The sequence below is a fragment of the Arachis ipaensis genome, chromosome B8, assembly GCF_059453495.1.
Source record: "Arachis ipaensis isolate K30076 ecotype BB chromosome B8, ASM5945349v1, whole genome shotgun sequence".
Taxonomy (NCBI): domain Eukaryota; kingdom Viridiplantae; phylum Streptophyta; class Magnoliopsida; order Fabales; family Fabaceae; genus Arachis; species Arachis ipaensis.
This window is the reverse complement of record NC_142443.1, coordinates 2,702,598-2,774,686: the sequence shown is the minus strand read 5'-3', so window position 1 is coordinate 2,774,686 and position 72,089 is coordinate 2,702,598. Positions and strand designations below refer to the sequence as shown.

The 72,089-nt window shown below is 32.3% G+C and overlaps 6 protein-coding genes and 1 long non-coding RNA gene across 14 annotated transcripts in view; 4 read left to right on the top strand and 3 right to left on the bottom strand.

Annotated features, from left to right (window-relative positions):
- Positions 1-3,989, top strand: part of LOC107614036 (RNA polymerase II C-terminal domain phosphatase-like 4) — a 5,238-nt gene extending 1,249 nt beyond the window's left edge. For 2 of the 7 annotated variants that reach the window (XM_016316245.3, XM_088497034.1), the window contains exons 4-11: positions 1,107-1,249; positions 1,419-1,495; positions 1,574-1,686; positions 2,035-2,215; positions 2,774-3,063; positions 3,173-3,358; positions 3,456-3,491; positions 3,595-3,989. In XM_016316245.3, coding sequence (XP_016171731.1) covers positions 1,107-1,249; positions 1,419-1,495; positions 1,574-1,686; positions 2,035-2,215; positions 2,774-3,063; positions 3,173-3,358; positions 3,456-3,491; positions 3,595-3,888 — 1,320 coding nt within the window. In that variant the 3' untranslated portion in view covers positions 3,889-3,989. Of the gene's footprint in view, positions 1-1,106; positions 1,250-1,415; positions 1,687-2,034; positions 2,216-2,773; positions 3,064-3,172; positions 3,359-3,455; positions 3,492-3,594 lie in introns of all 7 variants that reach the window. The other 5 variants (XM_016316243.3, XM_016316244.3, XM_088497032.1 and 2 more) reach the window with 3 other exon arrangements.
- Positions 3,990-21,057: 17,068 nt separating this feature from the next.
- LOC107608229 (uncharacterized) lies at positions 21,058-25,187 on the bottom strand. Its single transcript, XR_015895922.1, has 6 exons — positions 24,486-25,187; positions 23,009-23,338; positions 22,849-22,920; positions 21,865-21,936; positions 21,490-21,654; positions 21,058-21,354 (listed from the first exon to the last, which is right to left on the bottom strand). It is a non-coding gene; the product is annotated as an uncharacterized LOC107608229 (long non-coding RNA).
- Positions 25,188-34,268: 9,081 nt separating this feature from the next.
- Positions 34,269-35,780, top strand: LOC107614282 (serine/threonine-protein kinase UCNL). The gene has a single exon (XM_016316504.3). It carries the CDS (start codon positions 34,396-34,398, stop codon positions 35,578-35,580), a length of 1,185 nt encoding a protein of 394 aa, XP_016171990.1. The 5' UTR covers positions 34,269-34,395; the 3' UTR covers positions 35,581-35,780.
- Positions 35,781-40,190: 4,410 nt separating this feature from the next.
- LOC107614206 (uncharacterized) lies at positions 40,191-44,090 on the top strand. The gene is made up of 12 exons (XM_016316435.3): positions 40,191-40,831; positions 40,990-41,192; positions 41,262-41,459; positions 41,553-41,624; positions 41,748-41,843; positions 41,939-42,018; positions 42,094-42,172; positions 42,259-42,469; positions 42,566-42,762; positions 42,865-42,973; positions 43,089-43,178; positions 43,296-44,090. The coding sequence occupies exons 1-12, from the start codon at positions 40,336-40,338 to the stop codon at positions 43,991-43,993; spliced, it is 2,529 nt and encodes an 842-aa protein (XP_016171921.1). The 5' UTR covers positions 40,191-40,335; the 3' UTR covers positions 43,994-44,090.
- A 1,631-nt stretch (positions 44,091-45,721) lies between these two features.
- Positions 45,722-47,164, bottom strand: LOC107610267 (uncharacterized). Its single transcript, XM_021108561.2, has one exon. The coding sequence runs from the start codon at positions 47,065-47,067 to the stop codon at positions 45,943-45,945; it is 1,125 nt and encodes a 374-aa protein (XP_020964220.1). The 5' UTR covers positions 47,068-47,164; the 3' UTR covers positions 45,722-45,942.
- Positions 47,165-56,519: 9,355 nt separating this feature from the next.
- On the bottom strand, positions 56,520-60,485 carry LOC107613018 (protein FAR1-RELATED SEQUENCE 4). 2 transcript variants are annotated; one of them, XM_016314837.3, is made up of 4 exons: positions 60,359-60,485; positions 58,060-60,248; positions 57,922-57,969; positions 56,520-56,894 (listed from the first exon to the last, which is right to left on the bottom strand). In XM_016314837.3, the coding sequence occupies exons 2-4, from the start codon at positions 60,112-60,114 to the stop codon at positions 56,748-56,750; spliced, it is 2,250 nt and encodes a 749-aa protein (XP_016170323.1). In that variant the 5' UTR covers positions 60,115-60,248; positions 60,359-60,485; the 3' UTR covers positions 56,520-56,747. The 2 variants fall into 2 exon arrangements, with proteins under 2 accessions (XP_016170323.1, XP_016170322.1); XM_016314836.3 differs by having other exon boundaries at positions 58,060-60,228; positions 60,359-60,482.
- A 9,636-nt stretch (positions 60,486-70,121) lies between these two features.
- The window catches only part of LOC107613646 (transcription factor bHLH122), a 3,025-nt gene continuing 1,057 nt past the window's right edge, over positions 70,122-72,089 (top strand). Inside the window, exons 1-4 of the mRNA XM_021108560.2 lie at positions 70,122-70,338; positions 70,609-71,134; positions 71,387-71,733; positions 71,875-72,045. Coding sequence (XP_020964219.1) covers positions 70,633-71,134; positions 71,387-71,733; positions 71,875-72,045 — 1,020 coding nt within the window. The 5' untranslated portion in view covers positions 70,122-70,338; positions 70,609-70,632. The remainder of the gene's footprint in view (positions 70,339-70,608; positions 71,135-71,386; positions 71,734-71,874; positions 72,046-72,089) is intronic.

Sequence of the window (72,089 nt, the reverse complement as noted above, 5' to 3'; positions counted from 1 at the left end):
ATTCTGATATACTGATAATTAGTGATACTGAACTGTGAAGAGTGAAGTCTGTGAAGCTCTGTGAACTGAACTGTGAACTTTGTTTAATAATTGTTTACTGAGCTGATTTTTCTTTTACAGAACTGAATTTTGTTGTTTGTTGTGAACTTGAGATTATTGGGTTGGAGTGGGTTGTGATATTGTAAATTGTAATTGGAAAAAATCATTTTGGATTGCTGGTAATGTTTAGGTATGGATGAGAGTATCAACCAAGAACCTAGGAATAATAATGCTGAGAATAACTCGGCTTCGAATGAACCTTCTCTTCCTCCCGGATCTAACGAAAGTCAATCACATACTTCTAATGTTCAAGGAAAAACTGATCTTGCTTGGAGATATGTTGCTTTACAAAATATAAATGAAAAACCGCATTACCAATGCTTATTTTGTCTGAGTACTTTTGGGGATGGGGGAATTTGTCTGAGTACTTTTGGGGGTGGGGGAATTAATAGAATGAAAAAGCATTTGGCGAAGATAGGTGGAGATATTAAGAAATGTTCTAATGATTATTTTATTATAAAACGGTTTTTCGGTTCAACTACGGTCGAACCGGTTGAACCTATGAACCAGTGAACCAGTAACTAGAGCAGTTCGATGACCAGTTCGGTTTTCAGAACCTTAAATTACTCATTGGATATAGTTTATGGATTGTTATTCATTCATATTTCATGTACTTCATGCTATCGTATCACTGTTATTTTGTATTTTTGGGCATAATTATCTTCAGATTGGCATTATAGAAATGTGGTTGCTTGGTGGGTTGGTTTGCATTTTATTTTAAACTTTTATTCGAGACTGTTGTTTTTTTTACCCCACTTCACTTGGGTGAATGATTTGCAATACATGTCATGAAATTCCTTGTCCTAATAGGCAGAGATACGTGAGTGGTTGAACTGTTATATCTTATGGTAGGTCTTTGTTGCCTTTGAAGATTATCTGTGTTTACACTTGGCTTTCTATGAATCTAGCTGCTGTGTGATGTCCTGTTATATTTTGCCATTTGGTTCTGTTTCGTGGAATCTCTTTGTTTATGGGTTTTACTTTGTAATTTGGTTTATTGGATGCAGATGAGTGGTGCACCAGACTCTCCGATACATTCATCCAGTAGTGATGACTTCATTGCCTATCTTGATGAAGCATTAGCTGCAAGTTTGCCAGATGCGTCATCCGATAAAGAAGTTGAAAATCAAGATGAGCTGGAAAGTGTCAGGTAATCATTATTATAGCTGTTACAATTTATATGTTAATTTCACAAATTAATTGCTGTGGATTAGGTATATGTTCCGTAAGACATATTCATATATCAGGTCATGATTCATTAGAGGGCTAAATACTCTGATGTTCAAGTAAATATCTTTAATCAATGAATTTTAAAGCAGAATAAAAAGGCGCAAGTTTGAAAGTGACGAGGAAACTGAGGAGTCTACTTCAGAAGGAAGTGTGAAACAGAATTTAGGTAATTTTAAATGTTTAGTCACTATCTTTTCTTGGAAGTGCTGTAGCTTTTGCTTTTTTTTTTTTTTTGTTATTGCAGAAGAATCTGTAGAAGATGTGTGTACACATCCTGGTTCATTTGGAGACATGTGTATACGTTGTGGGAAAAAGTTGGATGGTGAATCTGGTGTGACATTTGGCTACATACACAAGGTATGCACATCTCAGAAGGAATGATGCACAATAGTTTGTAGATTTACAAATTTGGCTAGTGTATTTGAAATAATTGTCCCTAATATAAATAAAACATAATATGCTAGTGTATTCAATAAGTTTACAAACAATGAATCAGGTCCAAGTTAGATTGTTGAGGCTCCATGTTAATTCCTTCTTTATGATTTATAGGTATTTACATTTATTAAGTTAGTGGATTTTGAACTGCACATACATTTCGTAGTCTTAGGATATCTGAAATCCTATATTCCTTTTCATGGTTTTTATCAGCCATGTGGTTGAGTTGGTTCACAAAAACTTAGTGATGGAAATTTTCTGTATTTGCAGGGACTGAGACTTCATGATCAGGAGATATCTAGACTGCGCAGTACAGATGCGAATAATCTGCGTAGTCGTAGAAAGCTCTATTTGATCCTCGATTTAGATCACACTCTGTTAAATTCCACTCATCTTGCTCATTTAAACTCTGAAGAGTTGCATTTAATTCCCCAGGCAGATTCTGTTGGAGGTATCTGTCATTCGATGTGCTTTGCTGTTGATATGTATTTTTTATATCAAAGACCCTGATGTTCAATGTGAATGCTAGATGCATGCTATAGTTCTGCTGTGTTCTGATCAGAATATCTGTTTGTCAAATATTGTTATGCTGGCATGATATACTTTTTGGATTTTGTTTGGTAATTTCTGGACATATGAATGATTTCTTCATGTTTAGTGTGTCACTATGTTGATAAACACAAAGATGTCTTGTTATTTTGCAATTGCAAGGACTATGGTGCATATATAATCATCTTTGGAATAGCGTGTCACTATAAAACTAAAGTCATGTCCTAAAACTGGCATTTCTTAAATTGTTGAATAGTTTGGCATGTTGCTAACTTGATTTCTTGTATTTTGTTAAATTTGGGTCATCTAGACTCACATGCAGTCTTCATTTTATGATGTGTGTATTTTCTAACAACTATTAGTTGATTACTTTATTTGACGCTATGTGCTTGGCCTCGTGGGTTTTCATGGCTCTTCATTTATGTTGCATTTCTGAACTTATATGTAATAACTCAACTAGGTGTTTCCAAGAGTAGCCTTTTCAAATTGGACAAAATGCATATGATGACCAAGTTGAGGCCTTTTGTCCGCACATTTCTAAGAGAAGCAAGTGAAATGTTTGAGATGTACATATACACCATGGGTGATCGACCCTATGCATTAGAGATGGCTAAGCTGCTTGATCCTCAAGGAGAATACTTCAATGCAAAGGTGATTTCTCGAGATGATGGCACTCAAAAGCATCAGAAGGGTCTTGATATTGTGTTGGGGCAAGAAAGTGCTGTTGTGATTCTTGATGATACAGAACACGTAAGTGCATCGACACTTGTCAAGTAATGCTGAATTACTTAATTCAAGTGCTTCTTTGACATATGTGTGCTAAGATCTTTCCATTTTAATGTCGGTGCTAATGATGTAGGCATGGGTGAAGCATAAAGATAATCTGATTCTGATGGAAAGATACCACTTTTTTGGTTCAAGTTGCCGGCAGTTTGGTTTCAATTGCAAATCTTTAGCTGAATTGAAGAGTGACGAAGATGAAGCTGAAGGAGCACTTGCTAAAATCCTTCAAGTTCTTAAACAAATTCATTACAAATTCTTTTATGTATGTCATTTTTCACTTTGTCAATCTGAAAAAAAAAAAAAATAGTTTGATATCTCTAATATAAAGCTAAAATTGTGTGGTGGTGAATCTTTTGCAGGAACTTGAAGATATTGCTGAACGAGATGTAAGGCAGGTAGTTATGATGGTCATATATCCTTTTTCATTGCAAATTTGTAATTCTAATGTAAAACTTTAGTCAATTAGTTTAGTTTTTACAATCAATTCATTTTCCCCAGGTTTTGAAATCCCTTCGAAGGGAAGTCTTGAGCGGATGCGTGATTGTTTTCAGCCGTATCTTCCATGGAGCATTACCATCACTCCGGAAGATGGCTGAGCAGTTGGGAGCCATTTGTTTAACGGAACTTGACCCCTCCGTGACACACGTGGTTGCTACTGATGCCGGAACTGAGAAGGCCCGGTGGGCAGTGAAAGAGAAGAGGTTTTTGGTTCATCCGCGATGGATAGAGGCTGCAAATTATTTTTGGGAAAAGCAACCTGAGGAGAACTTCGTCCTCAAGAAAAAGCAGTAACTTATCTTGTAGCATCACACACTTTGCTGTGTTCATAGTCTGTTTAGATGTTATATTCTTCGACTCATATATATATATATATATACAAGTCCATTGTGTGCATATTACATATTTTATAGTTCTTACTTTTGATGCGATTTACATTTTAATTGTTTAATTCTTTACTATATCTTTAAATTGTAGTGTATTGTCTGTGAATACTGAATACTAAATTTTAGGCGTTAGAAATTTTATTAAAAAGATTTAAAATTTTTATTATTAGTAACTTTAATATATATTCTCAGAATACAAATCAGTTAAATCCATTAACTATTAATTGGAAGTTTCTTTTAAGTCTATATTATACTAATGATAATGATGTAAGTAGACCTAAATATAGAGGTGTTTTAAGTAATTTTACTTTAGATAGATATACCAGGAGAATCTATCTTTTATTCTTTTCATTTAAGAATATCATAATCTTGTTATTTGTCTCACTTCCACCAAATTTTTATACTTATTATTTTAAATTTTATAATTATGTTCTAATACTAAATAAAATTTTTAAAATGATTCTTATTGATAGTTAGTTTTCAGAAAAAAAAATAATAAACCTAAAATGTTCTCTTTTAAAATATTTCAAAATTCATTCTATATAAAATATAAAAATAAATATTCTAAAAATATTTTGTATTTTTTTGAACAAAAGTAATTATTAAGGATCTAATTTAAATTTTTTATTTACTATAAAGAATCTAATATTGCACAAATCTATATATTCTTAATAAATAAAACTAAAAAAGATAAGTTTATCCACATTACTTTTAAGATATTTTTCTCTTCCTATTAATGTCATGTCAGCAGCAATATTGCTTATTTCACAAAACTTTAGAATCGGCCACTCAATTTTTGTCAAATCAACTATTATTTCCAAATCAGCAATATATATATATACAAAAAAATCTACAAGTAATAGAAATATATACAAATTAGAGTGAAAAATTACCAATGACAATGATTAGAAATTAATAGTACTTAACCAAATTTGTAACCTACAAAGATATTGAATCCTATCCTTATATTAATGATGCTCAATGGAACATCATTCTTTGGACAATATCACCAAACAAACAGACAATAGGTTTATCAAAGTTCGCGAATGAAGATGAGCCTCTTTACTTAGAAATGATTATATTAGATGAAAAGGTACAAAACAAACATATTTATCATATTTTTAAATTGAATTTACAAAAAATACTTTAATTATTTTTTCTTTTTATACTTTTTATATTATTTTATAATACTTTATATATAATTGTATTTTAATATGTTAAAATTATACTTCTTTCAATATGCTATTCATTGTTTCTTTTCTTAAAAAAAATAAATGTAATCATTTTTTTAACTAATTATTAATTATGATTTACTAACACTGCGGGGAACACCTCTTCATGTAATTAGGAAAAGAAATATGATGAACAAATTTAAACATTTGTTACAAGAAGGAAAAGTCAAAAGTTTGAAAATAGAAGATGCAAATGATTTGTATAGCCTAATTAAAGGTACAATGAAAGCAAACTTTTTACTCACAACTGTTGTGAAAGAAATTAAAGATCCAATTTTAAACATTTCCTAACATTATTTTGAATTTGTATCACTTGAGACATTGTGATAGAGTAGGTCAAAGAAAAATATTAACAGGTAATTTCACTTTATACTATTTCAATTATTCAAAAAAAAATCTACACATCTTTGTTCTTTTTATTGTAGATGTCATTGGAAAACTGCATGCATATATATCAAAAGATTAAAGAAAAAAATCATACAAATTCAAGACACATTTTCGAAAGAAGAATATACATGTAAAGATGAAACAAATAATACAATAAAAAGTGCATACAACTCAATAATTCATAAAGAACATGCATTCACAAGCACCTACGACAGAAAGAAGAAAACAATAACTCTAACAACAACCAATAAAGAAAAAGGAGGACGAGCGCCATATAAGAAGACTAAGTTCATCAACTAAAATAAATGTAAAAATCAAACTACCAAATAAAAATGTCACTTTATATAACTCTAACATCCAAATTTTTTGTACTACAAATTATTCTAACTAAAACACCTTTCAAATTTAACATTAGTTTACGCATATTTAATTTAATTCTACAAAACATAGCAATTTTTAATATTTATTATATACTATCATTAATTTACCACCATGCGTATCGCGCAGGTCTCATTTTAGTATTTTGTTAAATCAGAAATACTAGACATTCAAGTATTTTTAAACTAAGTTTTTAACTAAGTCCTCCCACGTTCTTCTTTCTTCTCCTCTTTCTCCTTCTTTATTATGTTGATCATCTTTGCTTCCACCGCTCCTCTTCCTCCTCCTTCGTTATTGTTATTATTATCATTATCTTCTTTTTGCGTACTTTTTTTTTTCAATGTCATTATCGTCATCTCGTCACTGTCTCTTCTTCTTGTTTTTGTTGATGTTATTGTTGTTTAATTTTCTTTCAATTTTTTCCTCCACAACCTCCTTTATTATCATCATTATGGTCCTGGTCGTCTTCATCTTTTTCTTTGGAGGACTATATACCTAGAATATTAACTCATCTAACTAATAAAATAGTAACAAAAATTTGTGTGCTAATGCAAAAAATTGTGTGCTATATGCAAATATGTATGTATTATATGCAAAAATTTGCATACTATACTAATGAAATACACATAATACATCAATTTTGGTGTACAATACAAAAATCTTGATGCATAACACAAAAATTTTGATGTGCATTACATAAATTTTTAGACAATTATTACATAATCAGAACATTAACTTATCCAACTAACAAACAATACGACTATATATCCTTTAAAAATGATCCTTTATTCAGCCTTTTTATTATACTAGATTAACTAAAATTAAAATTCAAAATTTTAAATTTAAATATTATAAACCTTAACAAATCCCAAATAAAATCTTAAATATTCCAAATCAGATTTTCACAAGTAAAACCTTCTCTCCGTAAAGATTCAAAGCTGCAGTGCCTCTCCCTCCTCATCTGTGGCTGCTTTCGTCTTCTTTCGCGCCGCGCACTTCCGCGACGATCTCCTCTTTCAGCGACGCGCACACACCTTCGTGCCTCCTCCATCGATGCGCACTTCCCCATCCCTGGTCTCCTCCATCGCGCCACACACAACCGCCCCTCCTCCCGCACCTCTTCCGTCGATGCTCGTCTTCCCCTGTCTTCTTCCTCGCGTCGTACTCTTTTTCTATCTCTGGTTATTCCTTTTTGTTCGTTTAATAAAATGTTCTATTTTTTTATTTATGCATAATATTAAAAGTGTCTATGTTTTTTTTGTTCTTTTAAATGTTTGCGACTATAATTTTTTTTTGCACTCATGTTTAATTTGGAAGTTGTAATGTTAATGTAATTTAGATATGTCAATACTTAATTTTGGATGTGTTTATGTTGTTCATTATGTTTTCATGTCCATGTATACGTTTTTATTACATGAATTTTACATGTGTTGATAAAATATTTAAAATGCATTCTTATAATTTTGGATGTGGATTTAAATCTAATTTTTTTTTGTCTAATATGCAATTTAGAACCACAATGTCAATAATTTAGAGGTGTCAATATATAATTTTAGATATATTTATGTTGTTTATTTACTTTTAGATGTGTTTTTGACATGAGTTGTGAATATTTTGAATAAAAAAAATTGAAGTGAGTTTAATTTATTTTGAAAAATTCACTAATTTAATGCACAAAAAATTGTTACAAATTTTATAATTTAGTTTGTGAAAAATCAATACATTGTAAGTGGTTACAAATTTTACTGGTAACAAGTATAATAATAAATTAAATAAAAAAAGTGGTTCCTTAGAAATCAGAAACATGATTAATTAAAAAATTAAAATAATAAATTTAAAGATTGAATAAAACAACAACAAAGCCTTGTCCCACTAAATGGGATCGGCTACATAAATCAAACGATGCCATTGTGCTCTGTCATGTATCATGTCTACAGAGAGACCGTTTACATGTAGGTCTCGTTTGACCACCTCATAGATGGACTTCTTAGGTCTTCTTCTGTCTTTCGCCCCTTATCCATCTTCCATCTCATCCACCCTCCTGACTGGATGTTCTATCGGTCTTCTTCTCACATGTCTAAACCACCTGAGACGCGATTCAACCATCTTTTCTACAATGGGTGCTACTCCAACTCTCTCCCTTATATCTTCGTTCCTTATTTTATCCAATTGCGTATGTAGGGATGGCAACTCCACCCGAATCCGCGGGTACCCACCCTGCCCCTACCCGCTCAGGGCGGGTAATTACCCGCCTCGCACCGGGGCGGGTTTTTAGCGGGGCAGGTTCTTGGGCGGGGCGGGACGGGGCCGGGTTTAGGTACTACCCGCCCCGGTATATATATAATATATAATTTTAATATATAATATGTGTAATATATGAAAAATAATTAGTAAAATGATTGATAATATTGTATCATATTTAAAAATTTACTTTAATTTATGTTATGAATGTGATGACGGTTAAATAAATTTTGAAATTTAATTTTATTTATTAGATTTTAATAATTATAAGGGCGGGTAGGGGCGGGGCGGGTTAGGGTTCAACCATTTACTACCCGCGGGTAGGAGTGGGGTGGGTTTTATGCGGGTTATTGTAAGGCGGGGCGGGGTCGGGTAGAGCAAAAACCCGCCCCTACCCGCCCCGTTGCCACCCCTATGCGTATGACCACTCATCCATCTCAACATCTTCATCTCTGCTACACTCAACTTATATTCGTGCTCCCCTTTAGCCGCCCAACACTCCGTACCATAAAGCATAGCCGGTCTTATAGCGGTGCGATAGAATTTACTTTTAAGTTTTAAAGACACTTTTTTGTCGCATATAAAACCAGATGCACTCCGCCATTTTGACCAACCTGCTTGGATCCTATAATTTACATCCTGTTCAATCTCTTCATTATCCTGTATGATGCACCCAAGATACTTAAAATTTTTAATTTTTTGTAGGTTATTTTCTCCAATCTTCACCTCTATATTAGAGTTTTCTCTTCTCAGACTGAACTTACATTTCATATATTCCGTCTTGCTACGGCTTATGCGTAGACCATACACTTCTAGAGCTTTTCTCCATAACTCCAACTTCTTATTTAGGTCTTCCCTTGACTCTCCCATAAGGACGATATCATCGGCAAAAAGCATGCACCATGGCACAGGCTCTTGGATGTGCTCTGTGAGTACTTCCAAGACTAATGTGAAAAGGTATGGACTTAAGGATGATCCCTGATGTAATCATATACCAATAGAAAATTCCTCTGTCACACCACCTTGAGTCTTCACACTAGTTGTGGCCCCATCATACATGTCTTTAATTGCGCGAATATATGAGATCCTTACTCTCCTCTTTTCTAAAACCTTTCATAAGACCTCCCTTGGTACTCTATCATACGCTTTTTCCAAATCAATAAACACCATATGTAGATCCTTTTTATTACTACGATACATTTTCATTATCCTTTTTAAAAGGTATATCGCTTCAGTGGTAGATATGCTTGGCATAAATCCAAATTGGTTCTCTGTTACTTGTGTCTCTTTTCTCAACCTCCGTTCTATCACCCGTTCCCATAACTTCATGGTATGACTCATAAGCTTGATTCCTATATAGTTTCCGCAACTTTGTATATCCCCCTTATTCTTGTAGATAGGTACCAAGGTGCTCTTTCTCCACTCATCAGGCATCTTCGTTGACCTTAAAATCTCATTAAAAAGCTTGGTTAACTAGTTGATGCATTTTTCTCCAAGATCCTTCCAAACCTCAATCGGGATATTATCAGGTCCTACTGCCCTGCCATTTTTCATCTGCTTTAGAGCCTCTTTTACCTCGAAGTCTCGGATCCTCCGATAGTAGTCAAAGTTTTGATCTTCTTCTCTTGTGCATAACCGACCAAGACTCAGAAGAGTCTTCTATCCCTCATTAAATAACTCGTAGAAGTAACTCTTCCACCTTTCATTAATCTTCTCCTCTTGAGCCAACACATCTCCATCCTTATCCTTTATGCACTTAACCTGATCCAAATCTCTCGTTCTTCTTTCACGACTCTTTGCGATTATATATATACCTTTTTCTACTTCTTTTGTGCCCAAAGATTGGTAGAAACCCTCGTATGCTCTTATTCTTGCTTCACTTATAGCCACTTTTGTCTCTTTCTTAGCCACCTTATATTTTTCCCAATTATCTGCGTTGCGGCATAGAGACCACTCTTTAAAGCATTCCCTTTTTATCTTTATCTTATCTTGTACACTCGCATTCCACCACCAGGACTCCTTGTCTCTTGGTCCTATTCCTTTAGATTCATCAAAACTTTCTTTTGCTGTTCTTCTAATAACTTCTGCTATCTCCCTCCACATCTCTTCCGCGCTTCCATTCCCATCCCACTTTGCCTCTTCTTCTACCCTTCTTAAGAAGCTCCTTTGTTCCTCACCTTTCATCTGCCACCACCTTATTCTTGGGTTCTTTGTATGATGTCTTTTCCTAAACTTTTGCTCAACGCGAAAATCCATGACGAGCACCCTATGTTGTGTTGTCAAACTCTCTCCCGGAATAATTTTACAATTAATGCAAAATTTTCGGTCGACTCTCCTCAACAAGAAGAAGTCAATTTGAGAGCTTGTCATGCCACTCTTATAGGTTATAAGATGTTCGTCTCTCTTTTTAAAACATGTATTTGCGATTAGAAGATCAAAGGTTGAGGAAAAGTCCAAAATAGTTTTATCCTCGGCATTGATCCCCCCAAGACCATGGCCTCCGTGAATATTCCCATATCCAGTCACTTCTCTCCCAACATGGCCATTTAAATCTCCTCCTAAGAAAATCTTATCTCCCAAAGGTATGTCTTGAACCAAACTCTCTAGGTCCTCCCAAAATCTTATCTTGTGTTGTTCGTCCGAACTCACTTGCGGTGCATAGGCGCTAATCACATGGAAAGCACCTCCCTCCACCACAAGTTTGATAGAGATGATCCGATCTCCCACTCTCTTAACATCCACTACGTCCTTCTTCCACTGCTTATCCACAATTATTCCAACCCCATTCCTATTCTTCACCTTTCCTGTATACCAAAGTTTGAAACCAGAAGTATCTAACTCCCTAGCCTTCGCAGCAACCCATTTTGTTTCTTGTAGGCACATAATGTTAATCTTCCTCCTTGTCATGGTGTCCACCACCTCCATGGACTTTCCTGTTAGAGTGCCTATGTTCCATGTCCCAAATCTCAACCTTCTGTCGCTCTGACCTTTACCTTTTACTTTGTGAACTAACTTATTTACCCTCGTCCGTTCACGAAAACGCGAGAACCCTTGCTCATTTAACACTACATCCGGGCACCGATGCAGCGGCTCTTGCTCATTTGACACCGTACTCGATCCATACAGCGCGTTGCTTCCGAGCAACGACTTAACTTTAGTGCAATAATGTCTTTGATTCATGTCATAGGGGTTCGACTATATTTTTATGTTGGTTGTCGAAGACCTAACACAACCCTCTTCCTTTATCCGAACTTGGGACCGGCTATGTACCGCAAGTGTAATATAGGCGAAGTTAAAAGATTGAATAAAGAACAATATTTAAAAGATGAGTAGCATTTTTTACTAATAAAATACTTATACAGTAAAAATTTTTGTATCATATGCAAAAATTTATATACTATGTATAAAAATTTGTGTACTATATTTATTAAATTTATGTTATGTGTAAAATTTTATATAGGGTAAAATATATTTTTTGTCCTTAAAGTTTGATAAAAATTTTAAAAATATCTTTAAATTTTATTTTGTTTTAATTTTGTCCCAAAAGTTTTTTATTTGCATCAAATATACCCCTGACGGCTAATTTTTCAAAAAATTTAAGATCGATTAAACAACAATTTCATAAGAACAACCTCTCAACACAAGCAAATCAAGCATAATTTTCATGCATTATTGTTATATTGGTCTTAATTTTTTTGAAAATTTAGCATCCGAGGGTATATTTGATACAAATCAAAAATTTTTGGGATAAAATTAAAACAAAATAAAACTTAAGGATATTTTTAAAACTTTTGCCAAACTTTAAGGACAAAAAATATACTTTACCTTTTTATATATTATATTTCGAAAATTTTATAGGAAGCGCAAAAAGGAGAAGCAGTGACGTAGACACCTAGACACGTAGTGCGCATATTTTTTTTGCTAGACTTACATCAGCTTAGTTGGACTTAGCTACAATAATCCTTGTACATATGACATATGTTTTTGCTAAATTATCTACTTAGACAAATTTTAAATATGACACCTTTTTAACTATTTGTCTATCAAGTATCAACTATATCTTAATAAAAAAAAGAAATTATTTTAAAATAGAAATAATTTGAAAATAATATATAATTAATTATTAATAAAAAATATTTAAAATATTTTAATTAAACTCCGCCTATGTTACACGTGTGGTACATAGCCGGTCCCAAGCCCGGATAAAGGAGAAGGGTTGTGTTAGGTTTTCGGCAACCAACATAAAATTATAGCCGAACCCCCATGACATGAATCAAATACATTATTGCGCTAAAACTAGGTCGTTGTCCGGAAGCAACGCGCCGTATGACTCGAGTACGGTGTCAAAGCAAGAGCCGCTGCATCGGTACCCGGATGTAGTGTTAAATGAGCAAGGATTCTCGCGTTTTCGTGAACGGACGAGGGTAAATAAGCTAGTTCACAAAGTAAAAGGTAAAGGTCGAAGTGACAGAAAGTTGAGATTTGGGACATGGAACATAGGCACTCTAACAGGAAAATCATGGAGGTGGTGGACACCATGACAAGGAGGAAGATTAACATTATGTGCCTACAAGAAACGAAATGGGTTGGTGCAAAGGCTAGGGAGTTGGATACTTCTGGTTTCAAACTTTGGTATACAGGAAAGGTGAAGAATAGGAATGGGGTTGGAATAATTGTGGATAAGCAGTGGAAGAATGACGTAGTGGATGTCAAGAGGGTGGGAGATCGGATCATCTCTATCAAACTTGTGGTGGAGGGAGGTTCTTTCCATGTGATTAGCGCCTATGCACCGCAGGTGGGTTCGGACGAACAACACAAGATAATGTTTTGGGAGGATCTAGAGAGTTTGGTTCAAGGCATACCTTTGGGAGATAAGATTTTCTTAGGAGGAGATTTAAATGGCCATGTTGGGAGAGAAGTAACTGGATACGGGAGTATTCACGGAGGCCATGATTTCGGGGTGATCAATGCCGAGGGTAAAACTATTTTGGACTTTTCCTCAACCTTTGATCTTCTCATCGCAAATACATGTTTTAAAAAAAGAGACGAACATCTTATAACCTATAAGAGTGGCATGACAAGCTCTCAAATCGACTTCTTCTTGTTGAGGAGAGTCGACCAGAAATTTTGCATTAACTGTAAAATTATCCCGGGAGAGAGTTTGACAAGACAACATAGGGTGCTCGTCATGGATTTTCGCGTTGAGCAAAAGTTGAGGAAAAGACATCATACGAAGAACCCAAGGACGAGGTGGTGGCGGATGAAAGGTGAGGAACAAAGAAGCTTCCTAAGACGGGTAGGAGAAGAGGAAAAGTGGGATGGGAATGGAAGCGCGGAAGAGATGTGGAGGGAGATGGCAGAAGTTATTAGAAGAACAGCAAAAGAAAGTTTTGGTGAAGTTAAAGGAATAGGACCAAGAGACAAGGAGTCCTGGTGGTAGAATGCGAGTATACAAGAAAAGATAAAGATAAAAAGGGAATGCTTTAAAGAGTGGTCTTTATGCCGCAATGCAAATAATTAGGAAAAATATAAGGCGGCTAAGAAAAAGACAAAAGTGGCTGTAAGTGAAGCAAGAACAAGAGCATATAAGGGTCTCTACCAGTCTTTGGGCACGAAAGAAGGAGAAAAAGATATATATAGAATCGCAAAGAGCCGGGAAAGAAGAACGAGAGATTTGGATCAGGTTAAGTGCATAAAGGATAAGGATGGAGATGTATTGGCTCAAGAGGAGAAGATTAATGAAAGGTGGAAGAGCTACTTTTACGAGTTATTTAATGAGGGACAGAAGACTCTTCCGAGCCTTGGTCGATTATGCACAAGGGAAGAAGATCAAAACTTTGACTATTATCGAAGGATTCGAGACTTCGAAGTAAAAGAGGCTCTAAAGCAGATGAAAAATGGCAGGGCAGTAGGACCTGATAATATCCCGATTGAGGTTTGGAAGGGTCTTAGAGAAAAAGGCATCAACTGGTTAACCAAGCTTTTTAATGAGATTTTAAGGTCAAAGAAGATGCCTGATGAGTGGAGAAAGAGCACCTTGGTACCTATCTACAAGAATAAGGGGAATATACAAAGTTGCGGAAACTATAGAGGGATTAAGCTTATGAGTCATACTATGAAGTTATGGGAAATGGTGATAGAACGGAGGTTGAGAAAAGAGACACAAGTAACAGAGAACCAATTTGGATTTATGCCAGGAAGATCTACCACTGAAGCGATATACCTATTAAGAAGGATGATGGAGACGTATCGTAGTAATAAAAGGGATCTACATATGGTGTTTATTGATTTGGAAAAAGCGTATGATAGGGTACCAAGGGAGGTCTTATGGAAGGTTTTAGAAAAGAGGAGAGTAAGGATCGCATATATTCGGGCAATTAAAGACATGTATGATGGGGGCACAACTAGTGTGAAGACTCAAGGTGGTGTGACAGAAGAATTCCCTATTGGTATAGGATTACACCAGGGATCATCCTTAAGTCCATACCTTTTCACATTAGTCTTGGAAGTACTCACAGAGCACATCCAAGAGCCTGTGCCATGGTGCATGCTTTTTGCTGATGATATCGTCCTTATGGGGGAGTCAAGGGAAGACCTAAATAAGAAGTTGGAGTTATGGAGAGAAGCTCTAGAAGTGTATGGTCTGCGCATAAGCCGTAGCAAGACGGAATATATGGAATGTAAGTTCAGTCTGAGAAGGGAAAACCCCAATATAGAGGTGAAGATCGGAGAAAACACCCTACGAAAAGTTAAAAGTTTTAAGTATCTTGGGTGCATCATACAGGATAATGGAGAGATTGAACAAGATGTAAATCATAGGATCCAAGCAGGTTGGTCAAAATGGCGGAGTGCATCTGGTTTTATATGCGACAAAAAAGTACCTTTAAAACTTAAAGGTAAATTCTATCGCACCGCTATAAGACCGGCTATGCTGTATGGTAGGAGTGTTGGGCGGCTAAAGGGGAGCACGAACATAAGCTGAGTGTGGCAGAGATAAAGATGTTGAGATGGATGAGTGGTCATACGCGATTGGATAAAATAAGGAATGAAGATATAAGGGAGAGAGTTGGAGTAGCACCCATTATGGAAAAGATGGTTGAATCGCATCTCATGTGGTTTGGACATGTGAGAAGAAGACCGATAGAATATCCAGTCAGGAGGGTGGATGAGATGGAAGATAGACAAAGGACGAAAAGCAGAGGAAGACCTAAGAAGACCATCCATGAGGTGGTCAAACGAGACCTACATGTAAACGGTCTCTCTGTAGACATGATACATGACAGAGCACAATAACGTTGTTTGATTCATGTAGCCGACCCCACTTAGTGGGACAAGGCTTTGTTGTTGTTGTTGTTTGTTGTTGTATTTAAAATAGTTTAATTAACTAAAAAGACATTAAAACTATTTTTTAAGTAATTTTATACTTTAATATCTACGAATTATTAAGATATCAATATAATTGTTCAACAAAATTTGAAACCAATGGTGTATATGTGTTTCATATTCGTGTCGTTAGTGTCTCTTGTATGGATAAATACTTAATTATAAACTTTTATAATTGTAAATTTAGTAAAAATATAGAAATTGATAATAATTAAATTAATAATGTTAAGTGTATATTAAAATTAATTATTAATATAGAATATACATTAAAATATAAGACATATTAAAAATAAATTAAATTATACATGTATTTATAGATAAATATATAGTGTGTGTTTAGATATCGTTTGTAAATGAAAATTTGTATAAAATTGATTTTTTAAAATTGATTTTGATGAAAAATAAGTTTGTGTTAATGTAATTTATGTTTGGCAATTTTTATATCAAAATGGATTATAATAAAAAAAATATTATTTAGATTATACAACTTAAAATCACTTTTAGATGAAAAATTACTAAAAAAGACATCAATTTAAATAATTTTTTTTATATATATACAATATCAGAACATTAACAAAAATAATATAAAAAATATTTATGATATAAATAAAATAAATACAATAAAAAATAAAAATATAAAAGAGAGTACTATAAATTTTATAATGTCAACAAAAAAATATTCTATAATTTTGCTAGTACTGTCCATCCTCTTTAATTTAGTATTATTTTAGATTTTAAATTTTCATTATTTATTACTCTATTGTTATTTATAATTAATTTTTTATTTATTTTGTCTTTTTGTATAGGATCATAATTTATATTATACAAAATTTTGATAATAAACGTAGTATATAATAATTACAATTACAAATTTTACAATATCAGAATAAAAAATAAAAAAATTAATATAAAACAAAAATAGAGTACATTAAAAAATAGAAAAAAAATCATACAAATAAGAAATAATAAAAGGTAAATAAAATTTATATGAATAAAATCAAATAAAAAAATAAAAAAATTTCATACATAACATAAATATAATGCAGTAAAGGATAAAAAAAATTCCTATGGACAAATAATAATATGAAGATAATAGTTATTGGTATCCTTTTTACAGAAGAAAACGAAGGATATGTTTGGGGGTGCACATGGGCTGGGTTTGATGTGACCCAGACCCAGTCCGAAATATACACCGGGTCTATTTATTTGACTCGAACCCGGCCCTAAACCCGATGAAACCAATACACTTTCGGGCCACAATTATACCGGGTAAAAACCGGGTCATTAACATTACATTACGTTGATACCTTCTTGTAAGCTAGCATGTAAAAATATCCAAATTTTTAAGACTCCAACCATTAGTTAACATAGTAAAATTCACTTAAAAAAATATAACAAGAACCAACCCTTCTTCAAAATTAAAGCATAACCACAATCAATATTAAAGCATAACCACAATCAATACTAATATTGTCTAATAATACCAAATATTTAAACGAATACAAATAATACAATTTTATGTATTAGTCTAAAGTCTTATGCATTCTAAACATAAAACATTAACTTATAGTCTTATAATGACTAATAACACAAAATATTAAGGTTTACAATACTTAAATTCCACATAAGAATAGTCATGATCCATCACTAATAACACAAAATATTAATTGTGTATGATGACCGGGCCACCGGGCCGACTTCGGGTGACCCGAGCTATGGCCCGGACCCGACCCGAAATAATGACCGGGTCTATTTTTGAGACCCGTACCCGACCCTAAACCCGATGAAATCACACCAATTTAGTCCCTAAAGTGTTCGGGACCGGGCCGGACCTTCGGGCCGGACCGGATCTGTGCACCCCTATGCTTGGTAAAAAAGAAATAAATTTCTTACATAATTTTCCAAGAATAATCAATCACCATGAACGTGAATTTTAGTAATATATGCCAAATACATCCATAATAGTTAATTTTAGTAACTAATTTTGGTACACAAGTAACATTGTTGTAATTAAACTATTTTATTAGTAATATATATTAAAAAAATTAAATTTATTTATAGTGATAATATAAAAATTTTACATAAATATTTAATTAATGAATGTTATATATACAAAATTTTTGTAATCAAATCTAATCAAATTGGCACAACATTTTGTTTTTAAATGTTTTTTTTTTTTAAAAAAAGGTTAACGCAATAAAGGGTCTTTCTTTTGGGTAACTAGTGGGGCCAAAGGCCCAGACAGCAGAAAAGAAAACTAACATGAGTCTTATTATGGGCTCTAGAACAATGTGAGCCCTAGAACAATGTGGGCCTTAACAAAAAACTCCATAGCCATAAAAAGTCCTACATATCTAACACAGCTGAGATCGTGTGGCTGTGCCGCCGCCAATCCCCTTATCCTTGATAGCGGCGTTGGCAAGGGTGGCCGAATCTCTGAAGTTTTGGAAGTAGGGTTCTCTGTATCTCCAAGGTTTGGGGTAAAATAGATTTTTGAATTTGTAAAATTAAGTTTAAATATGTGCTGCTTTTAGATTGTGTAGCACATGTTAATAAAGACTATAAAATGTATAAAAAATATACAAATAGTACATGAAGAGTACATAAAAAATACACAGAGTATATATATACAAAAAACGTTGCATTTTTTTATACATGTATATACCATTTTTTTATCTATGTCTCGATCCTGAATATTGAAACATTTTAATTCATAAAATTAAAAAATTTAATTAATTTTTTGATCATAGACACTACATATCTATAGTAGTTAATTTTAGTAGCTAATTTTAGTGTGCAAGTAACATTGTTGTAATTAAACTATTTTATTAGTAATATATATTAAAAAAATTAAATTTACTTGTAGTGATAATATAAAAAATTTATATAAATATTTAATTAGCAAATGTTATATATACAAACATTTTTGTAACTAAATCTAATCAAAATTAGTACAAACGTTTTGTTTTTAAATGTTTTGTTTTTTTTAAAAGTTAACGCAACAAAGGTTTTTCTTTTGGCTAACTAGTGGGGCTAAAGCCCTACATATCTAGCACACCTGCTGGGCCTTGCCAGGGCTGGCGTCGACAAGCATTGCCGAATCTAAAATGTTCCAAGGTGGATTCTCTGGTATCTGCAAAGCTCGCGGTAAAATAGACTTTTAATTTTGTAAAATTAAGTTTAAATATGTGCTGTTTTTAGATTGTGTAACACATGTTAATAAAATTAAAAGATTATACGAAGAGTGTATAAAGAGTACATAAATAATACATAAAAAGTACATAAAAAATACTATATATATATATAATATTATATTCTTTTATATATGTATATACCATTTTTTTTATGGAAAAAATTTGGAAACCAAACTTAGGAACCAAAATCAACCAAAATTTTTTATTTTTAACTTTATTTAATGTGATGAGCAAAATTTAATTGTTATCCTTTTACGCGCCTATTTTTTCTTTATTGCAATATTTAATGTATATAAAAACATTAATTACATATATTAAATAGCATATTATAAGTAATATACATAATTTATATTTATAGTATTTAATTTATATTGTAATAACAAAAGTACATTTTTTATTTATTATGTAATATTTATATATTCATATATATAATTTTTATAATTAATATATTTTTACAATTAATATTATTTAATTTTAAATTATATTTTATTATATATTTCAAATTATTTTATATATACACTAATAAATCATGATTCAAAATATTTTAATATTTTTTTTGAAAACATCATACATTTAAATCAATGTATAATTTTTTAAATCACCGTCTTTGATAATTTAAAAATTTATTTCATGTTTTTCAGAGTGAAAATCATTTATTCTGATTCACATATATTTTTAAATTTTACTATAATTAAATTTGAAAAAGAAAATGTCAAGTATCTAAATTAATTTATTCATAACATCCACAAGTTCATATATACACATAACATTCATAGTTAGGTAAGATACACATAACATTCAAAATTTTATATTAATAACATCCATAATTTCATACTCATAACATTTATAATTTTATACATATAATATTTATAATTAACAAATTTTTATAATTAGTATTACCAAATTTTAAACTAGGTGTCTTGTTATATATTTTAAATTATCTTACATGTACACCAAAGGGTTATAATTTAATATTTTTTATTTAGTATTCATATGTATGTTTATTTATTGATTTTAATATGATGAGTTAATAATTATTTTTAAAATTTTATTTTTTAATTTTTTTTATATTTTACTTTTTAATTTTATAATAGTCTATATGTAAAATATAAGTTATATAACAGAAGTTGTTAAATTCTCAAATTTAACATCCATATTTTTATATGTATAATATTAATAATTATATATATAATATCTATAATCAATAAATTGGTATTAATTTATTATTATTTATTATTTTATTTTACAAGTCATGAACCAACAATTTTGCATGTTTTTAATTTTCAATAAATAGAAATTGATCAAATTTAAAATTTTTTTATTTTTTATAAAATGTGTTGAGGAGATTTGAGATTTTTATTTGAGAGAAAAAATTATAAAATTATAAATGCATGTTGTAATAATAAGGGAGAAATTTTTGGAATCTGATCCACATTAAATTTAGAATTAACTTTTAATATAATTAAATAAAGAAAGATAATTAATTATAAAAAAAATTAATTTCATTAATTAAATTAGGAGAGTAATTTGTACTCTCTTATAAACACAAATATTATTAATCATATATCTTTATTTATTATTTATAATATTTTGGCTACGTAGCATTATTTTTTTTATCTGCGTCTCAATCCCAAATATTGGAATAGTTAATTCATAAAATTAAAAGAATTTAATTAATTTTTTTTTATCATAGACACTACACATCTATACACTACAAGAAAACAAGCTTTTTGCTACGCTTTTAAAGCGTAGCGAAAAGTCCAAAAAAGCGTAGCGATAGCTTTTCGCCACGCTTTTTGAACTATCGGCACGCTTTTGAAAGGGTCACAACTGCAAGGTTGCCGGTTGCTCTATCGCTACGCTTTTGGTGATCTATCGCCACGCTTTTTTTTTGCCACGCTTTTAAAGATCGCCACGCTTTAAAAGCGTAGCCATATGTGCCAGATATGGCTACGCTTTTAAAGTGTGCCAATAGCAAGATATGGCTACGCTTTTTAAACGTGCCAATAGAGAGACATATGGCTACGCTTTTAAAGCGTGCCAATAGAGAGACATATGGCTACGCTTTTAAAACGTGCCAATAGAGATATATGGCCACGCTTTTAAAGCGTGCCAATAGCCTTGTCAAATTTGAAAAAAAAATCCTGTTTAGCATAGAAAACTTGGAGCTCAATTAACAATGATCAATGTAACTAACGAATTTCCCCAATAAAATTAGCACTTAAACTTGAATATAATTTAGAAAAAGGAGAAGGAAATATCTGTACACATTAAGGCAATGATATCAATAACTAATAATGCAACTATACAATGGAAGTACAACAGCACCATGATTTTGCCAGAAATCAACATAAGGACCATTGGGGCATTGACTAAGAAATTAAAAGCACGTTTATAAAGTACATATTAACATAAAATTTCAATGGCCGAGGCACAAACATCAGTACAAGCTCATTAGTAATCAATAATGAAGAACATTTACAGATAAGAATAGTGCAAGAAATCATGCTTCTTTAGTTCTACTTTGCCATCATGCTGCTACAGCTGGCCCAGTCTTTCCTGCAGAACAAAAGAAACCAATTTGAATGTTGATAAATAATTTTGGTTTAATTGCATTCTGCTCTCATCATTATAGATTGTGTGTAATCAATTATAATACCAAAATATAAAGTGCTGCCTGGCAAAAGCACTTACTTGCTTATATCGTCAAGATGATCATCGAAATCTACAATACCCTTCTATTTCTCGGTTGAAGTATAGTCCAGCAAGATCAGATTTTCTGATGGCTCTCAGAGAGAATCGACTATTCCCTTCCGACTGAACCAACTTCCAGTTCTTAGATGCATCCCTAACATAAAGCTAAATCATAAGAAAAAAGTAATCTTGGTTAATGTAACCACCAACAAGATAAGATCTGCAATTGAAGAGAGAATATTAAAAGTAAAAGGGACATTGGATAGGGGAGCTATAGAGCTACACAATATATATGCAAAGTTACAACAACTCTAGCAGCAAAATATGAAAATAAATGACTATTTCAAATAATGGGTACGAAAAAAATTTCCAAACCTGTATATTGAAATAATGCCAGACTGGATCAGACTCTGGTTCACTAAAAGTAGTCAGTCCGGTAGCTATGACCTGATGAACATGAGAATTGAAAACTGGTAATGACTTATGATAATTGTATCTCTTTTGATATTTACACGAACAATTAGTATCTAATTAATATTTGGCTTATTCTTTTTGCAGGTCTTAACTAGAATTCGACCAAGGGAACTCTTCCGACTAGTTAGAAGCAGTTTCATTCCCTGTCAATTACAAGAGGCAAATTCCATGCTAAGATCAACAAAGTATTAATTAGAGGAAACTGGATTTTAGTTTCAACATCTAGCAACCACGTTATACACTCTTAAGTTAGATATATCATCTTTTATAATCTATGCTCTAGCATCATATTCAACAAAAATTCATCCCAAACTACTCAGACTGATTTAAACTAAAAAATAAATTACAGCCCAATGAATTATGGGATGCAATTTCATATAAAGTATAAAGCCCTTACTATTGTCCCTGTAATAATATCATAATCCAAGAAATTGCAAAATCATATCTAATAACCGGCAAAGTGTAGTTCTCCAACCTTTCCCTCATTGCCAGCATGGCATTTCCAATTAGCAAAGTTGATTTCTTAATATTCATGTGTCTTATAGGATTAGAGCCAGCTCAATTGTCATCTAATTTTTATGCCACAAAATGTCCGAATACACTTTCAACAATTAAGTCAACAATGAACTCTGCTGTGAGCAAAGAAGCTCGCATGGGAGCTTCCCTTCTTCGCCTTCATTTCCATGATTGCTTTGTTCAAGCAAGTCTACTTTCAGCTTCTATTAGTTCTAATTTTTTTTTAAATGTTACTTTGTGATTCATTCTATACAATCATATATCATCAAGTGGACGTAAATTCAATTAAGTGGGATCCACATTATATAAAGACAATAAAAAGGACTTAAACTAGAAATAATTATATATAGTATCATGGAATTCACTCACCTCCCATTGGTTGGTCTCAGCAATATAACTCTCTCCACTGTTGGGATACAGAATTATAGGCTTACTTGTACCCTGCCATTAAATTTCTTTTGACATTTAATACTTATACACAAGTAAAACACATAAAAGAGGAGTTCAATTAATTAAATTGAAGTGTCACCTTTTTAATAGATGAAATCAAACCATCAATAAATTTAGGAGCTGTACAGTTGACTCCAACTACAATGACTTGTGAGCATGAGTCAGCAATAGAAGCACAGTCCTGAATGGGATCACCATTAACCACATGGGTCTCGTCTTTGCAGCTAAAAGAGAACCATGCAGGGATGCGTATGTCTTCTTCCACAAGAAGCTCAGCATAAACCTGTGCCTCCAATTTATTAGGGATAGTCTCAAAGGCAATCAAGTCAGCACCTGCGTCAACAAGACTCTTCACTCTTTCCCTGTGGAAATCTTTTAGTGTCTCCAGTTACTTCGTCTCCATAGTCCCCTTTGTCACACACAACATATAAAAGAATTCAAAACTACACTAATCTAGCTTAACTTAATTATGATAGTACTCACACAGGAACTCAAACTAGTTGGGCTTTCAGGTTAACCCAACCAATCGCTAAATTGAATTAAACAAGAAAAAAAGGACTTGAAAGAATGAATTTGACCCAAACCTTTCAGATCCACTGCACAATTCAAATATTCTTTGATTAAGGCCTTAGAACAAAACAACAAAACAAGTTACATTGCGTGTTAAATTCTGTGTTGAAACTTGAATTCAGATTACTTGTTTAATATTGGCAAACTCATTTTTAAAATAAACACACATAAATTACCATTTACCAACATGTCATGTCATGTGATCTAATCCAACAACTGTGTGAAGCAAAGAAAGTGACAGTGAAATCATTAGAACCTCTAGCTACTAACCTTGTAAACATTAATTAATGTGAGATATATATATATTTAATTTTCATAGCCACATAACCAATTTCCTCTACTCATAAATTGAAGACCAAATTGCACATAGAGTACAGCAAAATCAGAATTCTGAAAGGAAATTAACCTGTTGCATTTTCAAATTGGCATCACTTACCCTCAAAGAAGAAGGAAATTCATTCCAAAAGATCTACCTAGATTGCAAGCATGCTACATTTAACTTTCTAAAACCATTTTAAAAAAATCTCTCACAGTCAATAAGCTTTTGATGATAATCGATTTGTCAGACAAAAATATGCTTATCCTAATCCGCACACATACATAATCTCCAAACTGCTATCAGATTTATATCTTCATATTCATGTTAACTGTAGAAATACAAAGGCTTACCCTCTCGAAATTATATTTGGGGTCCCCAAAAACCTAGCAAGCATCGAATAACTGCTAAAATACATCGAATAACTGCAAAAATTATCACGCATTTTCAACATACCCAATTTCCAGTGCGGTGCATTCTTCATAAATTAAAGTTAAAACTAGCAAGCACGAATCAGAAATTGCTAGTCTCAACCAATAGAATTCTCTTCGTTTCACATTTTCTCACCAATATTACACACTAAATTATCAACCAATTCAGGAAAAAAATCACGAACACAAACTACAAAATAGATAAATAAATGAAGGGATAAATAACAAAAATCAGTTACCTTCTCTTTTCTTCTTCGTCTTTTTTGAGCTTCTGATGGTTCGCAACAACACTGGGACTGCGCGATTTAGGAGGAGGAGGAGAGGGCGACGAAGTGCTTCTGCTTCTGTGCCTTGTGCGGCGCCTCGGCGGTGACCGCGTTCTGCTTCTGCGGCGCCTGTGGCTAAGGGAATTTCACAGAAAAATTGCTCTTTTTCCCAAACCCAATTCTGAACTCGAAGTTCTGAAACGTTCCGAACCTGAACCTGTTCCCAACAGATTCCGAATTAAGAACCCGCAAATCGTTCAAATCCCAGTTCTGCTTCAACGAGATTGCCTTCAATACATCCTGATTTCAACAAATCAGGTAATTAAAAGTAAAAGATAATTAAAAGTAAAAAATAAATGAACAGAAAGGTGGGAGGGAGTGAGAGGGGGTAAGGTGAAATAGGAAAAGAAATAAAAGAAGAGGACTTATAAAGAAGCAAGAAGCAGGAAGGGAGTGGCGCGGGAGGGGTTAGGGGGTTAGGGTTTTGCAGCGAAGTAATGGAACAGCGGCAAAGGGGAGCATCCACGGTGAGTGAGGGCGAGGCACAATGAAGGAGGAGGAGTTAGGGCAGTGAGTGTCTCGTCGCGTTGGGGCTTTTGATGGAGGATTTAGGGCAGAGCACGAACAAGAACGGGTTAGGGCAGAGCACAATGAACCTTTTTCTCTAAGTGAACCGAGTCTTTAAACGAAGAAGGGGTTTTTTAATTTATCCCTATCTTTTTTTTTTTTTCCGAGGGAACCTTTTGGCTACGCTTTTAAAGCGTGCCAAAAGGCTTCTAAGAAATGGCTACGCTTTTCGAACGCCGCAATAACAAAACTCGGTTGCTACGCCTTAAAAGCGTGCCGGTTTCTCTCTACGGCTACGCTTTTTAAGCGTGGCAAATAAAAGCGTGGCCAAATCTTGCATCAATTGCCACTCTCATAAAAGCGTGGCCATTGACACTTTTCGCCACGCTTTTAAAGCGTAGCAAAAAAAACGTGGCCAAATCTTTATTTTATCGCCACCCTCATAAAAGCGTGGCCATAGACCACTTTTGGCTACGCTTTTAAAGCGTAGCAAAAAAAAAGCGTAGCCATAGACCTTTTTTCTTGTAGTGATAGATTTAGGATACTTACCATAAAAGTTTTTTGTATACACTATGATTTAATCTGTGAGTTTTTCTTTTTCAAAGAAAATGAGAGTTCTTCGTTTGTTTATTTTTTTTTATATTATTATATATAGATTCATTCTTTTGACAAATTTATTATTTTTTTTGCATGGATTGAATTATAATTATTGATTTTAGTTTTAAGAGATTAAGAATTTTGTTGGCACATGAATTTGTTTCAGAGTTATAATTATGTTTTTTTTTTAAGGTTTAAAAAGACACCATTAATATAAAAATTTATTGATATAATGCAAAAAATTTTGTACCTTGCACGTATAAATGACAATTTAATATCTATGATAGTCAAATAATAGTTAAAGAGAAAAATATTGAAAACCAATGATTTTAGTATACAAAATGTGCAATGGGATTAAAAAAAATATTTTAAAAATTAAAAATCAGATTTACTTGTACACCATGTCCATATATATGGGATAGCTTTGGAGGAAAACCTACTCTTATTTTATACAACTTATTATGAATCAACACTAAGTTACCATGATTATTGAGTACTCTCTAATATCTTCAAGTACATTTCTTTTAAGGGCTAAAGTATATATATTGCATATAATTTTTTAAGAAAAGTGAAAACTAACCTACATGTAGCCCAGCCACATCACATGCATGCACTTTGATTTGTCCATTTACAATGCCCCTCAACAACTTCTAATGATAGTACACTTTGAATTCATTTATGACACATCAGTCTCCAAAACCATAATATTATTATTCATGAAGAAGAAATTAAATATGACTAGAATACAAGAATCGGAAAGCAAAGATTCAACCATTTGCGGTAGTGCAAATGGAACCATAAAGGCAGCAAAAAGCAGATATTTCAGTTGTTTTTTGTTCATCTTCTACTTCATCATCATATACAATCCATTGCAAATTCAGCTGAGCCTTCCAGGTGGATTCAACCATACTCAAAAAAATCAAACATGTATATATAATCTAATTGAAGATAAAATAGAGGAAAAAAAGGACATGGCCTAATTAAAGTTTCTTTCAACAATATTACTCCTTGTGTGGAAGGATAGTTCTTATAAAATTATGAACTTAGCCTCATTATTGTAATAATACAGCCTATACATGAGAGAAAAATGGACTACTCGATCCTGGTTTATTAGACTTTTATTTGGTATATAACTATATATAAAAATAAAAGTGTTTATAAGTTTCATAAGAATGATACATAATTTTTATTCATTGACCTAACTATAAATTAGGTCAATAATATTCAAATCATGTTTAGACGAATATGTAAATTACACAATAAAACTATGTAATTAAGTTTTTTTTTTTAACTAAGTCCAACCAAATTTCTTTAGTATATATATAAATTTTTTAACGACGTTTTTTTATTCAAAAAATTTAAACACAAAAATTTTGTATCTAACACATAAATTTTTGAAGAATCACATGTTCAAAATATTAACACTCAACTAATAAAATACACACAGTACATAAATTTTAATATATAACATAAAAATTTTAATGTATAATATAAAAATTTTGGTATCCAATACATAAAAATTTTTCAGAACCACATACCTAGAACATTGACTCATCCAACTAAAAAAATACAGTTGCAAGCAAAACTTTATGTGCTATGTGCAAACATTTTCATACTATATAAGATAAATTTGTGTTATAGATATTGCGATAACCTTTATCGGTAGTTTTACTATCGGATTTTGCAACGATTAGCGTGGCAGTTTTCTCAAGCTGTTAGATTTACTGTCGAATTGAATAATCTATCGAAAAATTCGACGGTAACAAATGACGTGAATTCAAATTAAAATGACGCGCATTTTATCGTTGAATTTTGTGTTAAAGAAATTTGCCTAGTGAAACCTTTTCGAAACTCTTGTTTATTGAAAAATTGTGGGATAATAAGGGAATGCACATTACAATTATTAGAATTTCATGTTTACCTGAATATTTGTTTGTTTTAATATATGCTTGCAATTGTTAAAATTGTAAAAACTAAGAAAATCTTTAGTGTAGGTCTCTGAATTAAAGAAAAATTCTGCCAAATTTTTGTTAAAATTGTTTAAAGACATGGTAGGTTTGTAAAAGATGTGTTGGTTGTTTGTTTTACTATATGCTTGTAATTGTTTAAACTATAAAAACAGAATTTTTTTGATGGAGGTCTTTGAATTAAGGAGAAATTCTAACGAATTTTCGTTAAAATTATTTAAAGACATGTTTGTCTTATAAAAATTGAAAATTACATTTGGTGTAGGTCGCTGATTATAGCCGAAACTTTGTTGAAATTTCTAAAAAACTTAATAATTAAGTTGTAGTGTTGGTTAAACTCTAGGTTGTTTGTGGCAAATTGATTCTTAATCATCATTTGTGGATGTACGAGATGGATAATAGGCAATAGGAAAGAATAAAACTTGAGTTTTTTGAGGGGTTGATCAGTTTGTTGCGTATGTGTTTAACATAGAAATTAATAGGTCTCAAAGGGTATCTAGGTGTCCATGTTATAAATATCGACTGATTAAGTAGTTAGGAGTTTCGAATATAGCCCTGCACCTTTATCATAATGGGTTTAAGGATGGATATTGAGTGTAGACTATATAAACACGAAAAAATTGATGAGCAAGTAATCAATCAGTTTGCACCTATTGCCAATAATAGTGAGGGTTGGTCAAGGAGAATTAACTTGATTAGAAAAGTAAATATGGAAGACATAAATTGAGAAAGTAACCATGAGAGATACAATAAGACGGTCTTTGATGCAGTTGGAATTCAAGCTACAAAAAGTGTCGAAGAAGATCCTAATAACCCGGATGTAGCTAAATTTTATCACCTTTAGGGCTTCTTTCACCTCGGCTATCAGCCCTGCAGATCCGTAGGACGTAGATTTGTGTGAGCAGATCCATATATAACCTGACCCAAAGCCTGCAGGATCATGGTCACCAGCGGTCACTAGCTCCATTAGTTGAGGAGAGGTACAATGAGTTCCTTGCATGTATGACGGAAAAGGATGCTCAAGATGAGGAGACAGAGCTCTTGAGACAAGAGCTCAGACAGGAGTTGGAGCAGATACAATGCATATGACAGTAGATGGCTACCTACTATCAGCAAGTGTGCGTGGGGACAGTGGTGCATGAGGCAACTCCTCCTCATCTGCACTTGTGCCTGCAAACACCGACACTCACAGTACTGCCGAATTAGGACCAGCAGTGAGATCATCAGGAGGAGGAAGACGACGATGATTATGACGACTCATAAATTTTATGGTTTTCTTTTGTGTAATTTGACGTTAATATCATTTATTTTATTGACAAGATTACTTTATTATGTTTTTGACCGTTGTTATTTCAGATTATATCGTAGTTTTTTATTTTTAATTATTATAATATTATTTAGTTTTCATCAGGTTATAGTTATGATAATTATAGTTAAAAAATATTAAATAAAAATTATTTTTAAAACATAATATTACGTAGAATTTTGTATGGAATAAATCTAACGATATCATTTAGTTTTTTTTATTTACTTTATTAAATAATATGATTCCAACCATAATCAGAGCGCTAAAAAATTAAAATGGCGCCAAAATTATAGTCAGATTATTTTTTTCGATGATAATCACAAATTAAAATATCTATTTTAGAAGTAATTATTGTTATAAAATTTTAACAGTAATTAACATCATATTTCTAAAATCCACCTGTTACCAATGACATTTATACCATTAGATTTATTCTAATAATAATATTATTATTATCGGATTTTTTTAAGAATTTTATCGATAAATTTGACGGTTTATATGTCTGTATTTTTTAATAAATTTTTGTGTCATAAAAGCTTAAAAAAGTAGAAGCAATAATGTATAGATGCATTTTTTTTATTAAACTTATGACAACTTGATTAAAAAAAATACTTGTACAAATATTCATCACTAAAAATTAAAATAAGTTAATTAATTAAATGCGTAACCCTCACTTTAATTTAATTAATCACTTTCAGAAGACATAAGCTAGTAGCCATCTGATGTATATGTATCTCACGTAAAAAAGACTAATAATAATATCCATTTAATTAATAATTATGTTACACTAATATAAAAAAACATGTCATTTAATTAATTATATGTATAAGAATTATGTTATGTGTATATTAAAATTAGTTATTAAAGTTAATTATCAGTATAAAATATATATTAGAATATAAATATATATTAAAAATAAATTAAACTACATATATATTTATATATAAATATATTAGTGGCTAATTTTAGTGACTGATTTTAACGTACAAATAGTATTTTTATATATATAAAATATATGTTAAAACTTAAAAGATAAAATATACGCTGAATATAAATTAAATAATATATATAATATTTATATATAAATATATTATGGCTGAATTAGTAACCGATTTTATTGTGGGTACAATGCCAATAAGTCAATAACTAAGCAATCGAATTGGGCTTCCATTTTTTATTGATAAAAAATTATTATTAGTTCGTTCAATGCCAATTACACTGCTTTATATAGGGGAAAAAATACAGTAAGGGCATAGTACAAACTGCACATTGGTTGATTCTGAGAATCTTTAACAGTATTTATTAATTTGAGTCTAATAACTAGCTATGGCCTTAGTTACTTCACATTTTTTGGCGATAACGTAACAATAATATATGAAAATTTATTACAGCAACATCATATATACGTTTTAATTATTCTTATAACTTTTAAATGAAAATATGTGCACCGTGGAACACATGCTTGATGCTTTGATTATTCTACTTTCAATACTCCTCTCATATCTTTTATTTATCTTTCTTTCTCATTTCCATTTTTACATAATACTTTATTAATTTACGAAATCCAAAATGAATATTTTTTTGAAGATATTATTATAAATAAAAGGCAAGGGTTTGAGTGTAAATTAAAGTCCTAAGAAATAAAGAAATAAAGCATCTAAGAATTATGCACGAAAGGTTGTGATTACCCGCTCCACAATAATCATAATAATCCCCACCACATATCACATGGAACAGAATAAAGAATATATAATATTATTATATTATCTCTTAGCTTTCTACACCCTTTTGCAATTGGTAGGTAATGCTATAATAATAAAGCGTTTCATCCAAAATAATTAGAGAGTTATCTTCTTTTTCTTTTATATAGTATAATAATGTAATCAAAGAAAAGAAACTAGAAAGTTAAAAAGACTAAGAAAGATCATCTAATATACATTTGTTAGGGAAAATATAGCTTTCTATTTCATTAAATTCAATATGTTCGAAGTAGAAGATTTGCAAATAAAAAAAAAAGCTTTAATTTAACATATTTGTCAATTCATAGTGTGTTATATAAAGGAAGCATAATCATTCTGTCTTCCACTCTTGTCTACCCTCTAGAATGATAACATAGGTGTGTTTTAATTAAACCATAGGCTTTGTTCTAATTTATATGTTATCTTTGATCTTTTTTATGTCACAAGTCACAACAGTACTGTTGCCATAAAGCCCACACTTTCGACAATGAATTGAAGCCAATTACTTCTAATTCACCATCACTACTTATTAATGGATTACCACAATAATGTTAGGGCGACAAAAAATAATAGACCCAAAAAGCTTAAATTTATTATATTTAGTTGTATTTATTTATTACATGGTGTATTAAATAAAATCCAAAATAATAATTTTTTAACAGTTTTTTATTAAAATTTTATAATTATCAAACATTTTTTAATTGATTAATTGACTAATTTTGGCACGGCATATAAATAAGGGGAGTAGATCCTTTCCAGTGAAAAAAAGATCCTTTCCAGTGAAAAAAAACTGGATGGTGTGAAGTGTTTAATCAACTATTCATTACTCTCTCTCTTATTTATTTATGGTCCCACTTATAGAATCAAAAATGAGAGATCACTAGATTCTGTTAAGTGTTAAAAAAACTGAAGAAAATCCATTTCCATAAATAGGACCTAGTTGTAAAATTGCACATTCAAGGGTCTTAACCATACCTAATTAAATTAATTACAACAACTAAGGAACATTGAAGATGCATGTGAAACTCCATTAATTGCTTTGTCCTTTGTTGACAACAGAATGATAAATATATATTCTATGGCTACCCTTTGCTCATAGTCATGTTCAGCATTTACGAATGAACATATATATACAACAGTGTTGATGATTGAAGCACCCTATTTTTCTTTAAAAAATTATGATAATGATTAGCATTATATTCCAAGACAAAAACATTTCCCGAGTTAAATATTGAAGATGAAGATTAATATAGAAAAGGACATTGTACATCAACAATATTACTAATGCTGAATATACAACATAATTGTATGTACTATGTAGCAAACAAAATACGAGAAAAGCATCTATTCATACCCTAATCGAATACTAAGGCTCAAGTCAAAAATAAAGGCTTAACCTAAAAGATTGTCTCCCACTCGACACCGACTTTTCTTCTAGAAGTCAGATCTAACCACGACTTGGCATAAAAAAGTCGGGAGTAAAGAGTAGCTGACAGATAACACCAATTTAAATGAGTAACTGCCCTCTAAAATCTCTCACTCACTTCTAGGAGCCATATCTCAACTTTCCTAAAATAAAGAGATAGTTATCCTCCTTAAAAGGTGGAGCTACTCTAACGGTGGTTATTGGATCACCATTATAAATACACTGACACCCTTAGGTATCTCTAAGTGCCAATACTCTCTAAAACTTGCTTAGACCTTTGCTGACTTAGGCATCGGAGTGTCTTTGCAGGTATCACCCCCATTCTCTCTCGCACACAAGTCGGAAAGAGGCTTCCAAGCGTGAACTTGCTCGAAGGCTTCCTCCATTAGACGATTGGGCCAACCTATCGAGTCCAGCCCATTAATCTCTGATTACCAGGCTTCCTCCATTAGACAATTAGGCCAACCTATCGAGTCTAACCCATTAATCTCCGGTTACCCAACGTAACAGCATCTAATATATAGGTAAATCTAAATTTCATAAATAATGAGTTTAATAATATATTATTCTACGTGAGTGCAACACACATGGCAGATCATATAATTGATGAAAGAACACATTATTTTCTGATTTGATTATACGAATTAAAAATAGTGATGAAGATATAGGTGAATTATGCCCTATTTAAATAACATAACGAGATCCATAGCAGCGAAGAACATAATTATATAAACATTTTTCACTTTTTATCTTCATTATTCTTTCAAAGCATGCATATTTTGTTTTAGCATCTCTTGTATCTCCGCTGTCTTATAAAAAAGACAATAATTAAATACTACCTAAAATAAGATATTGCCATATCAAACATGGTGACAATGCAAGGTTTCAACATGAAGCAAGAACATATAATTATATACGGTGCACATTCACGTTCTCCTTAGAATAGGGGGTGCCCCATGTGATAACCATATGATCAAATTCATTTTTGTCATTTTGTTTGGCACTACATATACTACAAATAAAGAATAGTGTAGTATCATATTAGTCTTTGATTATCTATGTCTATCTCACACGTGTGACCCTCTCATTTCTATCCTTTCTCATCTCTTCTGCAATATAATCAAGCTGCCTCCTTCCTTTCATGCAACCATGGGTCTTATTGAACTTCATATGATTATATTTGTAGCTAAGGACACACTAGTACTAGTTTTATGTATGAAAAATGTTAGTTTTTATTATTTTTCTTTTATATTTAAATTAGTCAATTTTTCACCTTTTATACTAAAAGTATTGATTTCTTAATTATTTTAGAATTTAATTTTAATGTACTATTAGTATAAATTAAAATATTTTATACAATTATCTAATTATTATTTATACAATTAATATAAAAGAGTTATATATTTTGCCAGGCAGTATTATGTAATTAGATGTGTATTAAAATTAATTTTTTTCTTATGTATTATAATCGATCAGGTTTTAATGATAATTGATCAACTAAGATATGGATATATTGCTTTTAAAAATAAAAAATTATTAAATACCGTTTAGAAAATACCAAAAATATACTAAAATGATAGAAATACATAATAAAATAAAATAATTAAATACCGTTTAAAAATGATGGAAAACATTGTCTTTCTATAAAATTATTAGTTAAAAACTATTAGATAATTTAATATATCTAACTAAATGATTATGATACGAAAATACAAAAATTAATTATCAAAATCAATTATTAATATAAAATATATATTAAAATATAAATACATGTTAAAAATAAATTAAACTATACATATATTTATATATAAATATATTAGTAACTATTAATGTACAAATAACATTTTTATTAATTAATTTATTATTTAATAATTTTTAACTATCAAATTCGCATAAAAACAAGTATATATACATGATGAGTATGCATCTTAAAAATTACCAAATGTATAGAACCTCTATAATTTCTTCATTCATATTTGAATTAAGTCAATTGTATGGTATCTGTTACTTAGTGTTTAATTTATTTTTTATAATAAATTTTAAATATTTAAAAATTATTTATTTTTAATTCTTTTTAATAAATTAAAGATATTTTTTAAGCACTATAGCAATCCCTCTTGAATTATTATCACCAATCAATCTTTTAACTTTTTTTTTTCTACATTACACCTAACATTTTTCCATGGATATAAAAACCAAATCTGAACAATGAAATGATATGCACCTCTTCCCACTCCCACTCAGGTCACTCTCTCGTCAAACACAAACAACATAACATAACATGACGTGTCCAGCCTCGCCGGAATTCGATCTCGACAACCTCAAAGCACTCAAAATTCTAGGCAGAGGCGCCATGGGCACCGTCTTCCTCGTCCAACACACAACCACCGCCACCTATCTTGCTCTCAAGGTGGTCGACAAGTCCTCCGTTGACGCAAAGCCAGACTCCGACCGCCGTGCCCGCTGGGAAACCCAAGTGCTGTCCCGCCTCTCCCACCCCTTCCTCCCTTCGCTCCTCGGCACCTTCGAAACAGACCACTTGCTTGGCTGGGGCGTCCCTTACTGCCCCGGCGGCGACCTCAACGTCCTCCGCCACCGCCAAGTGGACCGCGTCTTCTCCCCCGCCGTCATCCGCTTCTACGTGGCCGAGATCCTCTGCGCTCTCGACCACCTCCACTCCATCGGCATCGCCTACCGCGACCTCAAACCTGAAAACGTCCTCATCCAACAAACCGGCCACGTCACCCTAACTGATTTCGACCTCTCACGCAACCTCACTCTTCCCAAACCGAAAACGGTTACAATAACAAATCTCATAACTGATCCCAAGGCCTCTAACAGAAAACATGACACGTGTCACCACCAGAGCCAAAAAGGACTGAAGAAGCCTAAGTCCGCGCGAGTCAGTCCTGTTAGTCGCCGCAGGCCGAGTTTTTCCGCCGGAGAAAGGTCGAACTCCTTCGTCGGTACGGAGGAGTACGTGGCTCCGGAGGTGGTTCACGGGGATGGTCACGAGTTCGCCGTTGATTGGTGGGCCCTAGGGGTGCTGACGTACGAGATGCTGTACGGAAGGACGCCGTTTAAGGGGAAGAACAGAAAGGAGACGTTTCGGAACGTGTTGATGAAGAAGCCTGAGTTCATCGGGAAGCAGACGGTGTTGACGGATTTGATCTCGCGGTTGCTGGAGAAGGAACCTTCTAGAAGGTTGGGTTCCGTACGTGGAGCCGATGAGATCAAAGACCATGAGTTTTTCAGAGGTCTCAAGTGGGACCTCCTGACGGCGGAGGTGGTCATGAGGCCGCCGTTTATTCCATCCAGAGATGATGAAGCCCACTTCACGGAGAAACTGACTGGTGGCGGTGCCGCTGGCGGAGTGGACGTAAGGGATTACTTCCAGAGGTTGAAGGCTCCGCAGTCGCCTTCTTGCGAGCTTCACCGGAAGAATGTTTCGTGGGGAGAATTCTGATTTCTGAGTGGTGGTGGCGCGTCATAGATAGGGGTAGTTAATAGTTATTCTTTTTTAAATCTGTAAATCTCAAATCTCTGTATATAGAAAATAACGTAACGGGGGAAACGTGAAAAACGGCGTTACAATGCAAAATTATGACCCATAGAAAAAATATAGATAGATAATGAAAATATTAAACAATGTGAACAATTGATATATCAGATGTTCAATTTATTAGGTGTGTGGATGGTTATCCTAATATTAAAATTTAGGTAAATAATTTGGGAGGTAGATAATCTGTTTTTATTTTATTAGACCAATTTTAGAATTTATTGTTCACATTGTTCACAAAAACAATTGTCTACTTAACAAAGTATATAGTAATTAAGTAGTATACAGTATATAATGCAATTAGAGTTATATAATATTAATTAATTCAATTTTCTTCGTCATGTACATAGAGACAATTTGGAAATGTTGTCTCTTTTATGGTATAAGATTAATATCAACGAATCAAATCTTATTATCATGCATGATATGGTTAATTAACAAGTGCAAATTAAACAATTTGAACTTCAAGTACGTTCTATACAGATTAACCCCAATTTAAGAAACTGATATGATGACAAAATAGGTTTGATCTTCATTTATAAAGTCGGGTTGTTATTAATATATATGGAATAGAATTTTAAGACAACTGGAAAAAGCATACACTATATATTAAAGGACTAAAGGCATCTCTCTTTTCTTCTTCTTTTCAAAGTAGGCATCTCTCTTTTCAGAAGAAAGTATTATTATCAGGATCCACTTATTTTAATTCTAAAAGCATGTGCTCAAGCATGTTCTCTCTAGAAGCTTATGATGTGCAATAATCCCTCTTCTTAAGGTGCTTCTATCTTTATGTTAAGTTGGTTGATTAACATACTTATCAAAATAATAATGAACATATTATATGGCAGCTGGTGTAACATTAAAAATTGAGAGATAGATTTGTAGTATCATTTCAATTCAAGCAGAGAGCCAATTATGGAGAAATCAAGGTTGAGTTCGTGGATTATTATTGTCCTCTCTTATTTATACACGGTTTTTATATATTTTGAGGGGAAAAAACAAAAAAATAATCGGAGGAAACGTGCAGTTATGATAAGAGGACAAATTACTACAAAATTGCGAAAATAAAAAAAAAGTGGTACGGTGGTATAGAAAATAAAAAATCTCAATCATTCATTATTTTTTTTTGTCAAAGTGTGGAATTTTCTTTATTTGAATGTATGAAAAAATATGTGGAGTCTTAGTTGTGGTGCTAACTGCTAAGGTAGTGACAAATGCTATATATAGTGTCACCTTCACTCCCTTGTCTATTATGCGGAGATTAAGGTCTTCAGTGGAAAATTGAAAGCAATTATATTACATCACAAATTTCGTCATATTATAAAATATATATTAAAAATATATAAATATATGATAATTATCTTTTAATATACAGGTAATAATATTTTTGAATTGCAAGAGACAACAACGTGAACGAGTATTCTTTGTGTCGGCCAATTTGATTTTAGCGTTTGATGATATGAGGTGTAATTAATTAGTACATGAAGAAAAATAGACCACTTGTATAAGGATTAATAAGGACCTTCTCTAAAGTAATTAATTGTTTCACGTAGCTGTTTGTCTTCTTCCAATTGATGCCTCAATCAAGCTATAAAGATTTATTGTACGTATTCGGTTGCACAATGGATTTTCACTTTCACTTAATAGCAATAAGCACATGCATGCTCCTTCATGTGTTTTATTTTGGATTGAATAGCAACAATAATAACAAGACATGCCTCCTGGTGTGGCCCTTAGTGCCTTTATGACATTTCCCTACTTAACCAATGTCGCTTTTAAACTCATGTGCAGTTATTTTCATATAAATTTGACGGTCGATAACAGTTAGAAGTTAAATTAGTTAAATTTATTAAATTATTTAATAATTTTTTATTACTAATTTTATAAAAAAATAACTGCAAATAAATTTTCAGCTTATTAAATTGTTTTCATTCTCATATCTTCTTTTCTACTGTCTCCGATCTCTATTGTCACACCTAAATAGTTTTATTGTGTCTTTATTTGGAATACTATTAAGGTTGCACATAATAGTGTAATACATACATACACGTCTTTCGTTTAATTTAAAATTTTCCACTAACAAATTCTTATCCTTCAATAGTGACAGTTATTGTCTTATTCCAAGTTTGGGCTTTAATCTAATTCCTTTAATTTTGAGTGTGTAAAGTGTAAGTTGCCGAAAGATATAGGTGTAATTATGACAAGGAAGAATTTAGTCCAAGCTTTATATAAGAAACACTACCTTTAAGCATTGGATTATACATAAGTAATTTCTCATATAAGTTTATGCCTTTTAGGCTTTTACCGTCAAAGCGAGGAAACGCAAATCAAACTATGATTGGTCCAAATAAAAGTGATATTATTATTGGACCTCGATGCATTATATTCATCGCACGGCCACATCCTATCATGAGTTTTGTGCTGCTTTTTTTGACCATACGTTTGAGAATAGAGACATTCCATTACAGAATCGGTACTTGCATTAATAATTCGAGTGGCATCTTTCTCAACAATCAAGAACGCACCCTACCCTAAGTACACATTTTGGATAATAATCCACACTAAAACTTAATTATTTGTATAAAATATATATTAAAATAAATTAATTAATATATATTTATATATAAATAAATAATAACTAATTTGATGAGTAATTTTTAATACGTATGTAATATTTTTTAATTCACGATAATCTATTAGCTACATGCCGGAAAGACCGTAAACTATATCAGTGATCTCTTATTGGGCTTATAAATTTGGATTTACGCAAAAAGAAATCTTAGTTTGGGCCATGATCCATCTTCATTTCTGTCTCCTATGTTCTATGGGCTTTGGGACTTGGGCCATGTGTTTGGAAGCTCTTAGAGACAAAATGGTTTAGAGACCAGTTAAATTATACCAATTTTGGCTAATAATAAACTCCATTTTTTTTTACCAAAGATATGAGACTCGAACCCGTAACCTCTTAATTGAGTATGAGGAGACTATGTCATTTGAGCTATTACTCATTGGCTTTAAAAATTTGGAAAGATAGGAGACTTGAATCCGCAACCTCTTAATTGAATATGTGGAGTCTATGTCATTTGAGCTATTACTCATTGGCGGCTAATAATAAACTCTTAAACGAAGCTAAGACCTGCGATGGATATATCTTCGAAGGATTTGGATCCTCTAAATTTTGAATTTCACTTTAGAGAGGATCCAAATCCATCCTCCAAAACTAAAATAAATTACCGCTAAAAGACTAAACAGATAAAAATCTTTGACAAAAGAAAAAATATGATAAAAATAATAAAATATATATCTTTTTATAAATAACAAATAATTTATATACTTGATCTTGGGGGTATTATAGGAATCTAGACTAACAAGTAACATCACATGTGGAGCTTTGACCTTCCAACGTAGTTATAACATAAACATCTACATTGAATATTTACATACAAACACTAAAGCTTACATATATAATTACATACAAACACTAAAGCTTACATATATAAACATTACATGAATGACAGGATATGAGTTGGGGTAGTATTTTTTTTCCCTTATAATCTACTCTATGATCATGAAATCGAAAGCTTCCCCGGACAAAAAGAACTTACCTTGTGAGGCAACCATTTTGCACTTTATCCTAATTCCTATAACTCTCCGAATCTGTAGAAACAAGACAAGCAAGGGTATCCATCGAAACACGGATAGCTACAACAAGCAAGAAACAACATATGCTTTCTCATTCAGCATAACTAATAATAAACACTAACCAATTTAGTTTTAGATGATGCTTCAATCCAAACATAGCTTTCTAAAGCAGATTCCTAGCATCTACTCACTCACATGCATGCCAATGCCATCATCACCTTCTCAAAACACCATATACATCCTCCATGTCCTCTCTCAACTCTATACTATAATACATTTATCTTTCCAAAAAACAAAAAAAACAACAAGTGTTGACTTTTTTGAGTGTTTTATTAAATTGATTTCTTATGTCTTCTTTCGGGTGGTGTAAGCAAGCTGTTGTTATTCGCTTTAGAAAAGTCTAGGGGACAACAACTTTTGTATTTTCTGGCCAGCACTTAACCATTAAAACAAAAGTGAGTAATTTCCTACTATTAGATGTAATCTCACACCATTAAAAACACTATTGATGACCAATTGATAATTATAAAACACCAAAATTACTGGCCCTAACATTCCTCGTTGGCTTTTTCCCAAGATTCTTCCGCATGCTGCTGTAAGTTGCACACTTGCACTTGAGTAAGAAATATTCACACTTTAATTTAAGGTCCTTTTTTTTTACCCAACCAGCTCTGGCAATTACATATATATCCCAAACTGTAACCTTGCTTTTTAAGCTTTTAGACTTAGAATTTAGAAAGACTTTCTATGTTGGTTGTTTAGTTTTTAAATGTGACTACTTCCAATGGCTGCAAACTCAAAGCTACAATTTTTTTTAACTGTATATATCAGTAGTACATAGCCACTCACATGTCTCTCTTAAGCTCTGTACTCTCTGCTCTTATTTCTCTCTAGTTTCACTTGGGAAAACCAAAAGCAACATTTTTTTTTCTCTGTTTTTCTACTAGTTGAACTTCAACTCATGCATGATAATGGTTTTGGGGAGCTTAAAATTGTTTAGTTGAATTATTGAGGAGGAAGATGGGTTTTGTGTTAGTGTTAGTTAGCATGGTTTTGGTGTTGGGTTGTGGTGATGGTGAGGGTAAAGAGTGCACAAACCAGCCTACACAATCACACACATTTCGTTACCATTTGTTAACATCTAAAAACCAAACACGGAAACAAGAGGTAATGTCACATTCGCGCTATCATTTGACTCCAATAAGGAACATGTCCTTGAATGAGGAACAAGAAGAAGAAGAAGAAGGGCAAGATGATGATTGGACAATGCTGTATGGGAGAATGAAGATGAAGAAGGAACCAGAGGGTTTACTGAAAGAAGTTTCGTTGCATGATGTGAGGTTGCATGGAGGTTCAATCCATGGTCAAGCACAGAACACAAACTTGAAGTATCTGTTAATGTTGGATGTTGACAGGTTGATTTGGAGCTTCAGGAAGACTTGTGGTCTCCCTACTCCTGGAACACCATATGGAGGCTGGGAAGATCCAACCATAGAAGTCCGGGGTCATTTTGTTGGTTAGTCTTTCCTATTTCGAACAACAAAAATGCTACGTGAACACCAAAATCAGCCACCGTGTATTTGTGGATGCGGGTTACTGATTTGGTGGGTGATTTTTTGTGTACAAGTATTTCATTTCATTTAATTGATGGTGTGTGGAAGCATTTTTGTTCAGGGCATTATTTGAGTGCATCAGCTCTAATGTGGGCTAGCACACACAATGAAGAATTGAAGAAGAAAATGTCAGCACTTGTTGCAAATCTCTCTATCTGTCAGCAGAAGATTGGGACAGGATACCTTTCTGCATTTCCATCTGAGTTCTTTGATCGTTTTGAAGCAATTCAATATGTTTGGGCTCCCTATTATACCATTCACAAGGTACTATAACTACTACAACAACCATGTGTGACTTTGACATGATGAAAATTGGAGTAATAACTTATGCAGATCATGGCTGGCCTTTTGGATCAACATTCCATAGCTGAGAACCCTCAAGCTCTGAAAATGGTGACATGGATGGTTGATTATTTTTACAAGAGAGTGAGGAATGTGATAAGAAAGTACAGCATAGATTGGCATTATCAAACCCTGAATGAGGAAACTGGAGGAATGAATGATGTCCTTTACAGACTATATTCCATCACAGTATAGCTTAAATTAATACTCAATCTGCTTTCTTTAACAATCTGTTAGTAATGGTGTATATACTTAGAATTGTGAATACTTCAATGTATGCAGGGAGATCCAAAGCATCTATTACTTGCTCATCTTTTTGACAAGCCATGCTTTTTGGGGTTGCTTGCTGTAAAGGTAAGGGGTTAAAATGTTAAATTGATTCTTTTACTATATTATATGAAGTATGAACCAATTATCAACAATACTAGATATTTAAGGGACTAATGGTTCTAGAATTATGTTTTTTCATATATGTAGGCTAATGATATAGCTCAATTTCATGCTAATACACATATCCCAGTTGTTGTTGGATCTCAAATGCGATATGAAGTCACCGGTGATCCGCTTTATAAGGTGAATTGCTTTCTGTCTGTCTGTATGTTCATTACATTGTTGATTTAAATTCCAAAGGCTTGATATTTATATATTTGTGTTTTATTTGGTGTTAGGAAATTGGAACATTCTTTATGGATATTGTTAACTCTTCACACAGCTATGCAACTGGAGGAACATCAGTGAATGAGTTATGGTATCATTGCTTTCAAAATAACTCCATATATGCTACAAAGTTTTTTGTTTCTACTTTGATACTTTTTCTGCATAGGTCTGATCCAAATAGAATGATAGAGACCCTAAAAGAAACAAACAATGAAGAATCATGCACAACTTATAACATGTTGAAGGTACACTATTCAATCATGCATCAGTTTCTTGAAAATGTGAACCTCAAAATGTAACACTTGATATTAGTAATGTTGGTGAATGTCAGGTTTCGCGCAACCTGTTTAGATGGACTAAGGAGATATCATATGCTGATTATTATGAACGTGCATTGACAAATGGAGTATTAAGCATTCAAAGAGGAACAGAACCTGGAGTTATGTTATACTATCTTCCACAAGGTCCTGGGGCCTCCAAGGCTATATCAAAATTCGGTTGGGGAACTCAGTTTAACTCTTTCTGGTGCTGCTATGGAACCGGTGCGCGCATATATACATATATACATGCTTTGTTTGTTCTATCATATCTTACAAATAGTTGAGTATAACAAACTAGGCTATGTCATGTTTCAATAGGAATTGAATCATTCTCAAAGCTTGGAGATTCCATCTACTTTGAAGAGGAAGGGAAAAATCCTAGTCTCTACATCATTCAATACATATCAAGCTCATTAAACTGGAAATCTGCTCAAATCATGCTTAACCAGACAGTTGTTCCTCCATCTTCAATGGATTCTTTTCTCAGAATCTCACTCACTTTTTCTCCTACTAAGGTTGTCTTATTTTTATGCTGCAGATACATACAATCAAGCCATTAAGATTCTCCAAATTTCTCTTCTTATTTCATTATTCTTCTTCTAATGCCTATGTTGCAGAAAACTAGTAGTACTTCATCTACTCTTAACCTTCGGTTACCAACTTGGACACATATCCATGGTGCTAAACTCACATTAAATTCTGATACTTTACCTTTGCCTTCTCCAGGTGTGGATAATCTACCTTGTGCTTATGTCTTATGCATAGTAAAAAAAATGAATAAATATATAACAAATAACAATAAAATTTAATTTTAATGCACTGCCTGTAACCGATTGTGCAGGAAACTTTGTGTCAATCACGCGGAAATGGAGTGGTAGTGACAAGTTGACCCTTCAATTTCCCATTCCCCTAAGAACAGAGGCCATCAAAGGTACCTTCACAAAGTTATTATTCGTTTCCATCTCTAAAATTTATCAAATTATTCTTATGTCACAGTGTGAATGTTACTGATGGTGATACCTTGTGTATTGTATTGAATTAAATTCAGATGACAGGCCTGAATATGCCTCCATTAGAGCAATTCTCTATGGTCCCTACCTTCTTGCTGGACATAGCACTGCTGATTGGGACATTAAAACTGCTTCCAATGCTTCTATTACAGATTGGATTACTCCAATTCCAGCCATTTACAATACTCAGTTATTTTCATTCTACCAACACTTTTCAGGATCATCTTTTATCTTAACAAGTTTAAAAAATTCACTGACAATGAAAAAATCACCAAAGCCTGGGACTAGTTTGGCTCTTCATGCAACCTTTAGAATCATTAATATCCAAGCAAAACATTCCTCAAGGATTTCAACTACACTGAGAGATTTTATTGGCAAATCAGTGATGTTAGAACCGTTTGATCTTCCTGGAACACAAGTAGGTTCTGTTTTTGTTCTGGTATCAGGATTGGATGGAAGAAATGAAAGCATATCCTTAGAATCCAAAAGCCATAAAGGGTGCTTTGTGCATAGTGGCATGAGTTCTGGTAAAGAAGTAAAAATAAGATGCAAGTCTAATTCTGATGCTGATGCTTCTAGTTTCAACAAAGATGCAAGCTTTATTGCTAGAAGAGGACTCAGAAAATATGATCCTATAAGCTTTGTGGCTAAGGGAGCAAATAGGAATTTTCTACTGGAGCCATTATTGGCCTTCAGAGATGAGCATTATACTGTTTATTTCAACATTCAAGAGTGAAATAAAAGGGTGTAACTTTGTTCAAGTATCAAACAAAATAATAGTTGGTGCTTTGTCTTCAATTGAAGAGCTAATAAATGCAGAGTGAATCTGTGAATAGTATGTATCTGATCTGCTGCAGTTAGTAACACATGAATTCCTGACATAGGTAGAGAAAATAATTGAATATACTTTGATGATTGAATCATTAATCATTGCAACTTTGTTACACAATGAATCTACATCAATCATTTCATGGTAGCCCATATTGGCTTATCTACCACCCCTTTGGTTCACCTTTATCTGTGGTCTATCATCCATGGATTAATGTATAATAATAATGACATGAAAAAATGAAAAGCAAAAAGTGATTTAGCTTAAACATAACTGCATGCATTCATCACATGTAGGCACCGCCAACAAATATGTCACTCAATTCCTGTTATAGCTATGAAGAAAGAGCATGAATTGGATGAGTACATGTGAAAATGGAATTAATTTGAAGTAGTGATGAGAGTGATTAACCAAATCATATTTGGCACTTTGGTTTGGTCCATGTCACAAGCAAGTGGAAAAAGAATGAAACATTAGCCACTGAGAATTAATTAACAACACATGTTTCATTTCATTTCAGACAAACGTTACAAATTGATGACCTTTAATGCATCATCAACTATGTTTTTTTGGTGATTCTCTCACCCACGTGTGTTGTCTATCATCCCATTGCTCTTATCCACTCATTTGTTTACTTTTTCTAATATCTCAGATATTTATTATCGTCCTAGAAAGTTTTTCAGATTATTTAAATTTTTAAAAAGGTTTATTTATCTTGTATTTTAAGAATGTGGGTTAATATTATAAATTGAAAAAAAAATATTAAAAATATAAAAAATTTAAATTTTTAATACATTTATTTTGTATTTATTTTAAAAAAATTTAAAACTTTTCACTAATAATAATAATCTTATCATAGACACATATTAATTAAAGGAAAAGTCTAAGGACAGCAACTTTTGTGTTTTTTTGCCAGCACTTAACCATCAAAACAAAAGTGGATGATCTTCCACCATTAAATGTAATCTCACACCAATAAAAATACTATTGATGGCCAATTGATGGTTACAAAACACTAAAATTACTGGCCCCTAGCATTCCTCTTAATTAAATTCTTTTTGACTCAATTATTTTGTTATGTATAACTTTTTACTATTTAATATTTGATCTTTTTCATATATTTTTTCTTGATTCTATCTAAAGAGTATATAATAAAAAATTACATCTAAAATATAATTGAAAAAAAATTGAAAGAATCCGAAGAAAACAATCTCGCCAAGTCTCAGCTTCAATTTTAATGTTAATTGTAACTTTAACCCCTGCAATAAAAAATAGAAGAACAAAAAACAAAGTAAGTGATGAAACTGAAAGCAACGTATGATTTGATTCCGAGATAGGAGTAAGGTAGCTAGGAACAAAAAATATCCATTTTCTTTCACACATCAAGGTACGACCTCAAATAGCCAGTTATGGTGAGTATGCAAAAGTCATTAACACATAATGCATTAAGATCGTACACCAAGATGGTCCTCTAAAAAGTAGAAAACGATAAATGCACAATAAAAGGCAAAGGAGAAAGTGACTTGCAACTTTGGAACCACATTTTATTCAGGTAATCATCACTTTCAAAGCTTAAATTCGTTTTGGTCTGCATTCACATTCATGCAAAAATAAAGAACCAACGTGCATGGGTCATATCCAATTAAGCTTAGTACTTTATTCAGCGTACACAATTAATAACTAATAATAAACACATGTAATGTCTTCTTAAATTCCTATTACAAAATTACAAAAGCAACCATCATTAATTAAAATATTACAGTACCTTTTATGAGAGGGTGAGAGTTGTTTTAATTTAATTATATGGTAGAGCTAATAATACAAGTTACAACACAACATTAACATTAACATTAACATTAACAAGGCTTGTTGAGGGGCTTTCCGCAGAGGCAATCGTTGAACACAAACGACGACGCTTCGAGGTGATCGAACGGTGAGCCCGTCGGAATTGGGCCGCAGAGATGGTTGTGACTTAAATCCAAGTGGCCCACATAGGAAGCTGAAGTTATGGATTTCGGAATGGGCCCACTAAGCTTATTGTAAGACAAATCAAGAACGGTGAAGTAAGACCTAACACCGAAGGCGTCTGGGATTTTACCATCTAAGCTGTTACGACTTATGTTTAAGTCACTTATTCCAGAACTAAACAGGCTCACGGGTATGGCCCCCGAAAGCCTGTTCATATCCAAGTTTAATGTGGAGAGAACCGCCATTTTACCCAGCGATGAGGGTATGGGCCCGGAAATTAGGTTTCGTGATAGATCTAGATCCGCTAAGCGGTAAATTCGAGTGAGTGATTCAGGAATGGGCCCGCTGATCTGGTTTCCACTTAGTAAGGCCCGGCTAAGCATTTGAAGGTTTCCGAAGGCCCGTGGGATAGGCCCGGAGATCTTGTTGTTACGGAGGTCGAGATGCATGAGGCTTGTGACGTTCGTTAGCGACGGAGGGATCCAGCCGGAGATTGCGTTGTCGGCGACGTTGAGGACGGTGAGGCGGTGGAGTCTGCCAATGTCGGAGGGGATTGTGCCGGAGATTTGGTTTCCGATTAGGTCGACGATGCGGAGGAACGGTAAAGAGGTGATGCAGCGAGGAATCTCGCCGGAGATTCCCTTCCAGTCGGCGATGGTGATGCTGGAGAGACGCTTGAGCTTGCAGATCTTCGGAGAGATGTATCCGGTCATGTAGCCAGTTCGGTGTGCTCTCTCGAATATCGGCTCCTCCGACTCGCCGCGGAGGTTGATGTCGGCGACGCGGCGGGTCTCCTGGTCGCAGCTGACGCCGTACCACTTGTTACAGCAGTCGGCGCCGGTCCACGAGTTAAAGATTCCAAGGTGAGGCTCGTGGAGAGCGGCCTTGAAAGCCAGCAGCGCCGCCCTGTCCGACGGCGGACACGAACTGACGGTGGAGCACATGACGAGCAGTACTACAGCTAATGCTGCAGCTGCTGGCGTAGTCTGTCGTGTACAAGAAACGCCGCCCATTGCGGTGGAAATTTTATTAGTTTTGGCGGAAGAAAACGCTGTTTAAGAAGTTATCAAGTGAAATGAAAAAAATGTGCATGGCAGTATGGGGCATCTCTGACAACGTAATTTATACTGTTGCCTTTTGTTTTATTACGATTTTGCCCCCCTACCTCAGCTTCTATCCAGGGAAGTCTTTGCCTGTTTAGTCAACTATTATCATTAGTTTCAACCACATTATTTAACTTTAAATATTCATTATATGCATGTTTATCTATATATAAAAATTATTAAATAATTTAATATATTTAACTAAATTATTTAATTTAATATCTTTGGTATTTTTTATATAAAGATATAACTAGTTGAATTCCACATCTACATTATTAAAATATATTAACTACAATAAGCATTACTTGTATACAAATAACTTCTTTTGAATTATTATTGTTTATCGCTATTATATGATAAAATGCATAGTTAGTGAGAACATAGGAACATGGGACATGGGAGTGAGGATTGGTTTGGGGTAGCTGTGTGTCTAACCAAGGCAAAGGAACATGGGAGTGAGGATAAGTTTGGGCACCTGTGTCTAATATAAGGGTGTGACAGGTACACAGATTATTGAGGGTTTTGAATTGGATACATTCATTCACATGCAATTAGATGAAATTTCCAGACCTAAATATAAATAAATATTATCAACTTATTGTCTTCTAGTTATTACATGTATGCGTAGGTATTATTATTACTATTAGATTAAGATCCTTCAAATTGACCAATGTCTCATTTAACTATGGAGTAGTTAATTATATATTGTTCGTTCTTATATAGCAATCACATTTCCAATTCCTGTAGGGCGTGCTTAAATAATAGAGATAGAGAAGATGTCACATACATGTGAGTTGGGAAAGGGTTCATGAAATTTTGTGGTTTCGGGTTCTTGCTATTAAGGTAGTAATGAAGTTAGGACCATGTCATACTCCAATATGGATTCATGAGTATTAATAGTATATAGTATGGTACAATCAAAACTAACCCCACAAATACCTAAATCTTTGTCCCCCCCAACTTTAATTTGGATCGGAGTTAAGTTTAATTCCATAGTAATCAATTAAATGTACTTGATTCAAGTCTTTATTAGCCGTAGCCAGTAGGATAAGTACCGTGCCAGAATAATCTGGATATGCATAAACTAAAATGGAGGACCCTTGTTAATGAATTCAATTGCTTCATTGTGGTTGTGGTCACAATGAGAAATGACCCACTTGTTTTTGCATTGCATTGCATGAAGATCTTGCATATGGGTCATGTTGATATATATGATCAAGCTGTCCGAAAAGGACAATAATATATATCCGATCATATCGTATCTTTTTTCTTCATCCCATTATATTTTATCATCACTCTCTCTATCATTTGTATTTTTCCTTCTTAATATAAATCAATAAGAAAGATAGAATATCTATAATACTATTTTTTTTTTGTAAAATAAATAAATAAGGAAGAGATAACAAATATAAAATAAAAGGTATAATTATATAACCCTAATAGTAATATCTATCACAATTATTATCGCAATATAATTGATGTATTTACTAATACTGTAGTAAAGAATATAAGAGAGTGAAGAATGCTTTATTATTATTAGTTGTGTGTAATATGTCTTAGATTTTACTACTATTTATACACGTACAAATAATTCCTTTTCAAAGGCTTCATAAATATTAGTCTTCCTTAAAGAACTGAACTTTTCTATTGGAAAAGCTTAGCCACCCAACATTGTGAAGAAAGTCACAATGCATTAAATAGGCATCCACCCATGTTTATCATAACACTCTCCCTTAGATGACCATTTAGGATTATTGCCTCGTTAAAACTTTACTAAAGAAAAACCCACTGGAAAAAAATCTTGGTGAAGGAAAAAGAGTACAATATCCTTTGGTGATGGAGACTGCCTCATTAAAAACCTTGTCAAGAAAAACCCAATAGAAAAAAACCTGATCAAGGGAAAAAGAGTACAGTCTCCCCTTGTTGTCGACATCATTTAATATCTCGAAATCGGCGCATCCCAATCTCATGTACAAATCTTTCAAAGGAGGATTTTGCGAGTGACTTTGTAAATAAATCTGCTAGATTGTCACTTGAGCGAATCTGTTGGACATCAATTGTCCCTTGATTTTGAAGATCATGAATAAAGAAAAATTTGGGAAAAATATGCTTTGTTCTATCACCTTTGATATATCCGCCTTTAAGTTGAGCAATCCATGCTGTATTATCTTCAAACAGGATAGTTGGAGCTATCTTATGATCAATCAGTCCACATGATGACAGAATATATTGGATCAAACTCCTCAGCCAAAAACACTCGCGACTAGCTTCATGTATCGCTAGTATTTCAGCATGATTAGAGGATGTTGCTGCAATCGTCTATTTCGTGGATCTCCATGATATAGATGTACCACCATATGTGAATAGGTATCCTGTTTAAGATCTCCCTTTATGTAGATCAGACAAGTATCCAGCATCTGCATAGCCAACTAATTGTGACTTGGATCCATAGGAATAAAACAATCTCATATCAACCGTTCCATGAAGATATTGAAAGATTTGTTTGACTCCACTCCAATGTCTTCTGGTTGGAGAGGAACTATATCTTGCTAGTAAATTCACAACAAATGATATATCGGGTCGTGTATTATTAGCAAGATATATTAGCGCTCCAATGGCACTAAGATATGGTACTTCAAGACCAAGGATATCTTCAGTTTCTTCTTTAGGACGGAATTGATCTTTTTCCACATCCAAAGATCTTACGATTATTGGCGTACTCAAGGGATGTGACTTATCCATATAAAATCTTTTCAAAATTTTGGACAACTGCAGGTGTCTTTACTATGTCTTTTTCAACAGGAATAATATTTACCTCTTTTTTCTTTCGAGGATTTTTGTCTTTGGAACCGACAGGTCTACCACGCTTCTGGCGTGTATTTGCTTCTGTGGCAATTTGTCCAACTGAGACATCAAATCAAATTGGGGCATTTTTCGCTGGTATATAAGATTTGGTTATCCTCTTTGTATCGGAAAATGTATCAGCCAATTCATTTGCTATTCTTTGCAAATGTATAATCTTTTGAACTTCTAGTTCACATTGCCCTGATCAAGGATCTAAATGCATCAAGGATGATGCATTCCAATTAAGTTCCTTTTTAGGAAGCTTATTCTCTCCCCCTAATGTTGGAAATTTTGATTCATTAAAATGACAATCCGCAAATCGGACTTTAAATACATCTCCAGTTTGTATCTCAAGATACCTCACTATAGAGGGAGAATCATATCCAACATATATCCCCAATTTTATTTGGGGTCCCATTTTGGTGCGATTAGATGGTGCAATGGGAACATATATCGCACACCCAAATATTCTTAAATGGAAAACATTTGGCTGCTAGCCAAAAGCTAATTGCATAGGAGAGAACTGATGGTAACTCGTTGGCCTCAATCGAATAAGTGCTGCGGCATGTAAAATAGCATGCCCCAAACCGAGGTTGGAAGATTTGTTCTCATAAGTAAGGGTCTAGCAATTAATTGGAGGCGCTTAATAAGTGATTCTGCTAATCCATTTTGTGTGTGAACATAAGCTACTGGATGTTCAACACTTATTCCATTAGCCATACAATAAGCATCAAAAGCTTGGGAAGTAAATTCACCAGCATTATCAAGACGAATTGCTTTGATTGGATTTTCTGGAAATTGTGCTTTTAATCAAATAATTTGAGCCAATAATCTCGCAAACGCCAGGTTGCGAGAAGATAATAAGCACACATGTGACCATCTCGAAGAGACGTCTATCAGGACCATAAAATATCTAAAAGATCCATATGGTGGATGAATAGGTCCACATATATCACCTTGAATTCTTTCTAAGAATTTAGGGGACTCAAATCCAATCTTTACTAGTGATGGCCTTAAAATTAACTTCCATTGAGAACATGCAGCACAACAAAATTCACTAGTTTTAAGAGTCTTCTGGTTCTTTAGTAAATGTCGATGGGAGTTTTTAATAATTCTCCTCATCATAGTTGTTCCCAGATAACCCAATCTATCATGCCAAGTTATGAATTCATTTGGGTTAGTAAACTTCTGATTTACAATGACATGTGATTCAATTGCACTAATTTTGGTATAATACAATTCAAATGAAAGTGAGGGTAATTTTTCTAATATAACTTTTTTATTTGAATCATGAGTTGTGATACATAAATACTCATGATTTCTCTCATTCATTGTCTCAACATGATATCCATTTCGGCGAATATCTTTGAAACTCAACAAGTTCCTCAGGAACTTGGTAGATAATAGTGTATTATTTATTATAAATTTTGTTCCTCCAGGAAACAAAATTATAGCTCTTCCGGAGCCTTCTATCACATTGCCTGAGCCAATAATAGTATTAACATATTCCTCTTTTGGCACAAGATGGGTAAAATATATATCACTTTTGAGAATGGTGTGCAAACTTGCACTATCCGCAAGGCATACATCTTCATTATATATCCTTGCCATTTTTTTCAAAGACAAATAATAATAATAAAATGAGTAGTAATACATGCACAGTCAAATTGAATTCTTAATTGAAATTATTTTTTTAAGAAACACTGTACATAAAAATAATGTCATATACTAAATTTTTATTTTAAAACTTGACACATTTAATGATTTCAAAATTTATAAACATTAATATTTCATTATTTATATACATCATATTTGAAACTTAAATACATATAAAATAAAACTTAACAATAAGTTTTTTACATTATTTATTTACATGGATACTTAACAATCTCATATATTAAACTATTCCATCATTAATCAAATGACTAATATTTCTTTCAGGATCCTCAAAGAAATCTGACACATCATAATGAGTAGTGGAATTTTCAGCATCATTTGAAACAAAATTCGTTTCCTTTCCTTTATCGTCTTTTTTCAAAGATGCTTGATAAAGATCAACTAGGTGCCTTGGGGTACGACATGTACGTGACCAATGGTCCTTTCCACCACAACGAAAACACTTATCCTCTGTTGATTTATTTTGCCCAAAATTTCTTTCTTTATCCCACTTCCGGTGAGATCCTCTCTTTTGAACATAATTCTTTTTCCTTCCATAATTTTTCTTGTTACTAAAACCTTGCCATCTACCTCTTCTGGGGTAATGATTTGCCACATTTACTTCAGGAAATGGGGCGGCGCCAGCTGGGCGCGCTTCGTGATTCTTTAAGAGCACCTCATTGTTGCGTTCAGCAACAAGAAGATAAGAAATTAACTCAGAATATTTTTTAAACCATTTTTCTCGATACTGCTGCTGTAGGAGCACATTCGAGGCATGGAAGGTTGAGAAAGTTTTCTCCAACATATCATGATCAGTTATCTTTTTTCCACATAATTTCATTCGTGAGGTGATTCGAAACATTGCAAAATTATATTCATTTATGGATTTAAAATCCTGCAGACATAAGTGCGTCCATTCATATCGAGCTTGAGGAAGTATTACTGTTTTTTTATGATTATACCTTTCTTCAAGCTCTTTCCAAAGATCTGCAGGATCTTTTAATGTGAGATATTCATTTTTCAATCCTTCGTCAAGATGACGACGAAGAAAAATCATGGCTTTGGCTTTATTCTTTCTGATAACGTGTTGTAAAATAAATAAATAAAGAAGAGATAACAAATATAAAATAAAAGGTATAATTATATAACCCTAATAATAATATCTACCACAATTATTATCACAATATAATTGATGTATTTACTAATATTATAGTAAAGAATATAAGAGAAAGAGAATAGTATAATAGAGAGAGTGAAGAATGTTTTATTATTATTAGTTGTGTGTAATATGTCTCAAATCTTACTACTATTTATACACGTACAAAGAATTCTTTTTCAAGACTTCATAAAGTTTAGTATTCCTTAAAGAACTGAACTTTTCTATTGAAAAAGCTTAGCCTCCCAACATTGTGAAAAAAGTCACAATGCATTAAATGGACATCCATCTATACTTATCACAATATTTTTTTTATGATTACTCCCGTCAAAATGTAACGAAAAAAATAGTTAAAATATGAATATGTGTTGTATTAAATAATTTAGCCTAATTTATTAAATTATATAATAATTTTTAATTATTATATCTTCAGAAAAACAGTCATTTTTTTTATAAAAAAAAAATCTATTTGTTTGTTTATACAGTATACCGTATTTGGAGAGGGAAAATTGAATAGTGTTAAGTGCTAACTGTTTATTTTTTTTTTCAAATTCTCCAATAATTTGAAGAAGCGAAGCCAAATATGAATCAAATAGCTAAGATGTAAATATATATTATGTTAAGTAATTTAATTAAATATGTTAAATTATTTAATGATTTTTAATTATTATATTTATATTTTTTAATTTCTAATTGTTCTTTTATACATACGGGATATTATATTTGTTGAGAGAAAATTAAATAGTATTAATTAATATTTTATTTTTCTTCAATAATTTGAAGCAAGCATAAGGCCAAATATGAATTCAATAAGTACATGACTAGACGTCTAAATTATTGGGGCGCATGTGTAGATTTTTCAATTATTGTATTTTTTTTGTTTTACATTCAAATGAAATAAGAATCCGAATCAGCCAGTGAAAGCCAGTAATATTCCAGAAAAAACTTATCCGCAAGATTCTAAGCTTCCTTTTGGGATAGATAAACAAGTTTTATTATATTGTTTTGTTTATATATACTAAGATTTCGAACAAGACCTGACAATTAGGTCGGCATATGCGTGCATTCTAAATATTTTACAAGACCCCTTCAGAATATTTATGAATGTTGATTGACTAAATCAATAGCCAATAATCGTGCCATATCTTAATTAAGGTAATTAAATATATTAAGAGTGAGATGATTGCTAAGAAGCATGTGTGTACATGTGCAAAATGATCTTCATCACCCAGATGGTTGGTCATGGAATTATAGGGCCTCAGACCCTATATATGTCTTGGTCAAATTAAATATATGCCACATATTTAATTTATATATATGTTACATACAAGAGTTTAATTTATATATACGGTCAAACAAAGTGTATATATATAGATATGCTGGCAAGAATCCATTATCTCTTTTGTATTTATAATAAACAAATAGATAAAGTATTAAATTGGTCCTCTACGTATGAGCGTAATTCTGTTTTGGTCTTTAAGATTTAAATCTAAAAAAGTTTCATTTAGCTTTAATTTAGTTCCATCGGAGGACAAAGATAAATAATTAACGAAATGTTCTAGATGACAACAGTATAAGAACAAGGTCGATAATCTAGAGAATAAGTACAAGCTCCAAAGGCATAAAATCAACTGTGGATGCATCAATACATTTATTTATCATTTTTCTTATAATTAAAATGAAATATTTTCTATAAAACTAAAACAAATGTTAAATACATGTATTGATGCATCCACGGTTGATTTTGTGCCTCTGGAGCTTGTAATTATTTTCCAAATTATTTGCTGTCATGCAGAACATTTTGTTAATTATTTATCTTTGACCTCACAGTGGAACTAAATTGAAACTAAATGAAACTTTTTTATATTCAAATAGGATACTTTAAACCTTAAGGACCAAAACAGGATTACGCCCCAAATGTAGAGGACTAATTTAGTACTTTACCCTAAACAAATTAAAAGGAAACAAGGTGACAACTTCTATTTTTTTTTTTCTCACAGTATTTTTTAGCTTGACAGGTTAAAAACTAATTCGTCGTGGATTTGAATTCCATTTAAGCGGACAAATAAACTAATCACTCGACTAACACGAATTGGTTGATAAATTAATGTTTAGGGTTAAGCATATTAGGCGCGAGAAACATGGCTTTCGACAAGGACGATTACGCGTTTGATAGTTAATTAGTTATGATTTATTTCCTATAGTATCTAATATATAATTTACAAAAAAAATGAACACAATATATTCTGTATTTCTGTATAAATAGTGGTGACAGTTGATTTTTTATTTTAAGTAATAAACAACCTTGAGTCACGCAATGTTGAAGTTAGATTAATAATAAACAATGTGCTTGGAACTTGGTGGGTATCCCGACAAGGAAGAGATATATGTGGAGGAAATTTAGATCCTTAAATGAAATTCGAAGTTATTTCTAGACCGACACTTGCTTAAACTTAGGAGATAAACTCCTAAAGTCCTCCTAAGTAATAATTGTTGAATGTTTTCTGAATTCATCCAACAGGGTAGAGGACTAAGTAGTAGTTTGAGCATTTGTTTATTGAAAGAGGTGAGGAAGTTTCCAATAGCTGAAACAAGTGGTCAAGACCCACGTTTCGTTCGTATATATATATTATGCTTTAAAATGACCTCGTAGTTTATACATTGTATTTATTCAATGCAGCATTGCAGCCCCTTAAATGCACTAAAGGAACATTTATCCTTTAGCTAAAAAAGATATCATATAGGATATGATTGATCCACTTTAGAGGACAATGGATAATGTGCAAAGTGGGGGCCAAGACATCACATGAAATTGCAGGAAAAAGGAGGGAAGGGAGCTGCTGAAAGGGAATCAAAATAATAAGGTCAAATTTATGCTTAAGGATTAATAACGCTCGGAAAGAAAACTAACTACAAACTAAATGGGGCAAGATATCCTTATTTATTATCAGCTAAGATACTCACTACCTATTTAAGAGGGTGTCCCAAAAGTAAAATCCTATATCTAAATCTAAGCTTTTACGCAATAGGCGATCAGCACAAATTTCATTTTGCTACAGAGTTTCTAAGTTGCAATTTTTCTTTTTCCGTTTCAAATTAAGAACCAATGTTTTCTGCGGCAACAAGCTAAACCGAAGACAAAGGCCACCCAGCCCAAATATCGAACATGCAAAGCCCAAATATAGTACACTATTATACCTAAAAAATCTACAGAATAAAAAAAAAGTACAGTAATATTTAGTGGATAACTGCATATGCAAAATGAGTGGTTTAAACTTTAAACTTTTATCATACTATTTCCATTCCAATCGATTGAAGACCTTAACAAATAATTAACATCTTCTTCCGATATCTCGATTAATAATATTCTTGCTCATTTCGACGATCCTCAATATAGAACAAAAAAATAAAAAATTCCTAAATATAAGACTATTGAAACCCCCTATTTTAAAAAAAGATTTAATTAAATATAAAAGAATCAAAGAATGTAAACTAAAATACCAAATCAAAGTAGATACTATCTTCCCCATCTTTAATCCCACGTCAACCTCGAATCGTTAAGAGGCCCACACAAGTTGATACATATTAATCAGGCTACTCCCCGAACATGCCTATGGAAGGTAGGGGAAAGTAAGGACCAGATGAGCAGCTTCTAATGAATTGGGTAATAATAAGTGGGCTTTTTGTAAAAAGATGATGCGAAATATACGAGATCACAAACTTAGATTGATAATGGTGACCTTTGTAACACGATCAAATTCACAAAAGTCAAAATACAAGCACCTACAATATATTACACAAACCCAATTAAACATGAAAAAACAACACTAGCAAAAGAATCGGTGTCTCGTCGTAAGGGCACCAAGTTAGCACAACTATCCAATTCAATTGCCGCCTAGCCTCTACACATTACATATGTACAGTTTAATTATTATTATACATTGTCTTTGGTATGATGAGTTTCATGCAAATGAGCATGAAACTGTGCCGGTGAAACGTTGTGATTGTGGAACAGGGCTGGAATCATACTGTGAAACTGCATGGGGATGGCAGTATGTGGAGGAGTCAAATCAGTTGGATCCTGTCGCAAGAATATGCAGACGTTAAAAATTTGAAACCTTAACACACTCATGCTTTCACTAATATATCATGAAAATTCATATAACAAAATCATCAAGAGTACCAATTTAAAACGTTTTCCGGAGCACAAGAATTGGCACATATAAAAGGCAAGGGCAGATAGTCAGATACATGATTGCATACATCAACCGGGTCCATTTATATAATATGCAAAATATGCAGATTTTATAACCCAGGAATAATCCAATATCTAATGGAACAAAAAAAAAAAGAAAGAAAAAACTAACTAAACTAAACCTGAGAAAAGAATCAGCCTCCTCTTCTAATTTTCCCTTCTCAAAACAAAGTCAAAATGGGTATTTCAGGTCTGCCAGTGACTTATCTTATGGTGAGGAGTGAGGAAGAAAGTTAGGTATTATGATTCGCCAATGAAAAATAACATACAAGCATTAAACAAGTACTCAATGGCTCAATGCCTCAATCCAACCATATTTTACTACTAAACAAATTTTCACCAACAAATGATGCAATGTGTAGTCAAGACCTCTAAAAGCCAGTGCAACAAATTTAGGCCTGCCACTACTATGTCCCCTAGGGAGCTCTTGTGTAAATCTAGCTTAAATACAGAACACTTTGGCTGGAATACACCTGCATGCATGATGCATCTTTAAGGAGTTACACATGCCCCTTAATTTGCTTTTGAATAACCAGGAGTATTTTGTTCTGTTGCTCAGCTCATGGACACTTCAAGGTGGCATTCTCTTGCCTTATGGGATTTGCTACCCTATCACATTAGTTGAATTCTCATTCACCTATTTTTATTTTGTGTGACTTTCATTTTTTTTTTTTTAAGTTATTGAGGATATCTAATCCTGGACAGTGCATTTAATTACATAGAAAAGTATACCTAGTGATTCAATCATAGAAAACAAGTTCTTTTATAGGAAATTTGATGAATTAGCAGTATTTATTCACAATAGTCAAATCTAGACTCTGATGGCAAAAGCAAAAGTTAGAACATAGCATACCACTTGTTGAAAACCATCTTTCACACATGCTGCTTCAAGCTGGGAAACCTACAACACAGAGAAAGAAAACTCAAAACCAATTACTTTAAAAAAAAAAAAATACAACAAGGTCAATCATCAATCAGCAAATTTGCTGACCTTCTCTTTATTTTGTTCACCATTTTCTGTGCTTCCAAGATTCCTACAAGCTACAAGAGTCCTCGCAACCTTATTACTTGTATTAATTTTTGGAACAGGGGTTATATTATTAGATGAAATAATAGATTGATACTCTTCATCATTACAAACAACATGGGTAGCTGAGGCATCAGCTCTTGTATCATTCTCAACAGGGTTGCTCAAATTTGCACATTGCTTTAAAGCTTCGCTTATTGCACCTAAAGCGAGATAGTAGCTTTCCTGTGATAAAGAACCTTCTTCACCCAATATTATGGCCCGTCGACATAAATCATTGAATCGCCGGACCTTGAATTGAACCTCTTCCAGCTTTTCACCAATAGGATGCCTGCTCAAAGCAGCATTGGTCCATCTCTGCAATATATACTTTGATGGGATGCTGAAAACCCCAGACATTTGTAGAACAACAATAGCATGTCTACAAAGATAGCCTTTATATTCAAATGAGCGACATGAACAACATATATCTGAGTTAGACGTGTTCCATTCTACCATATAGTTTTCATTGTTTTCAAAGTCTTTCACAGAATAAGTTTCAGTCACTCCAGTGTTCTCTCTCTTGAGATGGCAAGCAGCTGCACCCAAAACCTCAACCTGAAACCTTTTGTAAATTTCATGTGTGTAAACTAATAACATTTGTTTTTCAAAAGGGGAAGGAGACCTCAATTCAGGTGTTTCATGCCATGCATCAAAATTTGCCTTTGCTTCCTCTTCATGCCTGTCTCCAAGAATAACTCTGTACTGTTCTACAAATTCTCTCAATGAAGTATCAACTTGGACATAATTGTCAAAAAAAGCATTTAAACTCTCTGAGCGAGAACTAGTAGAAAAGCCACCAAAAGAAATATCTCTCATGAAAGTAGGCACCCAATATGCACGATCATCATACAGGGATTGGACCCACGTAACGTCTCTAAGGTTAAACCTGTCGACTAACTTCCACCATCTCGTTTCAAATTGATCTTCTGTCCATGATTTATATATACATTTGTTGAACTTCTCCATAAAGCTATCATGCCACGTGCCTAAACAATCAAGCTGCTTTGGTATCTTTTCCAAAATCTGCCACAAACAATAATAGTGCCGTGTTCCTGGAAGAACAGCAGCAACAGCTGCTTTAATAGCATCATTTTGGTCGGTAAGAATAACTTGTGGTGCTCGTTCCTCCATTGCTATAAACCATGTTTGCAGCAACCAAGCAAAAGTATATACAGTCTCATCGGCAATCAATGCACAGCCAAGCAATGTTGGCTGAATATGATGGTTTACTCCAATGAAAAGTACCAATGGTATTTTATACTTGCTTGTAAAATACGTTGTGTCAAAGGAAACAACATCAGAAAAGTAAGCATAATCTTCTAAGCCTTTAGCATCAACCCAGAACACATTTCTCAGTCGATGCTCTTCATTCAAATCAACTGCATAGAAGAACTTTGGATTCTCTTCCTGCATTTGCATGAAGAGTTCAAGAAGCAACTGTGCATGCCCTGGTTCTAAAATCAGACTCCGTCCACGATCATGTTGATTTTTCATGAAATTCTCTAAACAATCAACATTTTGATACGCGCTAAACAATTTAGAAACTGTAGTTGAGTTCTTCCTCCGTCGCATCCGAACATCATTACTCAGTGGATCAGAACTCCTATGACTCCGAAAAAAATGAGCTTGGGCAGGCAAAAGCTCATGATTATGATCCTTCTCAAATCTATAGACATACCACTTACCATCCTGTCTTCTCTTCACATGCATGCTTGCTTTACAACCAATTTTCGGAGAAGGCCGCGGATTAATGGCATCATCGGATTGCTGCTTATTACCATACCTTATACACGAAAATTTAGCATCAATGAATTCCTTGGATGCCCTAGACCTACGACTGCTCAACTTGGCAGTACCAAACCCAGCAGACTTAGCATATTCTTTGTAAAATGCATATGCAGCCTCATGAGATTCAAACTCCATATCATTCCGAGGCTCCAAAATTGCGGTACCCATGAAAACTGAAGTATCCGTCATTATTCGTGGTTAGCAATTTAGCATTCAGATCCACTTCAATTCACAATCAATTGTTTCACACTTTCCCCAAAACGCAACTCACATTGCATTCATGATTCATGAAAAAGTGGCCTTCTGCGTTCCAAATTAGTATGCTGAATTAACACGGATTCAGTTAAAAAGTACAATCGAGAGCTCTGAAACCTACCAATCAAGAAAAAAAGGAATAAAAAGTAAAAGTTAGAGGAAGCAGGGGTGAGCTTACTGGTGATTGAAACTGTGTTATTGGGCATGGCCGAACGCTCGCTCGCGATCAAAACTCGAATCAGCTACCACCACTTTATTCACCAACAAACAAGGCATACTTTTAATTTCGATTAGCAAAATCTATTAAGCTAACCATGGATGAGTTTTTTTCTTTCTTTTTTTTTTTTTGGTTCGGGAACGATGGATGAGTGTTTTTTTTTTTTTGGTCGTGAGAACGATGGATGAGTTTAAAAGAAGAAAAATCTGTACAATTATAATGGGCTTGGGCCTTGAGAGGATGAAGTCCATTTTTATTGAAATAAAAATCCTTTTGGTCCTGTTGCCCCATCATATACAAAACGAAAAGCCCTTTTCATTTAGGCGTTATCTTTCGTTTTGGGCCTTCAGGCCCCCTACTAGCACCAAACAAGTTGAAAAAAAAAAAACAAAAGAACTTCAAGACTTAGCTGAATAGTAAATACTAAATACATAAATCAAGCAACTTGGACTGGTTGAATAACTAACTCACTCGTTCACTTAAATAAGTATCGAAAATTTGAATCGTGTCTTGTGTATACAGCAACCCACTAGCTAGCGACAAACCCCTTAAATAGAGCTCAGATATGTGACAAATTAGTCTTTAGCCTGTTGTATTGGGAGATACCGTAGACAACCAAAAAAATATATAAATAAAAAAAAAGAAAATTTAATAACTATTAAATTTATAATTTTCATACTACTTTAATTTAAAAGTAATTACACTCATATTTTTTCAGTTTAAAAATGTGATCCCTGTGAAGCAGTCATACATGTACGTATATATGTATAGCTACCTTACATTCCCAGTTTAGAATAATGATTTAATAATTAAGAGAGAAAAGAAAAAAAGAGTTTTCTGTTTAAAGAGAAAATAATATTAAAATTATGGTGGGGGTGTGGTGGCTGAAGCATCTCGACTCTAGTACTCTACCACTGAGTTGAGTTTTGTCCATAAAGAAATTATTGAATTTAATTGAATATGAAAAGGTAACCCACCATTTGTCAATTGATATATATATCCGCGTCATCTCTCCAACAAAGTAGGAACCTTTTCTATATACATGTAACATGTGTTATGTGTAATGCATGCTTTCAAAGATTCCCATTCCAAGTACACACTAATATAAATACATGAGAAATGCTATTTGTACGTTAAAATTAGTCACTAAAATTAGTTACTAATGTATTTGTGTATAAATACATGTGTGGTTTAATTTATTTTCAATATATATTTATATTTTAATATGTATTTTATACTGATGGTTGACTTTAATGGCTGATTTTGATATACACGTAACATAACTCTAAATACATCCACACTTACACCACAATTTCTTTCTTTTTAGCTTTAATTCACTACTTTTTCTTTTTAATTCGCGGTAATAACACTTGTCCAGCTTAATTACTATTATGAAGCTAAGGTTGACTTTGATTAATATTGCCACAAAATGTACAGAGAAAGGGATGTGTATACTCTCTATCGCATTCACATTTCACACCAAGAAATATAAAATTATATAGTAAGCTTTGATTTGCGGGTAAGTGACATATAATATATGATATATAACAAAAGTGGATAAGATGTATTGAAATCAACTACTATATATACTGATGGAACCACCAAAATTGAAGCTAAATCAATTATCAAAGCAATCGTGCCGTAATTGGCAACACAGAAAGCACAACAAAACTACCTCTCATTCTCCTAATACGCCTCACAAAAGCTTCGAAACAAAGGTAAAACTTGGAATAAGAAAAGCTTTTTTTTTTTTGTTTAAATGAGTATTTATAAATACAATAAACAAATAAATAAATAAACCCTCTATATATGATCCAACATTAACTACTGATAACACCTCTAGTGATAACTAGGTTTGGGTTCGTAAATGCAAACGTTGACAGCATTTGCCATGGGGTCAAGAAATTAATGTCACAAGAGTTATATACTTATATTAGGGGAGAAAGTATTAAAAATAATAATAATGAAAAGAAACGGCCAAAAGCAAGTTAATTTAAGCCAAATAATTCAACTGCCCAGAAATTAGGTATTCTCTTTGCCGACCATATGACTTTTCTGCCCTCAAATTTTCATTTCTTACATTTTTAAATTAATATTACAATATATTTTTTTTTTAATTTAGTAAATATAAGTATCCAAAAACAAAAAAGAATGCTTATAGAAACATAAACAGAAAGTTCAAATAAAAAAAATCAAAACTATTATATATATACTAAAAATTAATTATTAAATTAATTATTATATATTTTTATATGTATGAATATATATTATTTTTGTGTGGATGAACTTCTGAAATATAGTTCGTCTCTTCTTGTGCTGTTGTAATACGTATTTTTTTTAATGGAACGAGAATAACTCGAACATCAAAAAACACAGTGGGTAGGTACCTGCAAAATACACTTTAACGCGTCAGTAAATATTTAAGAGATATAAGAATTTTATGATTATAAAAGGTTAAACATGAAATAGAACTTATCATGGTCTCCTTTAAGATATAGAAATATGTGCTTTTATAGGCATATAGTTGATTAATAGAGCTGATGCTATGACCGTTAGTCATCATTAAGTTAGAATAATGGTTATTAAGATAGTCTGTTACAAACTTAGAATGAAGGTAAATAAAGTTGAGTTATGACTCATAATGCACAATAAAGATCGAGCTATAAGGTGACAAATCGAAGCCCCCAAGTTTTGTCTGGCGATGATATGCTCCAAACTAGGCTTAAAAATAAAATGAGTTATAACTTGATTAAAAGATAAGTGAATAATGATATAGTGAGCCCCCAAGTTTAGTCGAGTTATTATATCGGCACTTATTCAAAAAATAATTGAGTGGTAAGAGTCATTCAAGCAAGATAGTTATGTGGGGGATATTTTTCTACTTGAGAACAATTTTTCATGACATGCATATACCATTTGATTATATGTGAATTAGAAAGTTCAGAAATATATATCAGTTGATGAAATCGATTGTATGATACGAAGATATAATGATTAATTGTTTAAAAAAAAAATTTGACCCCCAATAATTCATTGATAAATTTTTTGCTCAAAGCAATTAATGGTTGAATATGTGCTTTATAATAAGATTTGTATGTCATGAATAATATAAATTTATATACTAAATGTGTATGAAGTTGCAGCACATATATTGAATAATATATAATGTAAAACTAAAAGAATTTAAAATAGAAAAATATATTTTAAAATTGATAATTTAGAAAAGGAGTAATTGTAGAAAAATATATCTTAAAGTGAATAAATATATAATTTGGTGATAAGAGTTATTCGATTAAGATAAATACGTTAGTGATACTTTTTCGTTTGTGAACAATTTTTTATGGCATGCATATAGCATTTGATTGTATCTGCTGACGGAATCGATTGTATAATTTGAGAATATAATGATCAAATGTCTTGGAAATTTTTTCGATCCATAACAACTTATTGATGAATTTCTTGCACAAAATAATTAGTTATTGAATATTTACAATTTATAACGAAGGTCATATGGTATGAATAAGATAAATTGAGAAAATGAATATGTATAAAGTCACAACATATATTGAATAATATATATTATAAAAGTAAAAGAGTTTAAATTAAAAAATATATCTTAAAAGTTGATAATTGTAGAAAAAAAGTTGACATATGAATATCATACATGCCAAATATAAATTACTTAATTTTATTTGTTAATATTTGAACTTTGTTTCATAGAATTTGTATTAACTTGTTAATAAAGTAATAAAATAATTAGTCATTTAATGATATAATAAATTTTATTTAATTATGAGATATATTCTTTGTGTAAAAGTAACAAATTTATATGTTTGTAACTATGTTTTGCTTAATTTTTTGCATTAATCATATAGCTAGTAACATAAAATTTAATAGCATAAAGTGAATAATATAACAATTATATACAATTGATTTTTTATAAAATCCATTTTTAAGGTTTGAAATCATCATTATATTCATTTAATTGTATAAATAAAATTATTAAGCAATAAAAATATAATACATGATAAAATAAAAATTCAATTGACATGATTATTATATGTCATTATTGTAAATGGATGGCTTTGTATCTTAATATAAGAGATCTCTTTTTCATTTTTTTTAAATAAAAAAACACAAAAATTAATGATCTTTAGTAATAAAAATAGGAACCGATGAGTATTGTCACAAGAAAAAATAGAGAGAGAAAAAAATTATTTGTAAAAATTATTCAAAATATAAAATATATATTGAGATTTAAATATAACTACTAAATTAATAAATATTAGTTACATAAAATATAAATACAAAAATATGTGTGAGTAAAATACATAATTTTACTAGTGAGTAAAAAATTTTGAAAAAGTAAGCAAAATTGATGATAGGCGAGGTTATGCTTGGATTGATTGAAAATCGAATTTTTTTCTCAAATTGATTGAATATCAAATTTATTTTTGGATTGGTTAAAAGCCGAGTTTGTTCTCAGATTGGTTAAAAGTAGAGTTTTTTCTCATATCGATTGAAAGCTGAATTTGTTTTCGGATTAGTTAAAAACTGAATTTGTTATCGGATTGGTTAAAAATCGAGTTTCTTCTCGAGTCGATTGAAAGTCGAATTTCTTCTAAGATCGATTATGACATGTGAAATGTTATGATACGTAAAGTGAAACAATTCAAATGTATAAAGTACATATTTTATAAAAAATTACGATAGATTAAAATTTGATAAAAGGTATTAAATAAAATTTTAAATATAATTGTTGAAGTTGGTTAAAAAATTTGGACGTAAATTAAGTTTTATGAACTTAAGGGGAGTATGAATTATTTTACTGGTCCTACAGACGGCGTCAATTATTCTTGTGTGGATGAACTTCTGAAGTATAATTCGTTTCTTGCACTGTTGTAATACGTTTTTTTTTTTTAATGGAGTGAGAATAACTCAAATGTCAAAAAACACGATGGGTAGATATTTGCAAAAGACATTATGACGCTCAAGTCGATAAATGTTTAATAGGTATAAAAATTTTATAATTATAGAATGTTAAATATGAAATAGAACTTATCATATAGTCTCTTTTAGATATAAAAATAGGTGTTTTATAGGCATAGAGTTGATGTTATGACTATTGGTCGTTAAATTAAAATAATAATTATTAAGATCGTTCGTTAAAAACTTAAAATAAAGACAAACAAAATTAAATTATGGCTCATAATATAAAATAAAAAGTTTAAATAATGGATTATATATATTATTTAATATATATTTTAATATTTTAATATATATTCTATTAAATAGTTATTATTTTTGTTGTGTATATCATAAGCTCACAACTCTTCTTATCTACACCCTACAACCGAATATCATAATTCAATACTTTTACTACATGTGTGAAGCAACAGTGACAACTAATACGTGTATCTTTTTGACTGTGTATGCACTAATGCATTGATAAAAGTAATTAGTTGTTCTTCTATTTATAAAATTAATTAATTAATTGTTTATTTAAAAGTAAAAACAATATATATGTGTTATTTGAGAATAAATCTACTAATGTTCTACTTTTCACTAGGGCTGAAAGTGAACCGAATTGAGTCGAGCTAGATCAAGCTCAAGCTCGGCTCACCAAAATTGAGCTTGGCTTACGGCTCGATTCATTAACAATCAAGCCTATTTCTTAAACTCAAGCTTGGCTAACGAGCTGGCTTAAATAATAGAAACATAAATACATAATCTATAATTTTATATCAATAAATTATAACTTATATATTTTAAAAAATATTTGAAAAGAATAATTATTATTTATCTATCAATAAATATAAATTTTTTATTTATGTCTTACATTAAAATTATATGTAATAAATAAATATAAAATTTTAAATAATTAAGATCATTAATATATATAATTATATATTACTATTTCATATGTATATATATAATATTAAGAGTATAGATTAGATGCATATAAGATATGTGTATTAATAATTATATATATAATCGAGTCAGCTCACGAGCTAATGAGTTAAACTTATCCAAGCTCAAGCTTGACTCATTTAATTTATGAGTTTAATTTCAAGCTCAAACTTAGTTCACCAGCTCACGAGCTTAACTTATCAAGTTATTCACGAGTCGAGTTCGAACTGGCTTATGAACTAACTTGACTCACTTCCAGCCCTACTCCTCACAGTCGCCAAATACCTTCTAGTCTTCTACTTAGGATTAGTTCGTTATTACTAGTTATAGTTTTGTTAGAAATAATAATAATAATAATAATAGTCGTAGTAGTAGTAGTAAAAACCATTTAAATAACATGATGACACAATAAAAGTAAAATAAAATAAAAACCATTTATCTCTCTTATCTTCATTATTATTCCAACTTATATCAGCAGAAAATTAACAATAACACATGATCTGAAGCTGATGACAATGGTACATTCGCTTAAGTAAACAACATTATCTCAACACTTCCAAACGGGCTTATGTCTCACTCTAAATCAAAGCAAATCTGGTATAACATATATAATCTAGTAATTAATGGTGTAAATCACAATCTTAGACTATAATAATAGAGTGCAAACAATATTATAATCCTTGCTTAGTTGGCCACAACTCGTGCGTGCGCTCAATTGCCTCCTTTTAATGAAGACTTATGAGTCAATTTTTTAACACTCACAGTAAATCTCAAAAATCCACTTTATCATTAAAAACAATTTGCGATGATACTTCGCAATCTTTGAATAATCATATATCATAACGTAGTGTTCGTTGATTAATTTATGTAACTCCAATTCAATTGAGTTGGAAGCACTTCGTAATTATTATTAGCGAAAGTCCAATTAATTATAAGCAGGTAAAAAATTTGTTGATGTTTATTGAAATTTATTGAGTCCAATCGAACTTGTGATGCACACAGTCTTATTATTAGTATAATATATAGTTTATTTATGCTCACGGTCTTATTTAATTTCTGCTACTAATTAACTAATAATACTTTGATGCTCGCAATCTTTCTGCTGGCTGGTAACTTATTTTGTATAGAAGACTAGAAAATTTTTTAACATATATAATTAGAAACGGTTTAATTATTAAATTAAGGTTTAAATAAGTAGCTGAATAGTAATCTTTATTCGTTATTAATATGCCAACTCATCACACCTGATTTAATATAAATAAAAAAACATGATGAGTTGCAATATGATTTTGTGCTGATGTTGGGATTAAATTTCAACTTTATATATACCTGCTATGTTAGAGACACACGAGCAACATAACATTAATTCGAGACACTTTCTCTACTTTAGAGATCATTTATTAATTGATATATATTTTATTATCAGACCAACAGAAACCGAAATATTCATTATTAAGTAAAAATATATGTTTTGTTTTCGGTGAAAACTCAGGTGAAGTCGACTTCACGTGAAGTTGATACCAGAACCGTTAGATGAAAATTTAGTCAAATCAGTCAAATCATCTAACGACTCTCAGATATCAACTTCACGTAAAGTCGATTACACCTGAGTTTCTACCTTTGTTTTCACATGTGCATGAGATGCGTTGTATTTTTCTTTTTTTATATAGGTAGCACAAATAATAAAAAACATGAAAGGTTATATTATTCATGGATAAAGAAAAGCTGAATAAAATATATTAAAAAAAAAAAAGAAAAATCAAGTCAAATAACATATCAGCCTTTTGCACTTTCTCATATAACTTTTCTCTTCTACATTACCAGAAATTATGAGAACTTTTTCTTTTTAATATTGTATTACTAGAAGTGAAATCCTTCATCATGAACCAAACTATGTGTTGAGCACAACTATGGCCATTTACAAAACGTCAGTGACGTTTTGTGTTTCTTCAATTAAAATAATATTTTTTATTACAAAACGTCAGCGACGTTTTGTTCTTTCATGATTAAAAAATTTTTTTTATCGCAAAACGTCAACGACGTTTTGTGTTACTACCACAACCGTGTAGAACACCAAAATGATCAAATATTTTTGTATTTCACATTAAAATTATTCATATATAAAAATTTTAGCCAAATTATGACAATAAAGTGTGTGCCTATTTTATATGCCAAAACTACAAAATTAATGTATTTTAATATATATATACTCTTTATTGTTTCTTCTTCTATTTATTAAGTTTTATATTGTCTAAAATTAAAGGTCTGATAATTTTTATAAGTGTAAAATAAAGAATAGAGAAAAGGACAAATAGGTCCTTGACTTTTTGTTCCGCAGACATTTTTGTCTTTGACCATTGAAAAATACTTTTAAGTCTTTGACCTTCACAAAATTTAGACGGATCAGTCTCTCCGTTCAAATGCCTCTGTCAGAAACTGATCATTCAAATACCTTCGTTAGGGACTGATCTGTCCAAATTTTGTGAAGGTCAAGAACTTAAAAATATTTTTTAATGGTCATTGACGAAAATATCCCCAGAACAAAAAGTCAGAGACCTATTTGTCTTTTTTTCAAAAGAATAAAAATAAAGAATAGGTTAAAGCAGAGTTTATGTAATCAACAGAATAAAGAATAGCAGTTTTGCGTAATTAAGTATGAAAGCGATAACTAATGTAAAATGAATGGGTTGTCACATGCAAGAAAAAGGTTATATGATATGATAATTGAAGAAAATAATAAAGAAAAGGACAGCTGTGCACCCTGTATGCCCCAATATAGCGGGATAGCCTTTGTCTTTGTGTGGTTTTATTTGTATAAAGAAAACATAATGGGGTCTACATTAAACACTTAAAAATTTATGTGCCTTAATCAGTATATGGACAATTTTATTGTTAATTCAATACCGTTTTTCTTTTTCAATATATTATATAATCTCATGTGAATTCTGTCTTTCTAGTTACCGGTTAAAAAGTTACATATAATTAATTACTTCAAATCAAATTTTACATTAAAAGAAGGGACGTATAAAGTAATACAATGATAAGAAATTGAGCATGTATCGTCCAATATTATTGAATAAGAAGATAAACAGGTATGATAATGATAGTTTTAATTTTTAAGGGGAAAAAGTCACGTTTTAAGTCTTATTTGTTGAACCACCCAAGATTCTGATTCCTCAAATTATGGATAATTTATATCAATAATTTGATTAGAGATTAATTTTAAACAAATATTTTAAATAAAAATTAATTATTTATTTATTTTAAATAAATTTATATAAATAAAATAAAATAAATTTGATTTAATTACTTATACATAAAACCTGATTTAATTTATTGTATAATATTATTATATAATAAATCGAATCAGATTAATTAAATTTATTTGTAATATGTATATGTATAAAAATACTGTAGAATAAATATCGTACATTAAGATTATAATTAGTATAATTATATATATTATACACATTATATAAATATTCTATTAATTCTCTGTAATTTCTTTTTTTTTTTTTAATAAGATCATAATCAGTGTAATTGTACTACTATAGATAGGGTGGACAAATTAAATTTGAGCCCAAAGTGTAAAATTTAATTTCTGACAATATGTCTCTCTAAGTATGATGAAGCAATGTGCAGGCAAGCATTGAAGTCATTTCATTATTTCACCTGGTACCCTTCCCTAATATACCAACCTAACCTTTGCTAACATTCACGTTATGTATGTTCTTTCCTCTTTCCTCCAAGGGCATTCTGGTAAAATTGGCCCACGAAACACACAAAATCTGAGTCGGATTTATGGGTGGCTGTGTTTTACTTCCCATTGGCCACAACACACACACATAAAACAAAAATTATATAAATATTTATTAATTAATTAATTAATTAATGAACATATTTGGTTCCTTTCATTTCAATTGCTGAAATAAAAGCATCTCCACCTCCACCTTTGTTCTGTTCATATGCAGTCATGTGTATTAATCGTTATCATTAATTCATTATACACACTTAATTTAGTTTATTTATTTGTTTTGTTAATTGTTATTCACTTTACCTGCACCACCCTTTCAGTGTTGAAAGGGATATAATATATATCATATTCGTGTTATCTTTTATCACTTTTAGATCTGATAAGAAGAAGAGAAACTTTTTCTCAAGATGCTGAGTTTGATCTGATAAGATTAGATTATTAAGAAGGAGTGGAGTTGAGTTGAGTTGAGTTCACTCTCTGAGACTGAGACAGAGACTGTTTCTCTTTCTTTTTCTTTATTTTATTTATTTATTTATTGTTGTGTTAGTTGTGCTTCTGAAGAAGTGAAGAAATGGAGTCAGATCTTCAGGCACCGAGTTCGAACGGGTTGACACGGTACCGATCGGCACCGAGTTCATACTTCACGGACATAATTGACCGCGAATTCTACGAGCACATTTTCAACCGTCCGTCAAGTCCAGAAACAGAGCGAGTCTTCTCCAGGTTCATGAACAGTCTCCGTGACGATGCTGCACCTGAAGACGATTCACTCCATCTCGATTCTTCTTCTGTCAAAGAAGAACACGATATCACTCCCTCGCAACCTCTTCTCTTTCAACACCACCAGCAGCAGCAGCAGCAGAACAACGTCAATAGCTTCAACTATCAAAGCACGTCGAGACCGCCGTTGCCGAATCAGAATCAGAATCTTGCTTCCTCCGGTGGTGTAGAAGGAGTGTATTCTAATAATAATAATAACAATAATCGGTTGCCGCAGACGAAGAATCAATCTAATCTTGTTAGGCACAGTAGCTCACCTGCTGGACTATTTTCCCAAATTCACATTGAAAATGGTACCTATCTTCACTATTTTTCTTCATCATTACTAGAACATTCTATATGTATATATATATATAAAGTCTAATGAGCTGGTGAGTGGTTAGTTCACTCGTCGGCGCCGGTTCGAATCCCGCCTTATAACCAAAATTAAAGGCTAATAACTAGTAGTAACTCATACTAGTATTTAATTAAGATTTCAGATTTTGATTAAAATTAGGGTTAGTTGGTTGGTTGTTGAAATAAGTTATGCAAGCTTAATTTGGCAGGGTATGTTGTTGATATGCGAGGGATGGGAACTTTAGGAGCAGTAAATAAGAGTGTGGAAGAAGTGAAGTTCTCTTCTTCAAGGACAAGGAGGTTGAAGAATCCACAGAACTACTCCTCCTCCGCCTCCGGGAGAATGTCTTCAATAGCTGAGATTGGCAATAGGGACAGCAGAGAAGACAATCCAGATGCTGAAGCTTTTGGGGAAACCCAGGGCGAGGATTTCATCACGGAGTTGGCGCCCTGGGATGATTCTGTCGCCGTGAATGACATTGTTGCTGGTCTAAAAAGATTCAGAGATGATGATGTGAAGCCATTTTCTTCTGGTTTGAATGCAGCTGAGACTCAGGTTTGTTTGTAGATAGAAATAATTTTGATTCTTTTTCTTGTTAATGTAGGGTTATATACAAGTAACTCAGCAAGGTAGTGAATTAGTTTGTTTTCAAATTTAATGCCATTGACATGATTTTATTGCATTGATCTTGATCAGAACGAAAGTAGAGGACAGCAAGCTGCTCCTTTGGCTCATCAAATGAGTTTGCCAAATACTTCAGCTGAAATGGCAGCCATTGAGAAGTTCTTGCAATTTTCAGATTCTGTTCCGTGCAAAATTCGTGCCAAGAGAGGCTGTGCCACTCACCCAAGAAGCATTGCAGAGAGGGTACAATTATTTCTAGCCAATGTTTTCTTTTCCATCATACTTTT

Coding starts and splice junctions, on each gene's coding strand:
- LOC107614282 (XM_016316504.3), top strand. CDS start 34,396: ATGACGTGTCCAGCCTCGCCGGAATTCGATCTCGACAACCTCAAAGCA.
- LOC107614206 (XM_016316435.3), top strand. CDS start 40,336: ATGGGTTTTGTGTTAGTGTTAGTTAGCATGGTTTTGGTGTTGGGTTGT. Junction 41,625..41,747: donor TGGGGTTGCTTGCTGTAAAG/GTAAGGGGTTAA, acceptor TCATATATGTAG/GCTAATGATATAGCTCAATT. Junction 41,844..41,938: donor CCGGTGATCCGCTTTATAAG/GTGAATTGCTTT, acceptor ATTTGGTGTTAG/GAAATTGGAACATTCTTTAT.
- LOC107610267 (XM_021108561.2), bottom strand. CDS start 47,067: ATGGGCGGCGTTTCTTGTACACGACAGACTACGCCAGCAGCTGCAGCA.
- LOC107613018 (XM_016314837.3), bottom strand. CDS start 60,114: ATGACGGATACTTCAGTTTTCATGGGTACCGCAATTTTGGAGCCTCGG. Junction 57,970..58,059: donor GTGAACAAAATAAAGAGAAG/GTCAGCAAATTT, acceptor TCTGTGTTGTAG/GTTTCCCAGCTTGAAGCAGC. Junction 56,895..57,921: donor AAGATGGTTTTCAACAAGTG/GTATGCTATGTT, acceptor TTCTTGCGACAG/GATCCAACTGATTTGACTCC.